This window comes from Phoca vitulina, unplaced genomic scaffold (assembly GCF_004348235.1).
Source record: "Phoca vitulina isolate PV1807 unplaced genomic scaffold, GSC_HSeal_1.0 scaffold45, whole genome shotgun sequence".
Taxonomy (NCBI): domain Eukaryota; kingdom Metazoa; phylum Chordata; class Mammalia; order Carnivora; family Phocidae; genus Phoca; species Phoca vitulina.
In genome coordinates, this window is record NW_022589748.1 from 1,000,021 (window position 1) to 1,058,899 (window position 58,879).

Consider the following 58,879-nt stretch of genomic DNA (forward strand, 5'->3'; position numbering starts at 1 on the left):
ACACGGACAAGATCTATGGGAGCTGGGCAAGGGCCTGGGTAGAGGCCAAGACCAGCTGCGGCTTGTCTGGGGCCAGCTCTCCATCACCACCCCTCCTCCCCGGGGGGAGCTGCCCACGAGGCCTTCCAGGGAAGCCACACCCAGCTCACCCAACCCTTCTGGTTGATGTTTTTCTTTATCACTCTTCCTACCGACTTCCCCCATCACCCCGTCGCACCCGCAAAAGATATTTCTTCTGCCCTGAAATGCAGCACCCCAGCTTCCAGACTTTTCCTGGCAGAACCACAGAGACCCCCTGAGGGCAGTGAAGGGGACTAGGGAGCCTGGACCCTGCAGAGCTGGGGCAGGGCTGTTCCCGTAGCCCACTCCCTAACACTTCCCTTCCTGCTCTCCCCGAGACTGTGTGGGAGGCTCCCAGCCCCAAGCTCAGGGGAGGCAGAACCGCCCCCCCCAGATCGCTTTTCTATGGGTTTCCTACTGCTGGGAACTGAGCTAGAATGCAGGGAGGCCCCTGCCTACCCCAGGGGCACCTGCTCTCCCAGACACTGTCTCTTCACCGGGGCGGCTCTGCCAGGCCCAGGCAGGGGGATCCAGGCCCCTCACGCCCTGCCTCACCCCCCAGTCCCCTTCTCTGCCCCCAAGCCTCTGTGGTTCTCCCACCAGGAAGAGTCTGGAAGCTGAGGAGATGCTGTGCTTCAAGGCAGAGATATCTTTTGGGGGTGGGACGGGGTGATGCAGGAAGTCGGTAGAAGAGTGATTAAAAAAAACATCAACCAGAAGGGATGGGGGAAGCGGGATGGGCTTCCCTGGAAGGCCCTGTGGGCAACGCCTCCCCGGGGGAGTGATGGAGAACTGACCACAGGAGGCCACAGCTGGTGCTGGCCTCTGCCCAGCCCCTTGCTCCCAAGTGATCCCTGGAGAAGAGAATGGAGACCCAGGAACATCAGGAGCGGCAGGAAGCCTGCAGAGACCTGAGGACACAAACGTCCATGCTCAGGAAGACACAGCGCCTGTGTCACCATCTAAGGGCTCAGGGAGGCAGCGGGAGAGGAAAGGAAGGAGGCTGGGATGTCTGAGCAACATCTAGAAGTGGGTCATCAGGGGAGGCAGAAGCTGGATCGGGAGCTGTCAGGGAGCATCTGAGTCCAGATGTTGGAGAAGCAGGACCACGCCTCACATATGGGTTTCTGCATGTGGCTGGAGCCAAGCATCCTCGATGGTGTTTGCAGGAGAGAGGGGGTTGTAAACACATTGGGGGGGAGGCATGCTGGTAGGGTGTTCCCAGGCAGGGAGCCGTGCCAGCTTGCACCTCATCAAAGAATCAAGACTGGAATTTCCCTGAAGCTCATTTCCTATCATTTAATCCTCAGTAGAGGACCACGATTGCCAAGTCTGCCCCCCAAGGGCAAGTGCGGGGTGGGGGGGCAAGGAGCAAAGCCCTCCAGGAGTGCCTCTGAGCTCCACCCAGAAGCCCCTCTCTTATCACGGAAGGTTATATGCCTTCCCTCTGGGGTCCTTCCTCCTTTCCTCCAAGAATGGGATTCAGGATGAGAGCCACATTTTACCCCAGCTCCGGCACTCACTAATGGGTGACCCCCGCATAGGTTTCTTTTTCTTTCTTTCTTTCTTTCTTTCTTTCTTTCTTTCTTTCTTTCTTTCTTTCTTTCTTTCAGATTCCATTCATTCATTTGAGAGAGAGAGAGAGAGAGAGGGAAAACACGAGCCGGGGGAGGGGCAGAAGGAGAGGGAGGAGCAGATTCCCCGTTAAGCAGGGAGCCCAACATGGGGCTCGAGCCCAACATGGGGCTCGATCCCAGGATCCCGAGATCATGACCTGAGCTCACCCTTAACCAATTGAGCTAGCCAGGCGCCGCCACCCCCACCCCCACCCCGGCATAGGTTTCTTAACCTCTCTGGACCCTGTTTCCTTATCTGTATAATGGATGCAGTGAGATATCGTGGGGCCCCCACAAGAAGAAATGAGATACAGAATGTAAACGCACCTAGCCAGTGCTTGGCGCATAGGAGATGTCCAGTCAAAGCTCATCGTTCCTTCCTCCCCTCACCCTTTGGGACCATTTGCCTTCTCCCCACACCTTCTGGGGACAAAGGCCCTGGGCTGAGCTGTTTTCCTCCCACCCCCCAGGCACCAATCAATCAGTCCACCGTACCGAAGGCATTTCCTGGGCCCTACCTCTAAGGGACCAATGCAAACAGCAAGTGCAAAAATGTCAAAGGAAGACATGGCCAGCTGGGGAAAGCGGTGGGTCACCAAATGAAGTGACTTTATTGTGGACGCCCATCACAGCCCCCCCGGTTCCCTACTAATGCGTGCACACCATGGACAAACCCAGCTTGGGGCCAGCAAACTGCAACTGGGTGCACAAAGACTGGTACTAGGAACCAAATGCTGGCTTATTAATTTACTGACAGAGCCATGGTCCCCAGGCACCTGGACACATCTCTCCTGGTGGCTTCAGAATCAAATGACCGAGTATGGGATCAGAACAAGGCCAAGGCATTGGATGATTTCAACAGCTGGATGATAGCCTGAGGCATCCATGCCACCTCAGGACAACCCAGCCCCATGGCCTGACCCGTGAGGTTTCTGGGACAGAGCACCAACTGTCCTGCACAGCCTAGAGACCCAGCCCCAAGCTGGGTCTCCCTGGAAGCCCCATTCATAATGAGGGAGAAGTCTTCCCTCTGTTGGCATTCCCCCCCACCCCACCCCGGCAGAAGACAATGCAGTTAGGTCCCTAAAATGCATTTGCAATCTTATCTGTCCTTCTGAGATTTCACCCAGGTCTCCTTAATTGGATTTGAGATATTTACAGACAGACAGTCTCCTAGGTAATTTCTACAGAGGGCTAATATCCTCTCCTAAACCGTGTTTCTTCCTAATTGAATTCTCAGAAGGCGATGTTAACTTCAAGGTACTTGGCTGTCAGGCCCAAGTCCCGCCCACGTGGGGCAGTATTAAGGCACAGAGGAGGAAAGCGTAGATCCAAATAGTTCTACCTCTAAATGGCGCAAAACCCAGTAGGGAAAACAAAATCAACACGTGCGGTACAGTCGAAGAACGATCCGGTGCTAAGCGGTGTGTCCGACTGTGTGGGTCTGATGGTAAGAGCGTTCAAGTTCACAGCAGAGACAGCTTCGGGTGGCCTGGAGGAGGCTGGAAAGCCTTTGGGGGAAAGGTAGGATCCAAGCTTCCTTGGGAGGCTCTGTGAAGGGCTGATTTACATAAGAACAGCAGGGGAGATGGGTGGGAAAATGTGAAATCAGATGGTGTAGATGGAGGGGACAGATAGGGCAGAAGAAGATCCTGTCCCCACCATGAATGCCTTCCCACTTTCCTTCTTTCACCCACTGTTCCTGCTGATCTTCCCCAAACAGGAACTGGGTTTGTGGAGAAGCCCAGCAGGCCTAGGGAGGCCCTGCAATTAACACAGACCTGGCGGGTGCCCATCCCCCCAAGTGCACCGCTACCCCGCACACCCACCCCCTCGCACACAAGCCCGCCCGGGCCAGCCGGCCAGCTGCAGCGCTAACACCCACTGGCAGGAAAGCCCTGTCACAGAGGGAGGGCAGGGGAGCCCCTGCCCCAGACCAGAGGTGACAGCCTTCCACCTGCTGCCCCAACTGAGGGCCTGATTCAGCCCGGAAACCAGCTCAGTGTGCCAGACACGACAGGACCTCCTCCCCTTACCTACAGCCCCTTGGGGTTCGCAGAAGTGACAACAGGGAGTTTCCGTGTTAGGGGCTTTCCATCCGGGATCTGCTGCTGCCTCCCTCCTCGGCCACTGCCGCAGAGTGCGTGGGGTGCCACTTCCTGAAAGGATAAACACTTGAAGACGTAGGTCCCCTGAGCCTGTCCTGAGCGCTTAGTCTACTTGATCCATCCAGAGCAGAATGGGTTCCTCAGCACGAGTCTAAAGCAGGAGCTCAGAATGAGAGGCCCCCCAAATTTCCTAGACCCCAAAGCTCTCCTGTTGGTCTCTCTGTAATTCCACTGGTGTCCCCTCTGAAGGAGCTAGATCTTGGAAATGTGACAGTTGCCCTTCTGCTTCCCCAGAGCGCCCGATCCTTTGACAGAGGTGGTCGGTGCAGGGCGGAGGGCTCAGGAGGCGGGAGAGGTCTCCAGCCGCAGGGCCCCAAGCTCCCGCCGACCCTGGCATGACCCACAGAGGCCGTCTGGGTCTGGGGCCAGCCCTCCAGGGTGGTGAGCTGGCAGGTTGGGCTGCACTCTGGGAAAGAGGGAGTATGCCTCAGGGAGCTAGTTGTCGGTTCAGGCTGTGAATAACGGGGGCCTCATCACCACCCCAGAGCTGCAGGGGCAGGAGTACCCGGCGCAGGGACTGACTAAGAGAGCAGGTCTGGGCGGGTGGGTGACGGGCAGGGAGCAGGGAGGCTCCACCAAGAACCTACACACAGGGCAAATCCTTCGGCCTGCTCTTTGGTGTTCTCCCTTCCCAGGCCCTTCTCCCCACATGACTCTGCTTTTCCAGGCTGACACGACCTCCCCGTCCTCTCCACTGGGCCCCTCTGCCTTATCGCAAAGATTGGGCCCCTGGACCCTTCGCTGCCTGCCCCAGGCCTCAGATCTCGCTTGGCTGGATGCCTGATTTCCTGTATCACTCAAGAGGCATTTGGCACACCCCTTCTCTGAAATCCTTGTCTTTATGACTGCCTTTCTCCAGAACAGGGCCCTAAATCCCTCCAGGGCCAGAGCCCTATCTCCAGCCCCAGCACATTTACCTGCCTCACGGGCAGAAAGGGCAATAAAAGCAGCTCTCCGTGAGAGCTTGCTGATGACAGTTAGGATAGTGACATCTTGCAGATCCAGTTCGCGGGCTGGCTCTCACAGGGGCCTTCCTGAGCATTTCATGTGTCCCTCTTCTAAGGCATTCGAGGCCCGTTCTGGCTTCTCTGGCCCTGAAGTTGAAGACAGTGCTTCCGTGCCTGGGACCAGCTTTTCATTTCCTCTCGGCCTTCTCCACCCATCTCAAAGTCGAGCCTGAAGTCCAGGGTCAACAGATAACCAGCCCACAAACATGAACGGCGCCCAGAAAGTGCTAACGGAGCAGATGGGTCAAAGGACAGTGTGGCACGTCCTCCTCCCCAGCCCCCTCCAGAGGCTACGGCTCCCTGTCACCAGGCGACCCAGGTTCAAGGCCTCGGGGAAGAGTCAGGCAGATTCTTTCTAGTGCGACGAGATCCCTTGCCTCCAAAAGCCACCTCGGAGCCACAAGGGTCTGAAATTGCACACCACTCGCTGGGGTGGTCTAAGGTTGTAATCTCGGTCCCAGGGAGGAGCCAGTGAAGACAAACCAGCATCCCAGGATTCTGATTCAAGATTCAAATCATCAGCGGTGCGCCTGGCTCTCAGGACTTTTCAAACGCTCCTGGGTAAGCCTGAGGTGAAGCTGGGGCGGACAGCCACTGGACCAAGACCAGAAAGTCACCATTCCCGAGCAAGTGTGGCCGGGGAGAGTGTGAAACCATCACGGCTTGAGTGGGAACCAGTTCCTTGCTCAGCAGCTGCTCTGGGGGAAGGAAGGAGCCAGGGGTGAGAAGGGGAGCTGTGGGTCATAGTAAGGGAGAAGCCTGGGCCCATCCTGGGTTGGGGGCTTAGGGAAACAGACGTGCAGGGGACCCCAGGGGGACAGCTGAAGCACTGAAAAACAGTATGGAGGCAGGTTAAGAGCTAGGGGTGCTGGAACCAGCTCCTCTCGTTAGCTGAGTGACCTCAAGCAAGAGATCCAGCACCCCTGTGTGTGGGTCTCCTGTGGATCGGGACAGTGCCACTCCTGGTCTCTGAGCCGGATGAGAATGAACGCAGCTACTGAGCGTACAACAGGGCCTGGCAGACAGCCACCCTTCTGCACAACTTAGCTAGCGGTACCGCTGCAGTATGGGGAAGGGACATTTCCCCCTAACCTCTAAAGAAGAGGCATACAGACCCCAGCGCCTTAGGAATGAATGGATGTGCAGGTCTGAAACTGCCTGAACCCATCAACAGGGGCGCCCACGTATCCAGACAGCCTGGCAGGGGTTTTCAGACGCTCAGCATCCTTCTTACCCCAGCCTCACCAGCGTGGGATGCTGCCATGCATCCCAGGGGCACTGCGGTGTTCTTGGGATGTCTCTTTCCATCTCTTTCAGCTGTCAGTTCTTCTGGGCTCTGAACAAAGAAGAAAGCTCGCCCTCTGGCAGGACACACAGTGGGGGACCATAAGCTGGCCTCCACACTGGCCTGGCTTCCTTCATCCCACATGGAGCTCCCACAGGCTCCGATCTCCACAAATCCTGCCCTAGAACCTAGAGTTGTCTTACTTGGTTTCCGGCAGCCCACTGGCCATTTGGGGCTGGGGCTATCCCAGCTTCGGCATGGCTGGTCTTCTTTGCCAAATACTCTTTCAGTTCTGCCTTTGGCCTCCCTCTGATCTTCCTGACCTTGACAGGAGATCCTGTTTTTCCCCTGTAAGAGCTCATCTGCCTTAGAAGGCCAGAAAGGGGGCAGGGGACCATTTCTCCCAGTTGTCCCAAAGCAGGACCCAGACCTCTAGCTTTCCATGCCAGCATCCCTACCTGGAAGACAGTTCATGATGGGGCTTCCCCAGGCTGGGGGTTGTTTACCTGCTTGGGGCAGGAAGGCCCTGTCCCTTTCCTTGCCCCCTTGCTCTCTGGAGGGTGACTCGGTCTCCCGTGTATTGTTTTCTTTCCGGTGGAATTTTGCTCTTGAGGACTCAGTGTTCTGTGTTACTACTCCACGGCTACCACCACCACCGGGCCTCACATCCTGGTTTCCTCCTGTCCAGACAGCCCTGGCCGCCGGCCAGGACCTCGACCATTCGTGGCGAGGACGGGGGTTGAGGACAGCGAAGGGGGAAGCAGGAAGCGGGAAGCTGACCATCCTCCTTGGTCAGGGCCTCGGGCCTCTTCTGTGGGGCCTGCAGTGTGTCCGCTGCGGGTGGGCAAGCCCTCCCCCACTGCGGTGGGCCGTGTGAGCCCAGGGAGCAAGCCTGGGGGGACACATGAGGAGGTTTCACACAGAAGGGAACACACCCTACGACCTGGGACTTCATAATCCCCAACTGGTTTCCCCTGAGATTTGGCGCAAGACACGCCCTGGCTCTAAGGGAGTCAAGGAGGCCTGCTAGACAGGCCAAGACTGAGGCCAGTCTCCAATGGGGGTCGCAGGGCAGGGGGCGGGGGTAGAGGCGATAGACAAGACTGTCCGGCCTGTGCCGACTCCCCTGCCCATGGCACTTCCCGTGGGGTTGCATAAGGTCAGGAGAAGGGGCAGGTGTGGATGGGGGTGGTACCTGCCTCCTCTTTGCTGCCCTAGACGCTGTCCCACACGGTGGCTCCAGGAAAGAGCCCAAGTGCGATTCCTGGGGTGTTAAATGCACCCCAGGTCAGCCTGCCCTGCCAGCCCCGGAGCCCTTGTCAGGTCTGAACTGCTTCACCTTGCCACCTCGGCTCCCTTCACCCCTGCAGCCCCGCTTCTCCCGCCAGCACCCCCACCCCCAAGGTAGAGCTGTGACGTGAATAAGTTACTCACTTTGCCTGCATCAGCCTTTACTCCCAGTCCTGCTATTTCCTGACACACTTGGGGCGGGGGGGGGGCGGGGGGCACAGCAAGGCCACCTAGGCAAGGGACTCAGGTATAATTCTGGGTCCTGGACGAGGAGAGACGGCAGGCACTACCAGCCTTAAGCACCTGCTTCAGAGCCAAGTTCTTAACACGGTGATCATGCTTTCCTCAGGCATCCACGGGAAGCCTGGTCCTCTCCTGCCAGTGCCAGACATGGGCCAGAACCCTTGGTGGCCTTCCTTGCCCCAGTGGGGGTCTTGTCCAACCCCACCTGCTGAGCTTCTGGGGTTCCTTACCTGAGGGCCCGATGAGCTGACCCCCCCCCCCCAGCACAGGAGTCCCAGTCTCCCCTTGGGAACCAAGGGGCTCAAGAGAGGACACACAGGAAGAAAAATGGAGAATACAAGTTTTTATTTTTATTTATTTATTTTTAAGTAGGTTCCATGCCCAGTGGAGCCCAACGCGGGGGTTGAACTCACGACCCTGAGATCAAGACCTGAGCTGAAGTCAAGAATCGGATGCTTAGCTGACTGAGCCACCCAGGCGCCCCAGAAATGCACATTTTAAAGTCAACTGAAACCTACGGACCACTTTCTCTGTATGGACAGATACACTCGATCACTTCACCCACGCCATCCTTTGAAATCCTAACGACACTATCACGAAAATGGCATCATCCTCCCCACCTTGCCAAAGAGAAAATGGAGGCTCAGAGGAACAAGGGAGGCTCCTGCTGGTCCTTGGGCCACGTCTGCCTCTTTCTACACAAGGCGTCTTGTTCCGAGCCGTGGTGTCTGTCTTAGTGAGATGGAAGCTCTAGGAAGGAAGTGTGATAACCAGAGCCAAGACTGTCTGGTCACACCAATAACCATCAGAGAATCCTGTGTCGAGAGAGAGCACCCTGCACCCATTCTCCCAGACCCAGCTGCAAATCCTGGGAAGGTGATGGGAAGGGTTGTGGGCCCTGGTATATCCAAGGACATCAGCAGCCCGAATGCCTTACTGCTCATCAAGGCAGCTGCTTACCGAGTAGCCCAGGGTGACTCAGATGGAAAGACATGCAGAGAGAGTCTGCTTCCATATGGCAAGGAAGTGAGGGCGAGGAATGGTCAGTGACTCGAGAGGCCCTTGACTCTCCGGTGGCAAATTCCATCTGTGTTGTATCACGTAGGCTGCTTCATCCCTGGGACCCCTGCCACCCACAGGTCCCCCACTGACCCGGGGTCACTGTCTCTCTGGGCATTTGCTCAGTAAAACAGTGGTGTCCAGGGCCAGGAACCAGACTAGAACAAAAACATCTATTTCAAGGAGCCAGAAGGCGGGTACAGAAAGAGCAGAGGCCTGCTCATCGTTGGGAGGGCAAGACAGAGACAAGAAGCCTCAGCCAGAAGAGAAAAAATTGCTCCCTGGAGAGGAAAGCGTGGAGAGAGGGTGGGCGTGTTTTTTTCCCTTCCCCCCATGTGGCTCTGGGCCCACCCCATCCCTACGGACCTCCCTGTTTCTCCGCCAAGGCCATGCTGTCTCTCTCCCTCATAACCCAGCACCAGTCCCTCTGCCTCTGGGGAGCCTCCCCCCCACCCCATTCGAGCCTGCGCCTGACAGCCTGGCCCACAACTTGGCATAGAGACAGTTTTATGTTTTAATCTAATGATCGCGTGCACATTAAATCTTCTGCTCCGGTAAATGTGTCTGTTCCTCCAGGGAGGGAGCAATGTCTATTTCTCTAAATCACGCCGACGAGCATTCATTGTCAATAAATATTTGGCCATCTTGGAGAAGCAAGATTCACACAACAGCCAGGGTAAAATAAAATAGGATGTGTCCAGAGAAAGTTACAAAGGGAGTTTCAGGAATTCAGAGAACGAGGAACCAGTTCTGGTAAGGATGAAAGAAGTGAATCAGAGCTGGACAATCCACATACATGAGTAAAGAGAAATGGAAGGTGGCCCTGGGGTGGCCCTGGAGTGCCCCACAGGCCTGCACTACCTTGTCCTGGCTGACCCCAGCAGACTCTGTGGTCACAGCTACCCCAGAAATTGCACACCCCACCCTTCCCTGCTCATCAGACTTCCCCTTATGGCCACACTGGGCCCCCCATTCGCTCCCTCTGCCTCTTTCCCCCAAGAGAGGAGGCTCATTCTTGCCTGGGGGGTGTAGGGGTTTTGGTGCTCATTGAACAGCGACATTATGAGAGAGCCCCCAAGGGGATACTGCACCTTGGGCCCCCCAGGACATAAAAATCAATGAGACATGGCGACAGCACAGTAAGCTCCCCAAGTACAGACATGACCGCGGGACAGGGGAAGTGTGTGCAAGGGGTGAAGGGTATGGGGACTCGACAAGGGATCGGGGATGTGGATGGCAGAGAATGGGTCAAGAGGGCTAGGACTAGAAGAGTCGGTCAAGCTCAGTTTGGTTTTTACCTTTTACTAAAACAAGCTCCCCTCCTTCCCAGTATGTTCGGGGGATCGGGACAAGTGTCGAATGTCAGGGAGGTCCACGTGTGACTCCACAGCCCAGACAGCAAGATCTTCCTAAGATCTAAAATCTGCAAAATCAGCCAGGAGTTGCCCATCAGGTCGGGGGCGGAAGTGGGAAGATCTGGTCCGGAGCGGACAAGGGGGGCTGGCATTTGATGCCAACACTCACCCCAGGCCAAGGGAAGCGAACAAGAACATCTAACATCAAGAAGCTTGCATTGTATCAAGATTAACAGCTCAAGCCGTCTGAGTTCCTGTTCTGGCTCTGTCCCAACCAAGCGTGGCTGGCTGCCACTTAGTGAGAGCCTAGAACACGCCACACGCTCACAGACAACATTCCATTGAATCCCGACAACCTCGAAAGATGGGGCTCATTCTCAACCTCTCTATAAACTGTCATCTACATGCCTATCTACAAAAAAGAAAACCGAGGCATCCGAAGGTTAAGTTTTGCCTAAGGACACACAACCAGCAAGGTTTCAGATCCGCGTGCCTGGGCGGGTCTGACCACTGCAGTGACCGCTCTTTTCCCCCACCGGACGGCGCCGTGTGGCCTCACACACCTCACGCCCCCTCTGTGGACCTCAGGGCCCTGGCCTGCGAATTTGGAGGACCAGACTAAATGGTTCTCAGTGCCCCCTGCTCTGAAACACTGGGATAGAACTGCAGAAAAGAAGCAGCCGCGGACAAGCAGGGCTGGGGCTAGGAGATGGGTTGGGGGCTTGCCCTTCTGCCTTCTTCAGGCTATAGGTTTATAGGAGTTTAAGGAAAGAAGGCCTGCAGTGGCCGGAGAAGGGAGAGGGGTTGTGGAGGAGGAGGGGACATAGGGCATGGCACCAGTGTGAAAAGGGACCCTGGACACGCCAAGGTGGCCCATCTCTGTCGGGGTCCCAGGGGCATGATCTTAAGCAAGCAGAGGCCAGGAGACAGGGCACTCACTCCAGCTCACTCTGGGGAGAGGGGCCGAGCCAGGCCAGCCCAAACACAGGCTATTTTTGGTGTTGTGTTGTTTGGAGAGCAACCAGGCCAGAAATAGTGCTGTGAGTTAGTAGGACCCTGTCTTGCTCCCACCCCCTGCTCTCCCAGTGAAATCACCAAGAATCGGGAGGCCGGCTCCAACATTCCAGGGAGCCTGTGTAACTGATAGGGGGCAGCGCTTTCCTCCCCACAGGAAGACTTGGAGCACAGCATTTGACTGTAAAAGGGCTTCTGCAAGAGGAGAAGCCAAGGAAGGGGGACTGAGTCAGAGAGAGCGGAAGAGAGAGAGAGGGAAAGTGGGAGAGATCTCCCGTGGCCGAGACTAGGGGCAGAGACCTGCTGACCAAGGATTGAACAGGGAAGTCAAGAAGAGGGAGTCCCAGGAAGAGAAAGGGAAAGTGAAAAGGCCAGTGGGTGGTGGTGTTGGGAGAGCAAAGGAAAAGCAAAGAGGAAGAGAGGGGAGCAGGCCAGAGGGCAGCTGGAAGCCAGGAGGTGAAGGGTTTCGGGGAAGACCCGCTGCTCTGAGGCCAGAAGCGAACCAGGGCTGCTGGGGTTTGTGGGCGTGGGATGGGGGACAGTCACGGAAAGTGTGACTCTGGTCTAGTCACGAACCACCTGCTGATGGACAGATAGCAATATCTTTCCCAATTGGTTGGAACTGAAACTTCCCCAGAAATCCACACTCTTATAACTCACCCTCTTATCTCTGACACTCTGGGAATCAGAGATGGAGCAATTTCAAAAGCAGGGACTTTTCTCTTTCTGTCTGTTTGACCCGTTACAAAAGAGCCACGGCTTGAGCAAGGTGATTGAATCAAGGCTGTTCGCTTGGGGTTCAGGAAAAGGAGGGAAAATGATGGCTTCTTGAGTCAGGATGGATTCTGAGAAGGGAAGTCCGTCCGGGGGCAGCGGGAGATCCGGCTGCACCGTGATGTGTGGAAGGTCTCCACAGGGCAGACAGGGTGGAAGCAAGCCCTGACCACACAGAGGAGTGACAGGGACCACGGTCAAGTCTGGGTTTAGATCACCTAGCGGCCCTAGCTCTTCAGAAAGTCAAAGGAAGAGTCAGAAACCCCAGCATGGGACCCAGTGACACTGGGCCTTGCCTCAGTTTCTAATTCACACCTACCAGATACCTATGAGTTCCCTCCAGTTTGGAAAAAACCCTTTATTAAGTCGGCCCTTTGTGTTTCCAACATAAATCGTGTCCCCACTCTCCCCAACAGGACATAGAGCTGCTCCCTTCCATACCTGGGAACAGAGTGTCTTTTCTGGAATGGTGTCAGGATCATCCATCAGGTCCAGGAGCAGGGATGGAACCAGTCACTGCACTGGCAGGAGCCAGCCTGTCCACAGAAAACAGCAGGGGCTTTTACGGCTAAGGCCTGGTGGGGCGAGGGACGACGGCTCCCAGTATGGCCAACGGAAGAAGGGAAGGAGGCTCAGCTCCAGCGGCTGCAGAGGATGGGCAGCGGGGTGCCTCCAGGGACCCGCTTTCAGCCGCTTCTCCACCCACTGCCCTGCTAGCTTGGGGCTTGGCTCTCCCAACCCCTCGTCCCCCTTGAGCCCCCAGGGGTAGAGGGCAGGGCACTGGGGGCGTTTCCAGGGGTAGGAGATGGATTGAGGGCTGCACTTCTGTCTCCACTTGAGAGAGGTCAGGGGTAACCACCTCCTCATGCTTAACCACTCTCTCAGGGACTCCAAACCAGACCAGCAGAGGAAAAGGACATAAACAAGAAGTTACATGGAAACGGTCCTGTACTGGAAAAGGGTGGGTGATCCTAACTTTCCAACTGAGGTTTGCTCTTCTTTCCCTACCGCCCCCTCCCCACTTGACTCCCAGGGACAACAGAGAAAACAAACGGAGGCGGAGACAGAGTACAAGTGGGAAAAGCCGGCCAGCTGTTGTTGCCCTTGGCATCTGCTTACTGAAAAATCCAAAACAAATATCCCGACGCTTCCACCCACTTAAATTTCCTGTGATTCTGCTATCGGCTGTCTCCGAGGATACTCCCAGTCGAACCCCATCACCTACACCAAGCAAGACAGTGTGTGGACCAGCAGGTCAAGGGCTTCATCTCCCCACCCAGCTACCCCCTCTGCCCACAACAGCCTGGGCACGTGGCCTGACCCCGTCGAGCCCCCAGGTGCCCGAGTCCGGTCCCACACACCAACTCCCACCTTTCTAGCATCGTTGGGTCACTCCTCCACCTCCAAGCCCAATGGCCTAGAGGCACACCCCACAAACCCGCCACAAATTGACTCTCTCACTGGTGCTCCGGCCCTGCGGGTGTCTGTGTCTCGAGGAAAGGATAAGGTGTACTTCTCCCCAGGCTCCTAATTCCTTGCCAAGACTTTACCCCGTTAATCCCTGGCCCCTTTCATCCTCCATCACCCCACCCAGCACACTCAAACCCCCTCCAGACACGGCTGTTGGCACCCAAGAGAGCCCTGGAGGCACTGCGAGAGTCTGAACACGTGGGAGAATCATCAGCTGTGTATCATCGACGGGCTGGCGGGCCCTCGGCAGGGAAGAGGGAAAAAACAGAAGGGAGTCCTCTGCGTGCTCATGTCCTAGACAGTCAAAACCCAGACAATCAAATGGCACACTCTGTGCCCTCTGGCCACTGGGATGAGGCCAAGAGGAGGGAGGCGACCTGTTTTCTCCAAAAGAAAAGGAAGAATGTAAACAGGGGAAGGTCATCGCAAACACCGGGTATTTGGGCTGGCCCTGCCCGGGGTCAACCTGGCAGATCATCCCAAAAGAGAGGGACACAGGCAGAAGGTAGCAAGTCCAGGGAGGCCCTTGGGCCAAGGCAAGCAGGGTTTGCCCCGTTGTTCCCGACCCCTCTCGCACACGAACACACACATGCCTCAGCCAGTTTGGCAGAGGGAGGTGCGGAGGGGGCCTGGCCGGACTTCCAGAGCCAGAAAGTGGGTGGGGCTGAGCCATGAGTTCATCTATTTCCTGCCCACGGCGGTATAAAGGGAGGCAGCAGGCTCCCGAGGAACACAGCTGCGTCTGGCTGCAGGGCCAAGAGCACCGTCGAGAAAGCCACACCCCCTCTGGGGCAGCAGAATCACCACCGTCAGCAGCAGCAACAGGACAGACGCCTATCACAAGGCACCTTTGAGAACTTCAGGTAAGAGAGAAATTAAAAAAAAAAACCAACGCTCCATCTCTTCCTCGGGTTAAGGCGAAGAACGCCCCTCCGCGAAATGCCCTCCGTCCACGATCCCCGCTTTTCTTCTTTTCTCCCCCTGCTGGAGACCTGCAGACCTGAGTTGACGGAGGGTGGCCCCACCAACAACCCCACCACCCAGAAACAACGGCCTGGATTCTCGGTCCTTCTGCATCAGGACACCCTGCCCACCTCTGGAAAGGGGCTTTTCATGCCCGCTAATTTGAATGAATGAAGGGTTGTGAAAGCATTAGAAGAGAATTAAAAGCATTATGCAAATCAAAGGCGTTAGTATAATCTGGCCTTTTGTTCCGCCCCCCCCCCCCCAAGGGAGAGACACTGTAGGGTGCTGCCAGGGGTTTGGGAGAGTCCCACAGGTGGAACTGCGCTTAAGACTCCCTGGGGCTGAGACGGAGGGGACAGGCTCAGAATCGGGGCCGTCAGGGTTCCTTAAGGACTCTCGCCCCCGTGTTCATGCATCACGCCACCCGCCCGTCTTCCAGAACTCTCCGCTCACCAGATCCTTTCTGCTTGCTCTAGGATGCGGATGTCTCCAGTCTTTGCCTGCCTAGCCCTGGGCCTGGCCCTCGTCTTTGGTGAAGCGTCGGCATCCCGCCCCCGCCAGACTGGGGCGGTGCAACTGGCTACAGACTTCGGAGTGAAGGTGTTTCAGCAGGTGGCACTGGCCTCCAAGGACCGCAACGTGGTTTTCTCCCCCTATGGGGTGGCCTCAGTCCTGGCCATGTTGCAGCTGACAACAGCAGGAGAGACCCGGCAGCAGATCCAAGAGGCCATGCAGTTCCAGATTAATGGTGAGAGATGGGGCAGAGCCGGGGTCGGGCGTTCACCCCGTCTTCTCGGGACAGGGGCGTCACCAACCGGAAACAGGGGGAGGGCCAGTTCCTGCGCCACATCTCCCCCGCACACCCTGCCTCACTGGGCCCTGGGTCCGTCACCGGGGGTACAGGCCAGGGGACGTGGCGTAAAGCAGATGTGCCTTACCACTTATTAACTGCATGACCTTCATGCCCCGTGGACCTGTTTCCTCATCTGCAAAATGGGGACAATAAAATTATCTCCCACACAGAGCTGCTGTAGGGATTCAATCGAATTATGCGGGTGAAATGCTTCTCATCGCTATTATTCTGATAAGAAAAAAATGTAGGGTTCAGAACTTAAAAGCAGAGAAAAATATTCTAACCCACAAAAGGGTCAGGACCTGAGATTTTTGAGGAAAAGAGGGAGACGCAGAAGAGATTAAGGTTTGGAAGGAAATCTCCCTCCATAGACCCCTGGGGGAGCAGAAGAGCCCCATCCAGATGGGCAGGATTGGGCCTCCCATGGGGGAAGTTGGCCCAACTCGGGGGCCCTTGACTCAACGTAAGCTGATGTGTCCTTTCTGTCCTGTCCGGGCACAGAGGAGGGCATGGCCCCTGCCCTCCACCAGCTGTACAAGGAACTCATGGGGCCGTGGAACAAGGATGAGATCAGCACTGCCGATGCCATCTTCGTGCAGCGGGATCTGAAGCTGGTCCGCGGCTTCATGCCCCACTTCTTTAGGCTGTTCCGGACCACAGTCAAGCAGGTGGACTTCTCCGAGGTGGAGAGAGCCAGGTTCATCGTCAACGACTGGGTGAAGAGACACACAAAAGGTGAGCCGGTAGGGAGAGGAGGCTGGGCCCGAGGGCCTGCAGAGGAAGGGGATCTGGAAACAAATCTCCAGCATCCCAACCTCTCCCCAGCAGTGTGCTCTTCTCTGTAGATGGGTCAGGCGCTTTAAGAATCAGAGCATCTTTGTTTTCATAAGTAGGCCATCTCACGAACCACCTCTAAGGGCAGCCCTAAAAAGTGCTGTGAGTTGTCATAAGAACGGTTACGACCACAAGAAGAATACACAGCTCTCTCAGCCTCCAGCTTAGGGAGCAAAGTAAGGGAGGACTCACTCTCTGCGTCTGATCCTGGGCAGGATCCCAGGGCCAGAGCGTGTGCTGAGCGGGAAACCCTCCCGAGACTCCTGGGAAGATGGAACAGGTTGAACACAGCTAGACTGTGTTCAGTTACGCCCCCAGTCTGCCTCCTGACCGGATCCCCTCAGAGACACACACATCCAATCTGAGGACCGAAGGGAACCCGCTAAGAGGATTAAAGCCTATCTAGCCCCCTCACGGCTCACCTGGCTTTCTCGTAGGCATGATTGGTGACTTACTGGGCAGAGGGGCCGTGGACCAGCTGACGCGCCTGATGCTGGTGAATGCCCTCTACTTCAACGGCCAGTGGAAGACACCCTTCCCCGAGTCGGGCACCCACCACCGCCTCTTCCACAAATCCGACGGCAGCACCGTCTCTGTGCCCATGATGGCTCAAACCAACAAGTTCAACTACAGTAAGTTCAAGACCTCCTTCCAAAAGTCCCACCACTACTATACCTCATCCCCCTGGGAGGTTCCCTTTCCGGGGGAGGAGAAAACCCCGAATGTAGCCCAGCTTTGCCAAAGACTCCCCAAGCAGAAGCTGTTGGGATAACGGGAGCAGCCGAAAGTAGCTTTAGCTCATGCGAGAGGAAGCTGACATCCAGGAAGTCCCTCGAGCCCGCCTATGACCACGTGACCCCGGTCTCTGGTCCCTGAGTGTTTCTAGTGTGATTACAAGGGGGGGGGGGGGGGGGGGAGCGGGGGCTCACAAATCCTGCTGGGGGCAGGCCTGTGTGGAAGTTGAGCTGAAGGAGAGAAGACTCGGAATGAGTTAGTGGCTGAGTGTGGGGGAGAGGGGGGTGAAGGCCAAGAAGGCCCAAAGGAGACAGAGTTACCAGAAGACACTGAATTGGCAGAAGAGAAGGGAAATGGGGATTAAAAAACTCTGACTGGGGGAGCCTCCAAAGCCCGGGTAGAAAGCTGGCTTCCAGACAGAGGAGATAGAACTCGTTGCAAACCCAGTGCTGGGTGAGAACCAACAAGAGGAGTCATCTTCAGTGTGCCAATCTGCTGTCTTCGCAGCCGAGTTTTCTACCCCCGACGGCCGTTACTACGACATCCTGGAATTGCCCTACCACGGGGACACTCTCAGCATGTTCATTGCTGCTCCTTATGAGAAAGAGGTGCCTCTCTCTGCCCTCACTGACATCCTGGATGCCCAGCTCATCAGCCAGTGGAAAGGGAATATGACCAGGCACCTCCGCCTCCTGGTTCTGCCCAAGTAAGTCACCCCTCGCTCTCACCACCCTTGCCAACGCCCAACCCCCTCTACCTGCCCCCTTCCCATCCCGCAGGGCTCCCTGAAAGGACCACCCCCTCATCGAGTTTCCCAAATGTGACATTTGTAGGGCAGGGACGTGTGTGGGAAGCTGATGGGAAACACTCCGGCCTGGGTTTGATTAAGATTCCTCTCATCCTCCCTCCTCCTGTTTCCACTGGAGGGCAGCGGGGAATTTTTCTAGACCATGCCCCCACACTTACCACCCTCAGAATACCCAGCCAAAGCCAGCCAAAGGAAGAGCCGGAGAAATGGTGGAGGTGGGGGGGATAGATCGGCCTGTGAAAGACCCTCTCCCACCCGCATCGGCTCAAGTCAACATCCAAACAATGGAGACAAAAGGAGCCGAGCAGCTTCTTTCTAGCTGGCTTCCAACCAAGCAGATTTTAAAAATCCTTCTGCAGAACCACAGAGGGTGGAGAAGGCTGAGGCTGGGTCATTCCAGAATTACAGGAAGCCTCCCACCACACTTACCCCAATTTCCAGATGCTTTAATGCCAGGCCTGGGGAAAGGGGAGAATTTAGCTGGTTTGCGGGCTCTTGCCCCTCCCTGGCCCCCAGCCCTAGAAAGTGAAACCCGAGCTAATGAGAGCCCTGATGGGAAGCAGGGGGAGCCCAAAGCCTCTCTGCTGGAGTCCTCTTCAGAATTAGCTCCCAGAAACACAATCTACAGATCAGGTTCCAGGGGGTGGGGAGATGGCAGAGAATGTTCATTTCTATTAGGCCTTACACACAGATTTGAAAAGACGAGCCTCCCTCCACTTCCACATCTGTCCCCATCCTGTCGGGCCAGCCAGCCAGCCCAGGGAGGGGATACGATGTCAGGGACTGGGAGAGGCCGCAAGGGGCGGCCTGAGCTTGAGCTGTTTCCTGCTCCTGTTCCCAGGTTCTCCCTGGAGAGCGAAGTCAACCTCCGGGGGCCCCTGGAGAACTTGGGGATGACTGACATGTTTAGGCCAAACCAGGCGGACTTCTCGAGTCTTTCAGGTAGGAGATTTTCCTTTCACTTTCTTCCGCTGGTGGACTGTGGGGCCCCTAAGAGACAAAGGAGTGTGTCCCTGAGAACCCCAGCTGATCTGCCCTCGGATCCACTTGTGTTTCAGATCGAGAGGGACTGTATGTGTCCCAGGCACTGCAAAAAGTGAAGATCGAGGTGAATGAGAGTGGCACGGTGGCGTCTTCCTCTACAGGTGAGTCAGGTTCAGGTGAGGCCTGGTGGGTCTCAGCCCAGGACTTCCAGGAGGGGCCCACATCTGGGATGGACCCCACGGCTCTGCTCTACCAGCCTCTTGCCTCTCCCCATGGAGCGGCACCCCCCCCCCGCCCCCGGTGCCAAGGGCATCACCCCAACCCAACCAGAGTTTCTCAGCCTAGAAGGTGAGCCCACTTGGCCTGGGAGCCCAGTCCCTCACCCGATGGCTCCAGAGGTCCCTTGAAGGTGAAAAGCCCCCCCCCCCCCCAGGAAGCCTGGCTTCTCACGGTGGCTAGTCAGCTTAAGGAACTGGCTCACCAAGACGCTCTAAAATGGCTCACCTAAATGGCTGTGAGGAGTGGATAGATCTCTAGGAAACTCCTGGAGGAAACCAGGCCTCTGAGAACTTCCCTAAACCGTTCAGGTTCACGGCCAGGAGAACAACCAAGCCTCCTAGTCACCCCGCAGGGCTGCCATCAGAAGGCTGGTGTCAGGGGATTCCTGATGACCAGTCCAGGCGCCAGTGCCCAGTCCCCCTGTTCTAGATCATTGTTCCTTCTCTCTTAGCCATCATCGTCTCAGCCCGAATGGCCCCCGAGGAGATCATCATGGACAGACCCTTCCTCTTTGTGGTGCGGCACAACCCCACAGGTGAGCCGGGGCCGTGATGCTCCGCTGCCCTCTCCCCCACCCCCGCCCCATTTTCTCACCTCAGGCACCAGTCTAGACAGGTGTAGACACTCCCTCCTACCCCAATAGGACTCCAGACAAAGAATCCATAGCTCTGCTCCACCTCTTCCATTCAGGGACGATGCTCTGTCACCAGCAGAGCACCGTGCCAGGACCCCAGCCCTAGCTTAGTCACAACAGCAGCTGGGACTCCAGACAGCTCACTCACGCTCTCACATCTCAGTTCATCCATAAACATGGGGCTGGGTGAGCTGTGCCCTTTCTTCCCGTTCTCATCTCCCACGCTTCTTCCGTCCTCAGGCACGGTCCTTTTCATGGGCCAAGTGATGGAACCCTGACCGTGAGAAAAGCAGCCCTCATCTGGGACAGAACTGGAGATGTATCCGAGAAAGAAGGAACTCCAAAGGGGAAATATATATATATATATTTTAATTAATTTTTATGGAGGAAAAAAAAGGCATTTGCCTTTTTTTTTTTTTAAGAAAAAAAAAGGTAAATCTTTCAAATCTGCCTCCCAGACCTCAGCCTCTCCCAGGAGTGGGGAAGAGGACCTTTCAGTAAAACTCTCTCATGGAGCCCCCAGGACAGACTCCGAAGCACAGCTGGGTCTCCACACCAGACTGTAAAACTCTGTACAACCCACCAGCTTCTGCCCAGCGCTCTGCCCCTCCGGGTCTTCGGACCTGGACCCCGCTGAGACCCTGGCAGGATGGCACCCCAAGGCTTATGGGAGCTTTTGTGTGCTTGGTAGAAACGATTTGTGTTCCAGTCACGTTGCTGTCACTCTCACACTGTCTTCCACTGCTAAGGAGGCTGGCGGCGAGCCAAAGGCCAGTGGGAGAGGCGCCCTTCCAGCTCGAGGTCTGTGCTGCCCCAGCTCAGAGGTCACGCGGATGGGCAGCGCCCCTGCCCACCCCGTGTGGAAACCCGCCCTGACCTGGCCGTCTCCCTCCCGAGAAACAGTGTGCATATGTTCTTTTGGAGTGTAGGTGACTTGTTTACTCATAGGAGCGGGTTTCTGCTTCCCACTAACTTTATTTTGCAGGAATGGAGGAAGAAAAGTGAGATGTGTGCCTGGCTCTTGGCTCTCAACTCCTGGTGGGGAGGATGGGACGCCAGGGGTGTGCTTCAGTATTTATTACATCCTCGTCCTTGTGTGCTTGTGAGAGAGAAAGAGGATGCTCAAGAAAAACGTATTATATGAACTTGCTTGTAATGTTCCCTGGTGGTCTGTGTCTTGCATCTCAGGAGTCTGGCCCCTTGACTAGCTGCCCCTCTGGGCGGCAAGCGTGGTGGGGCCCACACTGCCACCTTGTGGCTTCCCGAGCCCGATGGCTCCTCTCCCTTCCTGGCCCTTCCACTTGATGGCTAAGACCCCCGCCAAGATTATCCACCTTTAGGGACCAAAAGGATGTGGTGGGTCAGAGAGACTACAGCGAGGACAGAGTGGTTTCAAAATTTTCCAATATATTTAGGAACAGGAGAGCAAGGGGCTGCACGACCTAGCAGGACAGAACTTTCCCCAATTACAGGGTGATTCACAGCCGCATTGGTGACTCACTTCGATGTGTCATTTCCGGCTGCTGTGTGCGAGCAGTGGACACGTGAGAGAGGGGGAGAGAGATTGAGAGAGAGAGGAGAATGAGAGAGACCATGAGCTCGGACTTAACTACCCTAGCTAGATAATCTTTCTGAAAACCAGCAAGCTAGAGGCCATGGTATGAAGACCAATTTGTTAAAGAATTGCACATAGATGTCGAATGAATGAATGTAATCCAAATAGGACCCTAATAACCTCCCTCCCCCACCCCCGTGCTCTTCAGTGAAAAATCTTTGTTCTTTGTTTGTTTGTTTCTCGTAATGCACTGGACATGACAGCTACACACAGTACCCATAAGGATACCCAAATGTGGGGTCCAACATTCTTGAAGTTGTGTTGAATCATATGCTTTTTCACTTTTGATATATAAACAAGTAAAATATTTTTTAAAAATAATAAAATAAATTAATTAAAATATTCCAAAAGAGTCCCTGTCTTTACTTTCCACATTTCACACAGTACAAAATCAGAATTCCATCAGTCCATAGACTTCTCCACTAAAGGGGATCTTTACGCCCACAAGCCCAAGGCACGGAGACTTGCCCCGGGCAAGTCCCCGGGGCTGACCATGGGGCCTCTGCAAGAAGGCCCATGGGACATGTTGTGCAGGGTGAAATTCTCCCCCTGGGTGTCACCCTCAAAAAGGAAAGAGGGGTCCCTCAAACACCTTCCACCTGCCCTGACACCTGCTCATGCGCACTGTCCCTGTGGGCTCCCATCTCCGTTCATGCCATTGCCTTCCCTGTCAAATGCCCCCACCCCTGCGCCTACCCCACTCCCCACTTCTCAAAACCCAGACCAAGTCCGGCTCCTCAACCTGGTGTTCCCCATGGGTCTGGTCCACACCATCACTCTCTACTTGGCATTTAACAAGATTTCTTTTTCCGGGTGTGAAACAGTGCTCGTATTCATGTGTGCTCTTTAACTTTGAGTGTGTTACCCTCACCATCCCCATGTACAGATCGGGTTCCTTTGAAAACAAGGCTCTTTTGTGATATAGACTCTCTTAATATCCTCCTGAAAACGACATCCTGGAAAGTCTTTTATTCTCTTCCTCTAGTTTCATGAAGGCTCTTGCCAGGGGACATACCTCCCCCAATTAGTTTCTGTTCATATCTTCAAAAAAATCATCTTTTAAACTGAAAAAAATACCAAGAATTAGCTGTCGAAACTATATGCTGTCCAGCTCCAGAACCCTAAAGATAGGATTGATAGATCCAGCCCCCTGGAAACCTAAGTCTCTCTCTCTTTTTAATTTTTATTTCTTTTAAGGAATCTCTAAGCCCAACGTGGGGCTCGAATTCATGAACTCATGATCAAGAGTGAGTTCAGACTGAGCAAGTCCCTAGTTCTTGTCTTAATAGGAACTAATTACCATCTGGGGGCTCTTGCAAAATGCTGTCTGACAGTTAATAGGTAGTGAGTTCTCCATCACTGGAAGTGTTTAAGGACAGCCAGGATGACCTCTTGGTGGCGATGCTTCTGCAGTCAGGGTATATTTTTTTAAATGTATATTTTAATCTAAATTTAATTTTAAATGTCAGGTGACTTAAGTGATACCAAACACAAGCTCATAGTAAGACACTCAGAAAGGTAAAAATGGGAACTTAATTGGTCCCCAGTTTCTTCGGTGTTCTTTTAGAACTTCGCTAAGCATTTATAAGCATATTTAAAATATTCTTCACTTTCACACAAATAAGATCATTATACATATATAATTATATATATATACCTACATACACATACACACACACACACAGTGTTTGGCAACTTGCTTTATTTACCTAATGATATATCCTACACACCTGCCCTCATTCTCTTTACCAGTTGCATGTATAGATGTACTATAATTCCTTAACCACTGTTGATGGATTTGGGTGGTTCCATGGCCTTTTTTTATTGCCATTTTTTTTTTTAGATTTTATTTATTTATTTGACAGAGAGAGATACAGCGAGAGAGGGAACACAAGCAGGGGGAGTAGGAGAGGGAGAAGCAGGCTTCCTGCCAAGCAAGGAGCCCGATGCGGGGCTCAATCCCAGGACCCTGGGATCATGACCTGAGCCGAAGGCACACGTTTAACAACTTAGCCACCCAGGGGCCCCTTTTATTGCCATTTTTGTTACCAACAAGGCTGAGATGGACATCTTTGCACAGTCATCCCAGTACATGTGTGCTTGTGTGTCCATAGGGTAACTTCCTAGCAGCAGGACTAAGGATCTTTCAAGAAACTCTCAACCCTGCAGTCATGTGACTCTGGTAATACAAACATTTTCAAAAGGCACAAAACAGTCAAAAGTGATCATTCTGCCTGGTTAGAATCTTACTTCTTCTCAAGCTTAAATAAGCCTTCACAACTTTCCTAAATAAGCCCACTGCTGTGAATGAAGATAGATTTTAGGCCTTGAACTAAAGGAACCTTCACATTATAATTTTCTCTAAATTGTGTTAGACTTCCTTGGAGCAAGTTTAGATTATGATGTAAATCCAGAAAGGGCGTTCATTCAACCTACTTACTCCCCAGTCTTTCAACATTTGCTAAAGGCCTTCTCCCTGACCCTGTCATTCCTGTTTCCCTCTAGAGGGACAGTTAGAGACCTTCTTGGATGCCTCCAAAGTGGTACACTAAGATGTTCAAAGGGGATGCGGTTGTTTGGCACCTTCTCCTTATGTTTTCCTCTCTTTGGATTTGTCTTTTTTTTTTTTAGGCTTTCTCTTCTCCCCTAAGGGTCCATATAGTAAGAGGGACCCCAAAGCCCAATCAAACCTGAAAGGAAGGTCTCCTCTCTTCTTTGAAAGCCAATGGATTAACTGTACTGGAATTAAAATGTAAATTTTGGAAGGAAGGTGGAAGGGAAAGAAGGAAGGAAGGTAGAAGGGAGGGAAGGAAGGAAGGGAGGGAGGAAGGGAGGAAGGGAGGGAGGGAGGGAGGGAGGAAGGAAGGGAGGGAGATGGGGCGTAAGGAAAGAAGGCCAGTATGCATAGCCCACTGAAGCTACTCTGAGCTTTCGAAAGATGATCTCAACCTCAGTGAATGCTCCTTCTTTCCTTTCCAATTCTCTGGCAAGCTCTGTGGGACCAAGATGGAACTAGAAACTCGTCACAGAACTAGAGAAAAGAGGCCATTAGAGGCCACCTGGCCTGCTTCTAGCTGGCTCAGACCAGAGATGCCCAAACTAGACGTGGCCTGATCCAGTTCACAAGAGCACTGAGATTGGTAGCCAAAACTTCAGCTGGTACTAAAGTATTCCTCTTTCTGCAAGAATACTTCCTTCCTCTTGTACAGCTCTCCCTTTGGGCTCACAGTGGGGAGCTGGAGTCATGAAGGTAACAGTCCAAGAACTCAGGGATACAGGGACCCAGACAGATCTGTCCTCCTTACCCCTGCAAAGATGACCAATTCCATGAACTGGGCTAGCTGTTGAGGATTTACCCATCGGTAACAGGTTTGCTTAGAAACTGAAAGAGTCTCAAAAAGCAGAGCAAGTTAGCCTGGTTCGACAGTGTACACTTCAAAAACCCATCCGTCCTTGCTGAGAAGTCTCAGAAGAGAAGGGGTCATCAGAAGGCCTCACCCCCGCAGAGAGAGTCTGCTCCGGGAGGTGCCCTATTTAACTGTGCCCTCTGCTTTTCTCAGATATTTTGGGGACAGAGATGATGATGCGGCCTCACAGTACAAAGCCTGCCCAGCCCTGCCTGGCTTCGCCCTGGCCCGCCTCCTCCACCCTTCCAAATCTCTCTTCCTCCATCTCTTTAGAAATGAAAAGCCAACAAGATTTGCTTCCAGCCATCATTACAGCACATTTCTTATAAACCTCACACAGTGGAATTATTTATCTGCCCACGTGTGGGCAATGAGTATGACTCATTCTGTAAATCCCTCCATGGTAAAAATATTCCATCAGAATGAAACTTGTCAAGGAGACACCATCTGTTTTCCAAACCACTCTTTTTTTTTTTAGGTGGTTCCTCAAGTAAGTTTCGTTGCAATAGTAGCAAATACTTATGTCGAGATGAGGAAAGCAGGCAGAGAGGGGTTGAGAAACTTGTCACTATTATTATTATTATTATTATTATTATTATTATTATTACATAACAGCCCAGATGCCTCTGTGCTCTTTGTTACACTGTGCCACCCCGCTCTGTGGCATTTGTGAACACAGGTCTCCCTGCCCCCACGTGCCAGGCACCAGCATGCCCTTATACCTCCGTCTTCAGCCTGCACGCCCGCCTCCTACCACCACATAGCCTTTTCCTTTATTTCCTAGCCACCAGATGTCGCTTTGACTCCAGTGGAAAGCTCTTTTTGAAGGAAAGCAGCTGTAGCTTCTGCCAAAATCTGGCCAAGTTTGAGCCCCATACGATTTAACAAGTATTTATTTAAAAGCTTAACTGGATACTGGGTACTGTGAAGCCCTTTTAAAAAGCATAAGTGATCTTTCTTACTATCAAGTACCTAAGGAGAGTAGACACCAAAAAGCTGAAATGCTACGTGAGTCACTGCCCAAAGATGGTTGAAGGGAACACTGTCAAAATGATCGCCATGGTCTACACTAGAGTGCAAGGCTCATCAGGACTGGGACCTTGATGGAAACTTACAGGATGGGTAAGGTGGATTTGGGTCTGTGGGGCAGGCATGGTAGGGCATTTCAGAAAACAGTGTGGACAAAATGACAAAGGAACAATATTAGCAAGTCATGTTCAAGGCACATATCTGAGGAGAAGGTTGGTCTTTAGACTGCTGTCTCTCTCCTCTGATAACCCAGCCAGTCAACTCTCCCCCTCTTCGAAACACCCTCTCCTGATCTAGTCAGGCAAGTCTGGCCTATGTCCCTTGAATCAGCCATGCTTTCTTGTTATCCTTCATGTCCCAGGATTATAGCCTGCAAGCCTATGAAAAGGTGGTGACATTTACCACAATGGGAAACCAAAAGATGGGATGGTTTCAGGGGAGGGCGAAGGAAGGCACCTCAGTGAAGCTTGAGATGACAATGGAATTTTCTTTTTTGAAAAAAGGTTTTATTTATTTATTTGAGGGACAAAGCGAGAGAGTGATCGAGAGAGCACAAGCAGGGGGAGCTGCAGAGGGACAGGGAGAAGCAGGCTTCCTGCTAGGCAGGGAGCCTGACATGGGGCTCGACCCAGGACCCTGGGATCATGACCTGAGCCGAAGACAGACGTTCAACCAACTGAGCCACCCAGGCGCCCCAACAATGGAATTTTCAAATGGAGGATCCAGTGTACATTTATTCAACCAATATTGGGTATCTGCTGCTGTACATCAGGAATTGTGCTGGGCACAGTAGAAACAGCAAAAGAAGACAGTTTATCCTCTAGCAGAAATAACAGACATTGGACATGCTACCGCTATATACAAAATTAGAATGTAGCATATTTTGGATTAGAAGATTTAAACATCTAGATTTGATAACCATGGATACCAATCATAATTGATGCCAATCAGCAAGCACTATGATGGAGGATGCTGTGAAGAAACAAAAGATGAATAAGATACCATCCTTGAAGGAGCTTCCAATCCAGCGGAAGAGACAAGGCGGCTTACATGTGCAGCCAGGGGACAATATGGCATGCTAACCAAGTTTACCAGACTTCTTAGTTACCAGAAACAGAAACCAACTCTAGCTAAGGGAAGCAGCAAAGGAAACTGGGGAGCTCAGGGAATTGCCAGGAGAGCCAGAGAACCAGAGGAAGGTCTCATACTAGAGATAGTGCCCCCAAATCACAGCGGTGCCCCTGACCGAACCTTCACCGGGCACAGGACACCGCCATTGGTGCTGCTGCATTGGTGCCCTAAATTTCGACCCTGTGACCCTCTGCCAGAGTCTTACCTTCCCTCCATCACCTCATTCCTTCCTGGACCAAAGTCGGGGCAGATGCGCGGACTGGCCGAGTCCAGCCGACATGGCGATGCTGTGGTCCCAAAGAAGGCTGCAAAAGCGAATGTCAGGAAACTTCACATGCTTCACTGGGAGGTTGTTCCATCTCTCCCTAGACTCATAAGGTGGGATTCCCAAGCCCTAGGAAGTGGGGTTAGAGCCTGGGAGGTGAAAGACAATGGCAAACATCTACCACAGAAGGTATTCTAACTGTCCAGACTGTTAGGAACAGTACATGGTAAGGTCCCAACTGCTCAGTTAAAACAAAACAAAACAAAACAAAACAAAACAAAACAAAACAAAACAAAACAAAAAAAAAACAAAGATGGCTACAAATGACATCATTAGGGAACTATGGACTATTTAAAAGAATGTGCAAAAAACGGTTGCAGAGGCACCTGGGTGGCTCAGTTGGTTAAGCGTCCGACTCTTATTCCGGCTCCAGTCATGATCTCAGAGTCATGGATCGAGTCCCACATTGGGCTCTGCGCTCAGCACAGCATCTGCTTGTTCCTCTCCCTCTGCTCCTCCCCCTGCTTGCTCTCTCTCTCTCTCTCTCAAATAAATAAAATCTTTTTAAAAAAATGGGTGCAGAGGGCATCACAAGAGGGAGAAACACAGAGCATAAACTCATAGAGATGAAAGACTTCAGGCCACCCCTCCAACCACCAGAGGAACCACCACCTACAAGCAGAAGAGGAAAGGCTTGGGGAGGTTTCAGCATGGTTTGTAGGGTGACAATACAAACGCCATCTGCACCTATGAAGGTGAATCTCCCCTCTGACCCTCCAGACTTCTCTTTGACTCTTCCTCCTTTTCCTTTACTTGGATGAATTCTCGTTCCAGTTTTAGTATATGTGCTGCCGAAGCGAGCACACTTGGATGAATTCTCAACGTCAGTTGATGGGCCCATTACAGGCATCTCTCCAATTTGTCCCTCTCCATTTCATCTTTGTGCCTGGATTCCCAAAGATGATCCTCCAGCCTTCCATTTATCCTTTCAAATTGTCCCCCATATTACTATAAGGTTAACTTTCTTAAAACCATTCTCACCAAGTTATCCACCAGCTCAGGCAACCATAATGCCTCCCAACTGCCCATTGCATCAAATCTGAACTCCTCTGCAGACACAAGCCAAATTGGATCACTAACTCAGAGATTCGCTACATTCGTCGTTTGCTAACAGTGAAGAGATCCAGTCCACCGGCTACAAACTAGTTTGAACCACCTGAAGTCTAGGACTCGGCATTAGCAAAATCCCTATTTCTAACAATTCTCTCATGAATCTTCTCTTTTCTTCAGTGAGGCATACCACTTTGAGACAAGGAATTCTAGAAAGTATCAGCTTTCCAAGGAGTGTAGGAGTTCACATCTCTAGAGCTTCCAAATTTCCACCCGCTGTTGCTCAGCTCTCTGCTTTACCTCTCTGCCTCACGGCTCATTACTTCCTTATCTACAACCTTCCCCCCAGCCTCCCAGGAGCAAATTTCTTTTCATTCGTTTTGCGTTCTGCCCCTCCTACACATCTCCTTTCCTTCTTTTCACTCCGTAATGATTTACCCTTCCTAACTCCAACAGCTGGCTTTATTGATCTTATTCTTGACCTAAAAACCAAGCCAAACAAAACAAAAAAACCCAAGATAGTTAAACCAACGTCTACGTCAGTGGCAAGCTGAAGGTGTACACGGAGGAAAAAGGGGATTGACAAAGAGGAAAAAAAAAGTAGAAGAAAGAAGTTGAGAAAGGGAGAAAGTGAGAAGCGATATCGAGTGTTGACTGTGTTGACCATGTGCCAGATACTTTCTGTACATCCTCAAAACAACCCTGCAAGGCAGGTATGCCCATCCTCAGTTTTCCAATAGGGAAACTGAGGGCTAAATGACTCACCTGAAGCCACACATCTAGTAAGGGTCAGAGACGAGACCCTATCCCAGGTGGATTAGGCCCCCTGTCTTGCAACGACAGCATATTCCTTCCATATCCAAGAGTAAGAAAAAAAGATCATAAAATGGAGACGGGTAAGCCCTTACCAACAATAGCTCCAAGTGCTATTCAAAAAATAATAGCATAATTTTCAACATGACAAAACGGAAGGTTTTCTCGTATCCCAACGTGCCAGTTGCGTCACTTGACCGCGAGGAAACACACAGGCACAGGCGCGCATGCTCACATACGCACGCGGTGGACGGAAAAGCCCGTATTCTAATTCACAGCCTCATCTTTACACTTGTGTCCAGGTTACATCTGTCCCTTTTCAGTTTCGACCCGTGCTACCCTTTTAAGATGCTCTTTATTTCTTCCCTTTTCGCCTTCATTCATGCTCCTCCCCCTTTTCCTCACATCACTTTCATATCAGCTCCTCCTTTTCTCTTTTGTTTCACATCTCCCTCATTACCTACACATTTCCCTTACTTCTGGCGGGTGCCGCATCTAGCAGGTTCTCAGTACATATCTATTTTGGGCTCCATACTTATCTCATGTCAGCCCCCCCATCACGCTTTGTCTAGTCTTCCTCAAGTCCTCAAGTCAGGACTCCTTCCCTACATCCAGGTCCCACCCTGCGCCCTCTCCCTCGCCCCCGCCCCTCCATCAGTCCTCCCTGCTTCCGATAGTTGTCCCCTCCACCTCTCACCCCTTTTCCCGCCTTTTTCCCCCAAGGTTCCGAAGCGCGAGGACCTCATTGTCCTCCTCCCCCATCCTCCAACAGGCCCACCAGACGGCCTTGTTACCATGACGACAGAGCTACTCAAAGCTGAAGTCGAGGACCTGGTTGCCATGGCTTCCGCTTCTCCGCCTCCAGCCCCGCCCGCGCGCCCCGCAGCGCTGGCGCCTGCGCGGTACTCCACTCGAAGGGCCTTCGAGCCTGGGCGGGACGGGGCGGGGCTTCAAACGAGAGGGTGGGAAGGAGGAGATAGGGTAAGAAAGGGAGTGGAGCTGGCGCGTACGGTGGCCGAAGAGGGACGCGCCGAGCCGGAGGCTGCAGGATGGTAGGCTGTGCGGAGAGGGAGGGGAGGGGGAACCGAGGGGCGTGGGCTGCACCTGCGGGGGTCCTTGGGGGCCGCCCTCTGTGAGGGCCGCCCTCTCTTCCTCCGGTCCTCAGAGGCCCCACTTACCCGGGCCGGTGGGCCAGCCGGCCTCGCAAGGAAGAACAGCTGGAAATGGCTTTAGGGAGAAGGGGCGGGGAGGGGGCGCATATGTGGGGCGAGAGGGGGCTGACTAGGGGGCGGAGGGACCGTCCCGGGCGGGTGGGCCAGCCGGGGGGGGGGGGGCGCGCGGGTGGCGGTCCAGGGGGTCCCGATCACTGCCGCAGGGAAGTCACCCGAGGAAGAGGGGGCGCGGGGGCCTGCCGGCGAAGGGAGGCGGCGGGGTTGGCGGGTCACCAAGACCCTCTGTTCCGGTACAGCCCAGAGGAACGGCGGCCCGCGGGGAGAGCGGTGTGTGGGAGGGGAGAGTTTCCGGGTCCGAGGAGTGGACGTCCTGCCTCGGTTTATCGCCTTGCTCGCCTACAGGCTGGGGTGAGGTGGGAAAGCCAAGTGGGCTCGAGGTCTTGCTCTCCAGGACCCAGGCTTCGGATCCCCGGCTCCCGTGCTCTTGGCTCTCCGCCCCACATCCCATTCTCTTTCCGGAGCCCAGGCCTTCCGTCTTCCTGCTGGCTTCCCGCTCCCCCGCCCCCCAATCTCAGAGGCGCAGTGCTCCCTTGCGCCCCTCTGTTGCCCTCCCGCCACGCTAAGCAGCGTGTCCCCTTCCCCACCACCAAACCCCCTTGATTTCTGATTTAGCCTACTAAACAAGTACTGTTCCAAACACCCACGGATTCCAGCCCTTGGTAATGCCCAGAGAGAGAACTGCAGGGAGAAGGAGCTAACTCCAGGGTGTAGACTGGACTCCCCGGAACTGGAAAACTGGGGGTGCACGGGGTACTGAGGGCTCTGCACTCCTCCCCACTCTATTCAGCATTCACTTTGTTCCACAAAGCTCCAGGAACCACGCAGGATGGCGGTGTCCTAACCGAGGAACTGAAAGGGAAATTGGTCACCTGGTATCTGGAGGGGAGGGGGTGCAGAGCAGGAGGCACCCTAAAAGGAATCAAAAAGAGAGGACTGCTGGTGGCCCCAGAGGCCTGGATGGCTGAGGAGAGAAGAGGGTAGAATTTACCCCTGGGCATACGCCTGGCACTGGAGGGCAGTGCATTGGGGACATCGGCAAGGGTGTATGGCTAGGGTGGGGTGGAGATTTGAGGTAGCTTCTGGAGAGACAAAATACCCCATTTCACCATGGTGGTGGATAGAAGGACCACAGAAGAAAGCAGACATCTCTTTGACTTCAGCTATGAGCTGCTTGCCCCTGTACTAGGCATTTTACTGACCTTTGAAAGACAGAGGAAGGAAACAGGAGGTGAAGGAATAATAATAGTGACACTTAACGTGTTCTAGTGCTTACCATGTGACAGGCACAATCGCATATATCAACTCATTTAATCCCTCCAAACAGGTAGGTACTTTTATTACATCCATCTTACAGACCAGGAAACTGAGGCCCTGAGACATAACACAATCGCCCGAGGCAAATTTCTCAACTACCCAAGCCAGGATTTGAACCCAAATGACAGACTCCGAAGCTCTGACCTGCCCCAGAAGGAAAGGCACCTGCTGGTGGGAATACCCAGAGTTGACAGCAAGGGCTGATTTTTGAAGCTAGTGGGAGCTGTGAATAGAGAAGCATTAGAAGCATTTGTGGGATGCTCTGTGGCTGTGTTTCTGGAGTAAACAAACCCAGAGAACCAAATCTCTGACCCTCAGCTCTGCCCCCTGCCCCTAGATGCGATTCATGCTGCTGTTCAGCCGGCAGGGGAAGCTGCGGCTGCAGAAATGGTACCTGGCCACATCAGACAAGGAGCGAAAGAAAATGGTCCGGGAGCTTATGCAGGTTGTTCTGGCTCGCAAGCCCAAGATGTGCAGCTTCCTGGAGTGGAGGGATCTCAAAGTCGTCTATAAGAGGTGACTCGCCACCTACTTTCACGCTGTCTGGGTCCTGCTGGATGGGGGTCTGGCAGTGGGTTCAAATGGCTGAGCAATAAGGTCAGGGAGAACTGGGAGCTAAGGACATCTGGAGGGCAGTGATGAACTCCAGCTTCCTTTACTTTCCAAAATTACTTGGAAGAAATTCTGGTTCCCCACTTGTTTCGCTCATGCCTGACACCTACTTGAAGCACATACTTCTGTCGCCAAGGCCTTATCCTGTCCATCACACATGTCCCTTGCAGCCTCATTCAACAGTTATAGATCTGGCACCACTTCTCCCCAAACAAGCACACACACACACACACACACACACACCACCTCTCCCCAAACAAACACACACACACACACACACACACACCCCGGCCAGTTCCTTCTCTGAGCAGGTGGATTAGTTGGCTCCGGTTTTTGCTGAGTCAAACTGAACAGGTCAGAGGGCAAAAGGGAAAGAGCTTGCGTGTTTGCCTCTGTCTTGTGAGAACTGCCAAGAGGCCGAGCGAGTTGTTACTATTTGCATACCCCGGGGCTACCCTGCCTGTGTCCAGTAGGGACACAGGCCCTGCACTGGGAATGAGGAGAAATGGGAGGTTTGGGTGCACAACACCTGGGTCCTGAAGCAGGCCCAGCAGCCCCTCCAGCAACCCCACGTGTGCCCCTGCCCTCAGATACGCCAGCCTCTACTTCTGCTGCGCCATCGAGGGCCAAGACAATGAGCTCATCACGCTGGAGCTGATCCACCGGTATGTGGAACTCCTGGACAAGTACTTCGGCAGCGTAAGTCTCCCCGCCCACCCTGTCCGTACTCAGCAGTCCCCTCTTTCTACCAAACCCTGGGACCCTTCCCGTCGCTGCCAGGAAGATTTGGGAGAGGCGAAGTTGGAGCAGTGAGAACAGTAATTAATTCCCCTCTTTAAGCCTTAAGCCTATTAACCATATCCCTTAATCAGCCCCAGGGAGGGGGTACGCACCGGAATCGGCCACTCCATCAGTCCATCTAGAGCTCAGTTTGGACGTCCCACAGAAGGTTGGAGACTACATTCAGATTTTCTCAGTGGCTTCTGACCTTGACTTTGCATTGGAATTTTCTGGAGAGTTGATTTTTTTTTTTTTTTTTTTTTTTAATTAGTGATGCCTGGGTCCCATGCCCAGCAAGTCTGGATTAACTGATCAGGGGTATAGCCCAGGCATGGACAGTCAGCTCAGATCTTAGACGGGGAAAAGTAATAATTCCATCATTGATATTCCACTTAACAGTTTACAAAGTGCTTTCAGGCTTTTGTGCCTGCTCCTCATTTTATCCTGTGAGTAGGTGTTGTTATCTCAATTTTCAGAAGAGAAACCAGACTCAGAAATGAAATGTCCTCTCCATCTAGCTGCACGGTGGCAGAGCCGTGCTTGGCAATCAAGTCTTTCCACCCGTGATCCAGAATCTCCTCCTTCCCTGCCCGGTAGCGCCCAGGGAGGGAGGCTAGCCTGGCCACTGGTGGGAACAGTGCACAGATTTTGGGGGGAAGGCAGCAGGAACCACAGTCAAGGGTAGATTAGGGCAACTCATATTTCATGTTCACAGAGAAAGAGGCAAGAGAAGGAGAAGGAAAAGTCAAACAGTACTAAGCCTCGGGGTTCAGGGGCTCATAGGCCTGGGGCAGGAGCCTGAGGTGGGAGCAGTGGTCAGGAAGAAGACCATGGAGCCATGAGAAGAAAAGAGGTGGGCGGCTAGGGTGCAGGTCGGGCGGGAATGCCCCTTGACATTCAACTCTGCCTTCTCCCCGTTCTCCCAGGTGTGTGAGCTGGACATCATCTTCAACTTTGAGAAGGCCTACTTCATCTTGGATGAGTTTCTGATGGGCGGTGATGTCCAGGACACCTCCAAGAAGAGTGTGCTGAAGGCCATCGAGCAGGCCGACCTGCTGCAGGAGGTATGGGCCCGGGGCAGTGAGGAGGAGGAAGAGTACCATGGCAGAGGGGGCCCTTCCTTCCCTGGACACTTTGCCTGCCAGCCACAGCTGTCCCCTTCCGGCCACCAAGGGGGCCCCCCTCCCTGTGGCGTCTGGCCCTCACGGCGCCTGGTTGGCCAGCTTGCCCTTAAGCACTGACTGACTGCTCAGGGTGGGAGGTCGGGGTGGCAGACAGCCCGCCTGTGCCCATTCTCCCTCCTTCTCCCAAGACCCAAGGTGTCCCGTCGCAGCCAGATCTCCTTGGTCCCATACTTCTCTTGGCATTTAGGGTTGTTCAGGGAATTGGAGAGGGGCACACGATAGATAATTCTTTTTTCCCTGATGTGTCCCCCCACCCTTTTTTTTTTTTTAACACACACAGACACACACACTCAAAAGTCTCTGCTCCTCAGAAGCAAAGGGCTGTGGGGATTTGGGGGTTGGGGTAGAGGGTGCCTGGCTGTTGGTTCTCCTGCTATCTGACGCCCCCGCCCTCACCCCATTACTGCCTGCCCCCTCTCTGCTGTGCCACTGCTGAGACTTGGTGCAGGAAGATGAGTCACCAGAATCTGCAATGACAAGCAAGCTGGCCTGAGCTGGCTCTGAGGAGGGGGAAAGATGGGGGCTCATCGCTGCAGTAGGAGTAAGGGCAGAATTGAACTTGCCACCTCACTGGTCCAACTTCCCCTTCACACACACACACACACACACACACACTCACACACTCATGCCCTGGCACACACACCCACCCCTGTTACTAGTGCTCTGCTCAGACCCTAATGACTCATTTCTCTGCAGTCTGGTTCACCTTTCCTCAGGGACCTGATGCCAACTTATTACTCCCTGCCCCCACTTTGAATCAAAGGACCCAACCATCTGGCACCCCCAGCCTCCAGCAAGCGTTTCCCACCCCCCAGTCCCAGCTTCACTCCCTTCCCCCTCAGAGACTGAGCCCCCTGCTCCCCAAGCTCTGGTTTTGGGTTCTCTGGGTGGTGGCGGACTCAACCTGGACCCCCTCCTTGCCACCGTTGGCTCTGGGGGGTGGTCCCTGGAGACTGGGGACTGGAGACTTTTCCAGCTTTGAGCTCACATTGGCTTTTCTCTCCTCCCTCCCCATGTCTCTCTGTGTTCCGCCCACTCGTGATTGTCCTTGTCTTGCCCCCCCCCCCCCCCCCCCATTCCCTGTCTGTCTCTCCTGGTGTCTCTGGCTCAGGAGGATGAGTCGCCTCGCAGTGTGCTGGAGGAGATGGGTCTGGCATAGCCCCCCCCCCGGCCTGGGCATCGTGGAGATATGGGGAGCTGGTGGAGAGGCAGGGCATGAGTACCCCTTTTCTTGGTGGAACCCAGCTGCCCCTCCTCTGCTGCCTCACCTTCTCCTGGAGTGAGCTGTGGGCTCAGGACCCTCAAACATTCCTTCCCTCACCTCTATCTCCTGTTTCCCCTTTCCCCAACGAAGGTTTTAGGAGCTAGGAGGTAGGAAAATGTGACCAAAATGGGGGTGCTATTTGGCTTTCATTCCCTGCCTTTGAAGAACTAATGTTACCCCAGACTTGCTCCCCTTCCTTATAACTGTAAATATATAAATACGTCAGGTTAAAGGGAAAAGGTTTTCAGGGCTCTTCTCTTCTCCCTTGCCCCATAACCTACCTCCACCCTGCCCCAGTAGCCAGCCAGGGCAGCTTCTCTGCCTGGGGTAGGGGTGGGGGGATTTCTGAATATTGAGAGGGAAGGCCTTTCCCCTCATCTACCCTCCTCCTCCTCGGCTGCAGTGGGGACTCTGTCCAGTGCCAGGGGAGGAACAACATAGTTAATTTTTTTCTAACCTTGCCACTTCGAGGGAAGTGAGGGATGGGGGAAGGGCAGGCTTTATGGGAGACTGTCCCTCCTTCACTCCATGTTCTGGGTGAGGCAGGAGCTAAGGGGTGGGGTGTGGGAAGTGTCTGACTTTATTTCCTTTCCTCTGAAATAAAAGGAAAAGCATTTCTGGACTTTGCCTGCTTAGGCTCTGTGAAGGAAGGAAAGGCTCCTGGGATCAGTCAGGAGGGGACTAGGATTGCCAGAGTTAAAGGGAAAAAACAAACAAACAAACAATAGAGGACATCCGGTGCCATTTGAATGATAATGAATATTTTTAGGATAAGCGTGTCCTATGCAAATACATTGGTTGTTTATCCATAGTGAAAATTTAACTGAGTGTCCTGTACTTTATCTGGCACCCCTATTCCAGATGGATTTGTGAGCTCAAAGCCTCTCTGAACATGGTGCCTCCAGCTCCCCGAGCTGCCTTCGGCCAGGGAGGAGCAACTCCTGGGGACATGGTTTCACTCCTGGGAGGTTTCTTTGTGGAAGATTCGTTCAGCTGGTTTAGTTTTATTTGGAGAGAGGAATCAGGGGTTCAGGGGTATAGCCAACCCTGTATGCTTACCACAGGGTTGAGGAGTGGCTAAAAGCAGGGTGTTTCTGTAGCTGGAGGCCCCTCCTCCCTGTTTGTTGTGAAGTACACAGGACCAGGGAATTTAGGGGGCAGGTAAGGGAGGCGGGTGGGTGAGGTTGGAACAGGGACTGTGAGGAGCCACCTAAGTGGCTGGAGGATCATGGATAGAAGAGCCTTCTAAGTGGACTGGAGCTGCCCCACCCTGGGGACCAATGACTTTAACCACCACCACCACCACCCCCACCACCACCCCCACCCCTAGGCTGCAAGTGGAATTTAGGCTTTCTTCATAGATACGGGCCATATTCTACTCTGAAATACGGCTGAAAGTGGTTCCACCACCCTGGCTTTTGAACAGGAGGAGATGGGTGTTGTGGCTGGCGCTTCCCTCACCGCCCCTTGGGAAGGACCACGCAGGCCCAAGGGGACGGGTGAATAACGGAGAACAAAGTCCTAATAAAATAGTCACTTTTATTTCTTAGCAAAACTATTTCCTCCGTGAGGGGTATTTACAACAGAGAAGGGAAAGAATAGGTAAATTCACAGCGATCTGGAGAGGGTGGAGAGGCTCCTGGGAGGCCCAAAGGGCAGGAGACAGACACTTCTTCACACAATTAACTGGAACAGCTTTTTCCGGTTTTGGACGGGGACGTCCCGGGAGGGACTAGGTGGGGACAGAGGCCCGTGGGGGGAGGGGATTCGCACAAACCGCCCGCCCGCCTGGGGTGGCCCCGGGGGGCCTCCTTGAGTGAGTTTGGGGAGTTCGGGCTTCGAATCCGGGAAGCGGTCTGACAGGTCCCGGCGCAGCCCGGGGGCGGGGCGACCCGAGGGCGGGGGCGGGGCCTGGAGGCGTCCAGGGGCGGGGCTGGGGTGCATGCAAACACCGAGAAGGGAGAGGAGCAACACGGAGGGGGGTGGCCGAGCGCGCACCGGCGGCGCACGGGGGCGGGACCAGAGCAGGTCACGGGCGCCGGAGCAGCACGTGCTCGATGTAATTCTCCAGCTCCTCCTGCTCCTGCATCCGGCGCTCCTCCGCCTCTGCCTCCTCCTGCGCGCGCAGCGCCTGGGCCTCCCGGCCAGGATAGTGGTGCGAAGGTGGCAGGGCGTGGTGGTAGTGGCGGCGGCGCGAGGCAGCGGGCGGCTGCAGTGTCCGCGGCCGGATGTAGTTGGGAAAAGGGTGGTAGGGCCCGGGGGGAAACAACTCGTCCTCCTCGCGATCCCAGGGCGGGAGCACCTCGTTCCAGTCGGGCAGCTCATCTCGGGCGGGGGCGGGGGCAGGGGGCGGGGGCTGCGGGGAACGGACGTGGGTGGGGGCGGGGGCGGCCCGGGGGTGCGGCACCGGCTCCGGAGGGGCGTTCTTCTTCCGCTTCCGCTTCTCCTCCACCTCCTCGATGATGCTGACCACGTCGTCCGCTGGCAGGTGGAGTTTGGTGGACAGCTCAATGAGGCTGTCGATCGTCTGAGGGTCCATCTCTTCGTCGTCGTCTTCCTCCTCCCCGCCCTCCTCTGCCCCCTCAGCCTCCTTCCGACGGTGGCCGGGCATCTCTTCCTGGGAGCGCTTGTCCTCGGCTCCGGCTTCCCCGTCCTCCTCCTCTGCGAACAGCAGCGCGTTCTGCCGCGCCCTCTCCGCCTCCTCCGCCTCTGCCTCCGCCTCCGCCGCCTCCTCATCCTCTTCCCCCACCCTCTCCGCCCCGCCGCGTCTCTCCTGCTCCGCCTCCGCATCCTCCCTCTCGCTCTCTCGCTCCTCCTCCTTCTCCTGCAGCCCCCGACCCCCAAGGCCGCGCTGCCGGGCCCCGCCCTGCAGCAAATACTGGAGCAGCAGGTCGGAGGCGAGGTCTGCCAGCCGCTCTTCCTGCGCCGCGGCCTGCCGTGTGGCCTCTGCCTGGCGCCGCCCGGCCTCTACCTGCGCCAGCCCTTGCTGTAGAAGGCGCTCCCCCGCCTCAGAGCCGCCCAGGAGTGAGCTCTCCGGACGGCGCGCCTTGGGGAAAGGGGCACCCAGGCTTTGGTACGCTTTGGATAGGGGTGCCAATGCCTCACCTAGATGTGTTTTGGGGGAGGACACTCCTTCCCCGAACTGGTGGGCTTCAGGAAGGGGCCCACTCTCGGGCATACGCGCCTGGAATTGCGGGGGAGCAGGGGGTGGCAGAGGCGCGCGCTCCGGGACGCGCGCCTGGAACTCTCCCCAGGAAGCGCGCCACACGCGCTCCGGCCCGGGGCTCTCCAGGTTGACTCGGGTCAGCGTGTGCGTGCGAGTTTCCGTCTCTGCTGCCGCTGTCTCTTGCTGGCGCTTGGCGTTGCTCGGACTGAAATCTCGCAGTTCCTGGAGCAGTGAAGCTAGCGCCTCGAGCTCTTCGGAGGGGTCGCCAGCCTCGGGACCATTCTCCTGAGTCTGAGGGCGAGGCGGGGCCGCAGGTGCCTGGGTCTCTGGCGCCGGGAGGCTGTGGGTCTGGCTGCGCACGGTCTCGGTCAGCAGAGCTTCTGCTGCTTCCTCCTTTGGCCCCTGCTGGGAGCCGCCGGGCGCCGGAGGCGAGCCCGGGCGGTCAAGAGCCTGCAGCAGCACCGCGGCCAGCGCCCGGGGATCCACGCCCTGGAAAAGCTCTCCCTCCTCCTGAGGCTCGGAATTTCGAGCGGCTCGGACCTCTGGGGCGCTAACATCCTTCGGCCCGGGCACTGCGTCCCCAGCTACCGGCTCTTTATGTTCAGAGCTGAGGGGAGGTGGCTGCGCCTCAGGGTGCCCCGGGGGCGCTGCTCCCAACCCCTTGATCAGTAGAAGGAAGCAGAAGAGGGTGGAAGCCGGCAACGTGAGCGATTTCATGACCAAAGGACTGCCGGAGACTGTGAAAAATAGAAGGGACCAAAGAAAGAGGGTTTCTGTAAGAATTTTCCGCTCTCTGATTCTATATCCCCTTCCCCCACCTTTAATCAGGAAATCCAGGGCTTCCCTCATCCCCCTAATAACCTTACCCAGAAGAGGGACGTTTAGGAGCAAAGGAGAAAGATGTTGTGCCGATCTCTGGAGTCGTGTAAATGGGAAAACGCCCGCAACCCTCGCTCCCCCCAGTGCCTCCTCGCCCCCTTGCCTAAGCCATCTCACTGCCAGCGCCCACGTACTAAGCAGCTAAGATAAGGGGAAAAAAATCTCTGCTCCCTCCCCACAGGACTCCCCGGATGGTGCGTGGGCGACTTTAGCGGCAAGAGAAAAGCGGCGACTCCCCCATTTACCAGGGACCCTTACCGGGGGCTCCCCGCTGTGTTTTTAATAGCCCCATCCGGGAGGAGAGAGAACCCTCCCTCACGCCCACGGCTGCCGAGGGTTTGAGGGATGGACAGCGGAGTATTTACCAGCTGGTGTCACGATGCGGGAGGTGGAGAGGAGGGTCTGGGCGGGGTGGGGACAGGGGAAGATCGGGACGCGTCCGCCTCGGCTCCGAGCAGTGGCTGGGATAGGAGCGACGGTCGAGTTCTGGCGTCCAGTGGGTTGGGCTCAGCTGGGTCCGCGCGGCTCTGGGCGACTCGCTCGCTCCGGCTTCAGCACGCTGGACAGCGCCCGCGCCGCTGCCGCCTTATAAAGGGGAGAGCGCGGGGTCACGTGGGTTCGCCCCGCCCCATTGACGTCAATGTTCATTCATGGGGAAGCGGGCGGGCGCCTCGAGGTGGGGGGCAGCCCAGTGATTGGAGAAGGTGTTCTTCTCCCGGCCCGCGCCTGCGCGCCGGGAGCCTCGGCTGGAGGGGCGTGCGCTAGCCGAGCACCGGGGAAATGAATGAATGAATGAATGAATGAAATCGCCGGGGCGGGCGGGGCAGGGGGCTATGAATGAATGAAGGAGGGACGAGGAGAAAAGGATGAATGAATGAATGGGAGAATGAATGGAAGGGTGGATGCAGAGACGCTGCAAGGCGGGAGGGTGGGTTACAGAGCAACTTGCAGCTGCGGGAGCCCGCGTCGCTGAGCCGAATAGGATGGGGGCACTCCCAGAGTCTGACTGGGCATCAGTAGGAGATCCATACTGGGGAGGGGGAGGATAAGGATTCCAAAGCCGAGGAAGGGGCTGGACTCCCCATCTCCCGACCGCACGCACGGTCCACGGGGAACACACCCAAGGACGGCGTGAACCCGAGAGAGGAGGGACGGATCTGCGCGCCTGCGGGCGCTGTTCGTGGATCTGCGGTGCGGGGTGCCAGCCCTGGGCCGGGGCAGATGGGTGGATCTTGCGGTTTTGGTAATCCCGTTGGAAAGGGTCCGAGTCGGAAGAAAGGGGAAAGACTGAGGATGTGTGTGCCTCTATGTCGTGTCTGTTCACAGTCGGTGCGTGTTTGGAGAAAAAGGTGTGTCTGTCCTTCTGTCCAGCTCACTCTGTAGCGTATGTTGGCGGCCCGGCTTGCCCCTTGTCAGCCCACCTCTCCCCCCCACCCTCCTCCTGCTTCTTTCCCTCCCTCTGCTTCCCCCCAAAGGACGTTTGGAGGGCGAGAGCAGACCAGGTGGGGAGGGGGTTGCGCAGGTTGGGGGGTGACTCAACTCCAGCTCTCTCCACTGCTTAAAGGGAAGGTTTGAACGCGTTGCAGAGGGGTGGGGGGTGGGTGTGCAACGTCAGACATAGCCCCTCTCTACCACCAGACCCCTCGTCCGTATCTCCTGCCAGAGGCGTTGGGGTTGGGGGCTTGGACAGTTAGAGGTTGGGGGGGGGCGATGACGCACAGATTGCGCAAAGAGAATCCATCAGCGAGCCGGGTCCAGTGAAGGGAGACCAGCCCGTGGGCGGGGGTGGGGGGAGGACGGAAATGGGGAGGGGGCAGGGGAGAAGGGAGGAAGGCAAGGGGAGCAGTCACTGCAGGAATGAAGGGGAGGAGGGAGGCTGGAGGGGGCTGCGGTGCAGGCAAAGAGCTGTGCGGGGGCGTGGGCAGGGAAAGGGGGGAGTGACAATGACACATGCCAGACACACAAGAACTGCGGACACAAGGGGTGCCTGTGGGCACACGCAGGGCACCCGCACCCTAAGACTCTGGAAACCGAGATCAGGGCTATCTGTCAGGGGCTCAGAGACTCTTTCAGAGACAGTCCTCAACCCCCTCCTCATCTCTTCCTAACACTGACCCTCCTTCTCTCTCTCTCTCTCTCTCTCTCTCTCTGTCACACACACACACACACACACACACACACACTCACGTGCTTTCTTCTATAGCCAGCAGTGGCTTCTCGGTTCCATCAGTGGCTCGACTTTCCCAGAAGAAAGCCCATCAGCTCTGCAGGGAAAGAGGTGGGGAGGAGTAGAGAGAGGAAAGAGAGAAGAGATGGGAGCAGGAGAGGGAGGGAGGAAAGAAGGAATCTGGAACAGGTAGAAGGAACAGGCTAAAGGAGAAAAAAAAAAAAAAAAAACCCCACCAACACAGCACTGAGAACCAAGGTGACTGTGGAAATACCAAAGAAAGCAGAGAGAGGAGGGGGCAGCAGACCCCAAGGCTGTGCGTCGCCCCCCACCCCTTACACACAGTACTATCTAGGACCACTGCCTAACCTGGGGGCTCCCCCTCATTCCTCTTTCTCCTCCTCTTCTTCTCCCCTTTATCTTCCCAGCCTGGTTACTGTGAGCAGTGGAATGGGGAGGGGGTCACGTTACCTTCCCGAGGAGGATGAATCAGAGAGATGGCTCAGACATCTGGAGGGGGGAGGGGAAGCCATCCAAGAGAGAAGGAAGAGGGGAGGGAAGGAGCCAAGGGGGGCAGACTGAGAGGCTGATGGGGCTAACGACTAAGTGTGAGATGAGGGGAGACAGGCACCTAGAGAAACGGTTTGTGTTCCTGTAGGCTTGTATATGTGCACACACACCTATGTGTGCATGTACATGTGTGTGCATGTGTGTTTGTGCGTGTGCAGAGTTTAATGAAACATATGGGAGGGGGGAGAAAGGGAATTGGAAGACCAATTGTGTATTTAATCAGATAGAGTGGATGGGCATGATAGTGTTCCACTTTAAATATGAAATCTTCTCTTGCAATCTGTGTGGCCATGTTTTTTTGCCTGTTTCCAGATGTCATTGTATAAGTATTGAGTGCGTGTGGGTTCCGATCCTTCTGAGTGTCTGTATACCTGTGTAGTTGGGGGACTTTGAGTGCATCCAGTCTGGGCACCTGCTGGTGTCTGAAAAGTGAGCCTGGCCTGGTGTGTCAACAGTGTGTGTGTGTGTACACATGCGTCTTTGTGCATTTCTCTGAATCCTTCCCTGCTTTTTGATTTATGTTACAAGTTATGTAGATGTCTCTGTGTCTTTGATCTTGCCCGCCCCTCCCCCACATTCACCATCTCTAGATTTCTGTACAGGAAACCCACTCATCTGCTGCCCCCAAGTTCGGGTCCTTGCCCCCTTGTTTTCAGAGTGTTCCTCTGTTCTTCCATTCTTCCCCAACTCTTCACCCTTTCCTTCCTCCACTCAGCCCAGAAGCCCAGGGGAGCTTCTCAGACCCTGACATCCCAAGAATCTCAGTCAGCATGGGGTAAGGGAGGGAGGGGGGCAGCAAGGTAGCGGGGTGGGCACCAAGCCAGGGCATCCACAGCAATAGGCTTGGTGATAACACAATCCGGATCATGTCTACATGGACTCTGAATCTCTGGGTCTGTTTCTGCCTGTCTTCATCTCAGTTCCCTACCTGGGTCTGCTCATTCACACACACCCCACCTCTCAGAGATGTGCTATGCCCTTCATACCCTGCTGCCTCTAGGGGCTTCTGGAAAACAGCTGGACTGGGGACAGTTGCCTGGAATCAGTAGAGGAAGGAGATGGCAGGAAAGATAGAGAATGGAGAGACAGAGCTAGCAAAGGCAGTGCTGAGATGCGGACCTGGAGGGGATGCCTGGTGTTTGCTGAGTTATTTGTATAAATCCTTCTCTTTGTCTTTGTTTCTGAATCTCTCATACTCTCCAAGAGGGCAGCAGGAGAAGATGGGGTCCAATGGAGTAGTGATCCAAACTGAAGATTTGGAAAGCCAGGGGAGGGGGGTGGACAGAGTACTGTGTCTTTTCCCTGAGAAGGTTTGGAAGAGAAAAAGAGGGCAGGGGCTTGGGGACCCCGCAGCTCACCGTCCCCCCAACTCTCCCTTCCCCCCAACCGGTGACTCACCTCTGCAGCCTTTCATTGCGTCAGCGATGGGGGGACAGGCAGGGAGGGGGGCACTTTATGAGAGGGGCAGGGGTCTCCACTCTGAACTGAAAGAAGGTGCTGAAGGTCCCCCTGAAAATGGCCCCATTAAAAAGCATCATTGCCCTATCCCCTTACCAGCCCTGTTCAGTAGAGTGGGGAGTCCTGGGGAGGGGACTGAGAGGGGGCTGGGGGCCACTGGTGGGTCTGGGAATGATGAGTAATAGGAAGGGGTGCCCACCCTGATTTTCAGTTCCAGGGTCCCATTCTCTCATACCCCCACCCACTCCTGAGTGGGGGATGGGAGACCCAGCAAGCCGGGGGAGGGCAAAGCCGCAGAGATGAGTCACCAAGAGAATGAGAGAGAAAGAGACAGAGATGAGGGGAGACACAAAGAGAGACAGCTTCTGGAGAGACTGAGAAGGGAAAACACACACGCCATTAAGGTGATATCCACAAACTAACCAGAGAAAGCGACTTGTGTATTTTCATAATTCTGACCCAGCCTCCTCCAACATCCACCTGTCACACACAAACATACTGTTGTTATTCAGAGTTACACTGATATTCTGAGACACACCCACTTACACAAACACAGTATCACACCTAGCCTGGCAGTGTCACTCAGACACATGCTGAAGATGGGACCAGGGTAATGGAGATTTGCGTTGAGAGCCCTCGTTCCTTTTACATGGAATGGTGGGAGGGATCCTGAAGGAATGTGACTTCAAAAATCCAAGATGCGGTTTCAGGGACTCACAGGCTACGCCTTGCACACACGACGATACACAGTTGCCTACCTCCCCATCCACACACACATAGTAACATATCAAGCATCCTCCTCATCAAAAAGCCACTTGGAGTACCTGATTCTGGGGTACACCAGGCACGTTGTCCCGAATACATCCCACCCGGACACCCTGTGACTCGTACACACATGTACAGAAACGCAGACACACAAAGACGCCCATGGACACACTCACACGGACGGAAACCACCTTGCGCTGCCTCGCCTGCGTCCGCGCGTCCTGGCGCCCCCGCGTGTTACTTTTCGGAATCGCAGTCTCCGGCGCTCTGGAGCTCGGCTCCCGGGGGGCGGCGCCCAAGCTCCCTCCACCTCCTCCCCCTTCCGCGCGGTGCCCACCCAGGAATCCGGAAAGCGAGCGCTCTGGCCAAGAGAGCCGAGAGCCGGGAGTTAGGCGCCTGAATTGTGGGGCTGAGGGAGGCCGGTCCTGGATGCCAAAGGGAACTTGGGAGAGAAGCCCATAGAATTGGGATAGCAGCGGACTCCCAGGTCCAGGGGAAAGGGAGACCCGGGCTTGCCAGGGCGCCGCGCAGCTGCCCTCCTCGCTCCTGAGCAACCGCTTCTTTCTGCCGCTTGGCTGGGGTGGGGGTGGGGGCAGCCGCGGCCAGCAGCCCTCTCCAGCTCCAGGAAGTCATTAGCCCCATTGCCACAGGGCTTAGAGATCCTCTCTAATACAGGCTGCTGGGGAAGGGAGAGGGGGCGGATAATGCGTCTCATCCCTCCCCCACTGAGAAGTGAAACAGACACAGAGGGTGGGCTAAGGGTCCGTTTTATTGCAATACAGCCGCGGTTGAAGTGACAGGGAGGGTGGCAGCGTGGCCAGGCGCCCCAGGCAGCCAAGCAAGGCAGTGCCGCACAGCCGCAGAACCGGAACTGGGGGAGGTGATGAAGCAGCGGCTGTCCTCTTTGCCCACCTTCTTCCACCTCCAGGCGCCCTCCTCTGCCCACGTCTTTGACTCCATCCCCAGCGACCCCTGTGCTTGCTGTCAACAAATCCCCACCGACTGTCCATCGACCAACGACAAGTTCAAGCACTCACGGTCACACGGAGTGCGGTTCTGAGGCATGCTCGGGGCGTGGGACACCTGAATTCTAGTCCCTGCCAGGCTCCCAGCTACTTTGAGTGACTTGGAAGGCACTTTGGTCTTTGCGAGCCTCTGTTTCCTCCCTCTGTGGTAGATGTGAGGATCCACAGCTGAGCAATTGCAGCTGTTACTACTTGCATTCAAATAGAAAACTGTCAAAGTCCAAAAAGCATAAAGAAACCCGAGGAAGGGAGGGCTGTCCAGAAATATCTGGAGGTGGGGGTTCCAGGGGCGCCAGAAGGCAGCCTGGTTAGAACCGGAAGACAGCCCCATACTGGGCTGAGGGATCTGCCCTCCCCACACCAAACTCTCCAGCCCAAACCCCCTGGTCCACGGCCCAGTTCAGGCCACTGGCTGGGGGCATGGGAAGGGGGGCCTCTGAAATAGCAACATGGTGCAAAGTCGGAGGAAACCCGTCAGAGGGGGCAGGCTTGGAAAGATGCGACACCGGAGGGTCAACAGGGCATTATAATTCTAGGACATTGACAGGCTCTCTCTCCGTATTGCACACAGGGTGGGTGATGAAAAGGTCACGGGGAAGAGGAATGGAGGAGCAGACAAATGGACCATGAGAGCAGCTAAGTGTCTGGGAGGCCCAGGGAGGAGGAGGATGGGGGCACAGAGAGAAGGAGGGAGAGGACACTGACGCAGAAGCGCAGAAGGCTGGGAGGGAGGCTGAGAGGGCAGTGCCGGGCAAGCCCTGAGAGTTTGAGAAAGGGCGGGAGGAAGAAAAGTAATGCGTGTTGGGCAGCTGGGCATAGCACATCCTTCTGTCCGCTTCCACCCGCGAGGGGGCAGAAGGGAGAAGCCAGGAAGGGCAGAGTTCACAGTCAGGCCAGGGCGACGGACAAGGAAAGGCTCTGAAGCCTGGGAAGGAACCCATTCTTTGGCCAGTAAAGGGGGAAAGGGCGGACAATAGCAGCGCAAGGGCCTCCCCCAAACCCGGCGGTTCGGATCAAGGCGTGGGCAACAGCTTTTGGGCGCGCTAGAGGCAGGATGGCCGACCGAGAAGTAAGGGTAAAAAGGTTAGGGAGGGCGCTCCGAGGAAGGCTGGGCTTCAGAGCCCGCCGCGGGGCGCAGGGGGAGGGGGCGGAGCTTGCAAACAGTGGCGGGCAGGGCTTTCTGGAGATCAGCGCCGGAGGGCAGATCTAAAGTGCTTCTTCTCTCCCCTCCGACAGGAGAGGCCCTAGCTGTCGGCCTCCAGCAGGTACTGCTCTGGATAACCCTTGACCAGCTCGAGCCCCAAGCCGGCCTGGCAGAAGTCAGCCAGCTGTGACCATAACTGGGGCTCTAGGAAAAGCTGGCACAGGACGATGAGGCCGGCGAGGCGCGGGGCCTAGCGCTGCAGGTGCCACAGAAGCTGGCTCTGCACCTGCACGCCATCGCTGCCGAAGGCGTTGATGTTGAGGTAGCGCCACGTGCAGTCACCGCCCTGCGGGATGGGGAAGGGGCGCGTGCACAGCGTGAGCACGCGCGGGCACGCGCGGCTGTCCACGCGCCACTCCAGGCCCTTGGCCGCCAGCAGGCGCGGGTTGCTCTCCCTCGGCCGGTAGGGCTGCCGGTCCTGGATGACGGTCCTGCCCGGAAGCTCGTCGCGCTGCACGGAGGGCGACAGCAGGAGGCGTGCCACGTCGCCACCAGCCTCCGACGATACGGCCTCGGTGGGCAGCCGCGAGAAGCTCCCAGAGACCCGCAGCGCCGCGGGGTTCAAGGGTGAGCGCGGGGTGGGCGCGGAGGCCTGGAGAGCCCAGCGCCTCTTGGCGTCTTCACTCCCACATTCACACTCACGGGATCCCAGTAGGGCCCCTCGGGAGGACCAAGCGTGCCGGGCCAGGTGGAGTGGGGTATGTGAAAGCCTGCCCCCGGCCCCCCGAAGGTAGCATGGAGGAACCAGGGGGCGCGGCCTCGGAGTATGTGCCTGGATCCCCAAGGAGGGGCGGGTTCAGTGTGGGGCCTTGGGTCTCCGAGGGGAGGGCAAGGGTGGGAAACCGATCAGTCGGTAGGATAGGGGAAGAGGAGGGAAAGGACAAAGCCTCGGATTAGGATCTTTGGGTCCCTGAAGGGAGGCAGAATCAATAGAGGAGAGGAAGGGTCACGGAACTCCGGACGCCTGGGCTCCGCAGCCACCTGGAGTAAGGACTGAGGGTTTGACGGTTGGGAGTCAGGAGCTTTTTTTGACTGCCCCTGGGCAAAAGGGTCTGGGTCGGGACTGGGAGTCCGGGGCTGGGCTCACGCGCGCCCCCCCTCGGCAGAGCCTGCAGAGAAAGCAAGCCGGTGACTGGGCGAGGGCGGAGGACACCTGGCTAGCTGACCTCCCGAGTCCTTCTCACCTGCTTGGTGATTAGGCGGTATTTCTTCAGCTCCCGGGGGCCCAGCTGGTCGTCCCGGGTGACCTGTGCCACCTTGACCCCCGGGTGCTGTCGCGCCACGCCCTTGCCGCGCTCCCAGGACGCCCCGCGCAGCCCCCGCACCAGCGCGGTCTCCCGGGCGTCGATCACGTGCACCGACTCCAGCGCGATCTGCGGACTGACGCGGTTAGGGAGCCCTCCGCCCCTGCCGGGGCTCTCGGCTCCCAGGACTCGCCTCTTCCCACACGCTGAGCACTCCGTCGTCACCACCCCGGGCGCCAGGCCAGACCCGGGCCTGCCCGGGGAGATCTCCTCAGCACTCGGGTCTCGAATTCCAGAGCCGGCAGAACGCCCATTCGTCCGGGTCTCGTCCACCTCTTTTTTTTTTTTTTTTCCGTCCACTTCCTGAGATGCTCCAGTTCGGCTTGCACCGGGTCCCTGAGGATGATCGCCACACCCCCTTTCCCTGGCTCCACCCCAGGAGCTTGCTACGCCCCCTAGCCCCTGCCACGCCCCCGCTTCTTCTTAGCTACGCCCAGACCCCCTCTCGGAGCCTGACCCGCTCACCGCTTCCGGGTGCTCTTTGTGCGAGAGTTCAGTCCACTCGGGGGTCTTGACCGCACTCTTGCTCTCACCTCCAGTCTACCCTCTCTTGCCTGCTCTTTTCTGTTTATGCTTCTGCCCCCAGAAACTCAAACGAATCTTCAAAGACCGAAGCTGTCCCCAGTCCCTCCCTCCGGTTCCTCCGCTATTCCAAGTACTACACGTCCTCCGTTCTACGCTCATTGGCTGGGCCCCTGGATCCGCACGCCCTACTCTTTGGTTCCAAAGCAGACCCGCTCTTCAGCATCCGGACGAGAGCCTCGCCTCCTCTCCTTCCTAAGATCCGTCACCCAAATGTAGCTTCACCCCCTTTTCAGCAGGGCCCCGGGTCTCACCACTCCGTTATGCTTGGCCAGCACCAAGGTGCCGTCGGGATCCCGGAGCCGGCTGTGGTAGCGGCTGAGAAGGTAGTCGAGGCCACCGTAGACGCCCCCAGAGATGGCCAGCACCTCCTCAAACTCCCGTTCTGTGCCACCACGAAGTCCAACGGCTCGGCCTTATCCTCAGGCCCCCATCCGGACCTGGGGTTGGCCCCCAAGGACTTGGCCTTGGTCTCAGGCCCCGATTCAGCCCCCAGGGTCTTGGTCTCAGCCTCAGGCCCGGATCCAGATCTGGACTTGGCCGCGGCCTCCTGTGGCTGGGTGTCTCAGTGTGGCTCTGCATCTGGCTCAGCCTCCTCTTCAGGCTTAGGGACCTCTGAGCTGGCGGCACAACTGGCTTCCAACTTCATTACCCTGCAGAAAAAAGACAACCCAGTATTGTGGTCAGAGCCCCTGTTTCCACATGTGGCCCGCTACACACCCAGTCCCCACAGCCCTTTCCTCCACAAATACCCCTTCTCTTCTGCTCTCCGCACAGACCCTGGGAATACAGGGCCTCCTGCTCTGACCAGCTCCCAGAGCTCCCAACCCTTCCAGGAACCCCATGAGCTCCTCAGACACTGTCCCGAGATCTCCTTCACCCCCAGTTGCTCCCAGGGACTCAGACAAGGGGCAGAAGGCCCTTGGAGGGGTAAAAAATGGAAAGGGTCCCCCCACCTCTCCAAGACCTCTGTAAGAACATGAGAAACCACCATCTCCACTCCCCCTACAAAAGGGGTCCCTGGGAAAAACAGAGGGTTCAATTCCCCCCTTCCTACCACTGCCAGTCACAATCCCAGGGCAAAGGGGGGGGGGGTGTAGACTCCAGATCTTCCCCCTATTGCCACTCCAGTACCCTCCACTCCCGCCTCTGACACATATATTCAAACATAAACCAGAGTGGACATTAGAAAATTTCAAGTCGTTCCTCCCAGGCTTATCAAACCCGCCTTTCCCTTCCTCCTTCCTCCTTCTCCATAGGGAGACCTGGCTCCACTCTAGGGCCAGATGATCATTTGGGAAAGGGCTCTGTTGGAGCTCCTGCAAACAGAATGTCACCTAGATCCCCTATGCCCCTCTTCCATTTACCTTGCCTCCAGAGAGTCTCTTCTGATTTTCTCTCTCCCTCTGTTCTTCTTTCTAAATTCTTCCTATAATTCTTACCCTACCTCCTACTCAAGATTTTCTGTGTCCTTCCTATTCTCATTTTTGGGTTAACTCCTCTGGATCTGTCACCGTTTGGCCTCCAGCTCTTCTGTTTTCCCTGCCAGAGCCAGGGCCAAGAGAAAGCCCCCTCCCCAAGTCCTAATGACTCTTCATTTCCAGACCTCTCTTCTCCAGACAAACCAGATCAACCAGTTAAATCCGCTTCCTCTCTTTCAGCCAGTTATAATAGTCCCTTCATATAACCTACCTTAAGCCTCATTAACCAACATCCCAGGAGACACATATACCAGCTACTTTGTGGGGGATCATGTTGGTTTGGTTGTTTTGTTGTTGTTAACAAGAACATGACCTAGGTTTGGGAGAGGGGACAAACAATGACACCAAGGAGTTTAGGGATGGTCTTAGCTTCCATGTCACAGACATAGCTTACATAAACGCAGCATGCTTGCTATAGAGTTAAAACTTCAAAACAAGAGCCCCATTTCCCTCTTTCTTTTCAGCCTGATGCTGTTGTCTAAGGCCCTCCCAGGTAATCCTTACCTGGATGAAGTAAGACAGCATCAGGCCAATATCATCAGAGAAGAGGGGAAGCCAGACTCAGAGGATCTTAGAGCCCCTGCTAGAGCCACCAGAGACCAGGTTCAACCCACTTCTTTCACAATGAGGAAACGGACACCCAAGGAGGTTAAGATCTGGCCTAAGGTGACTCAGCTTGGATCGAGCCAGGCTAAAGTTTAAGTTTTCCTGGCTCCCCGGCCAGTGGGGGAGACCTCTTTTTGGTGTATTTGGATCTCCAAGCCCAGGCTGAAGAGCAAGGATAGGAATTACTGGGTCCTTCCTTGGCAGGAGTCAAAGGTCCCAAGTACTAAAGGCTAAGAACCAGAAATGGGATGCTAGGAGGAAACCCCAGTGCCCTTCCCCCACTGTCAGCACTTCCATGCCAACAACAAGCCTGGGGCCAGCTCAAGCATCAGATTCCTTGTGGCAGGCTCTGGGGATGATGCGTCTCAGAAAATGAACAAGTTAGCTTGTGGCTTCCATCTACATTTCCAGGCAAACTCACCAGCTGTTCACGGGTCCCTGAAAAATACTAGCTGGTAGTTCTCTGCTGAGCTCAGCAACTCCCCATTGCCCCAAAAAGGGACAGAATGTGAGAAACTTGTAGACAAGGACACATCCAACTAATTCAAGACATTAGGCTTCCATTACCCTCCTTCGCTTTCAAGATGGGGGAGACTCTTTCCAAAGGGTGCATCTACCTACATCTTGGATAAGGTTGTTTGTAAGGGGGTCACAGGAAAGAAGGAAGAGCTTGCAAATTCATCTCTCTCATTTTCTTTCTGGGCACTCCTCTACACCTATTCCCTCAGAATAGCGCCCTCCAACCTGGCTCCTTGAACTATCATTCCCATAAGGTGTCCAGACAGAGGCAGCCCTGTGTTTCCAGGGCACTGTGGGAGATGTAGCTCAGGCATCTCCTGGACCCAGCTCCAGGGAGAGGGGCAGCGTTTCCCTTGCCCTCCATATCCCCACATCCTTGGATCCATTCTTTCAATCTTATAAATATGAATGATCACTCCGGGAGGGGATGATTACAGTCCTCGCTGGGCATGCTGGGAGGCCCCCACCCCACCTCCACCGCACCCCACACACCTGAAATTTTGATGCCCTTGAGGTCGACAGCTTCTGGGAGCTGGAAGAGGGAGGAGAGGGAGCAGAGGGAGCAGAGAGCGGAGAGGCGGAGACAAAGACAAAGCTACACAAAGCGCCCAAAGAAGAGAGCAAAAAGGACAGGAAGGGAGGCAGGAAGGAGACAAAGGCGGACAGGGAGGTGTGGGGCAGGAGAGGATGGGAGAGGGGAGTGGGAGGAGGCACGGATACCAGACACAGACATGACACCTCGTGACTCGGGGTCCAGCGGATGCCAAAAAAGTCCTAGCACTGCACGCCCTCCCCAGGGAGACCTAAATAGAAAGCAGCGACACACCTCCTTCTCCCCACGGTGGGCGAAGGGGGAAGGGGTCAAGGGGAGGAGAAAGCCAGAAAAAGAGTCTGGAAGAGAATAGAGACCTCGGGAACAGAGGCAGGGGAGTCAAGATGAAATGGGGCAGATGCAGGGGATGAGGAAGATAGACCAACGAGCGGTGGGGGATGCCCCCGGGCCACAGCCATGGATTAGGGGGCTGTCCTGGAGGGTCTTCCCCAATCTTTCCTCTGCCCCTTTCCAGGAGTGAGGAGTGGGGGCGGCAGGCGGGAGAGCTTCCGAAGGAAGCTGCCTACTTGGCAGGGGTCCCCGTGGGCGCCAGGCTCTGGGGACAGGTGGGAGCGCAATGGCGACGGGGTGGGGGGAGGGATGACGGACGGGAAAGTGCCTTTGAACATCTAGGCAAAGTCCCGGTTCCAGTTATCTAGGTCACCGGACCCGGAGGGGTAGGGCTGTAGGAGGCGCAGCGGCTGTCTTGCCCTGGGGGGCGGTGGCCTTCTGCTGCCCCCATTCCGTGGAGGAGGAGCACGCCAGCCCCCAGCCCCCAAGGCCCGCGGCGCCCTACCTCGCCGGATCCGGAGCCCGGGCCGGGATGCCGAGACACGGAGCCGGGCCGCCGAGACACGGAGCCGGGCCGGCCACGCGGACAGCGAACGTGCCGGGAGAGGGGTCACTTCGGAGCCCCGAGGGTCGAGTTCGGGTGACGCGCGGGGACCGGAGCAGTCCCAACTCGGAGTTGGAGTGCGGGTGTGGGGTCTGTGTCGCGGCTCAGTCCCGCACGCGGGCGCGCGCTCCGGGAGGTTCGGGGTTCGGGGGCTGCCTCCCGCAGCGACGCTCTGCTGGGCACGGGCTGCGGCTCCGAGGGGCGGAGACCCTAGTGGCGCGGAGGAAACCCGGCCCGGATCTGGAGTGGACTCGGGGCGGCCTGGGGGCGGGGGGGGGGCGGAGAGCAGGTACGGGGCGGGGGGCGTGCGGGCCCGGGGTCGGGCGCAGCTGGGTGACCTCAAGTCCCGCCGACGAGACTCCGCCCCTTGTCCCGGCTGGGCAGCGGGACTAAAGGTGGGAGGTGCCTTGGGTTTTGACGGAGGGGGTGACTGCTGGCTGAGTTATCGCCCCACGCCCCCGGCACCTCTACGCTCTGTCCTGGTCCCTCCTCTCCTTCCCCCGCTTTCGCAGACCTCCCTCCTCCAGGGGCCACCCCCTCAAACTAATCCCGTTCCCCTGACCTTCCGCTGCCAGATAAGTCAGAGCTACTGGAAAGGGCACGCAGAGCCCTGGGGACCAGGTCGGAAAAACTGATGGAGGAAATTGGAAACCCTTGCAGATGGGGGTGCAAGGAGACACCCGGAGACAGAAGCAGAGAGGCTAAAGGGAGCAGAGCCAGGCCAAGACCGGTCAGAAGGGCCACCACTCCCCCGGGGCACAAAGTAGCCTCGTTCCGCGGGTGCACGGGTGGGCTCAGCTCACACTCAGCCGCTGGCCGTCAGGCAACAAGGCCCCCCGCAGGGCAGCACGCAGAAAGACTCCAGGTACACCCACGAACCCACCCCCTCAGCCCATGAACACAGACCTCTGCACTCACGCACGTCCTGAGGATCTGCATACATGGTTCTGCACCCATTGCTAAACCGGGTGGGTGGAGGAAGGGTGGGAGGGGCAGCCAAGTGTGGACTTGGAGCACTGCCCCCACCCCAAGGAGCTGGTGGTCCAGGCTCTTAACTCCTGAGCACGTACCCTCCCCCTGGAGATAGAAACCACCTGCAGTTCTACCCTGTAAGGAACCAGGTAAGTGAAGGATGTGAAAGTCCTATAGTAACTATAAAGTGCTGCAGGGAATATTAAGGTCTGCTGGGCATGGGGGCCCCTCTCCCTTGCCCTCCCTCTAGGGTCTGCCCAGCTCTCCTGCTCCCCCTTCCCACCAAAGTTGATTTCCCACCTAACTTTTCCCACTTTCTTTTTTTTTTTTTTTTAAAGATTTTATTTATTTATTTGAGAGAGAGAATGAGATAGAGAGAGAGCATGAGAGGGGGGAGGGTCAGAGGGAGAAGCAGACTCCCTGCTGAGCAGGGAGCCCGATGCGGGACTCGATCCTGAGACTCCAGGATCATGACCTGAGCCGAAGGCAGTCGCTTAACCAACTGAGCCACCCAGGCGCCCCTTTTCCCACTTTCTAAAAATACTTTCCAAGGTGATAACTCCATTACCTGCTAAACTGATCCAATGGGCTGTACTAATGTGATCAGGTGGAGGTTCGTGTCCCGTTCCTGGGCTTCCATACACATGGCCATACCAAGGGTTAAACGGATGAGAGTCATCCCTGGAATTCTAGACCCAGGTAGGCCAATAAGTAACTGACAAGTCACTTAACCTTCTTCTTTTTCTTGTCTTTTTTAAAAGTTTTTATTTATGTAATCTCCACACCCAATGTGGGGCTTGAACTCACAACCCCCGAGATCAAGAGTCGCATGCTCCACCGACTGAGCCAGCCAGGGACCCCTCTTCCTTTTTTTTTTTTTTCTTAATAGGACTTCCCCCTATTTCTGATTTTTAAAACTGCTAACACACTGCACATCTCACAAAGCTGCAGTTAAGGTGGAATATGCTCAATTGTGGGATAGCTCCTCAAAAAGTTATAGGTGTTGGAGGACAAAGTCAGGAGTGGCAGGAGGGAGATGCAACCATGCTCTAATCCCTCCCTTTTCGCTAGAAGCCTCGCCTTCTGCCACCAGAAATTCTGGGATTGGTCCAACGTTCACCACTTCTGTTCCCTCAGCCAATGAGAATAGAAAGTTTCCCGAAGTTGCTAACACTTCATGTCCCAGTCATGCAGAATGAAGAAGTCGCCACTCATTGGTCCAATCAAAAACCATGTGGTTCCAAAATCACCAGGCTCAGACTGCTTCTGTCCCGACTCCCCTGGGAGATCAGGGGGTGGTGGTGGTAAGAGGTTGGAAGATGACTAATCTTCTGGCTACCCCTCCCAGCAAGAGAGAACAAGAGGCTCTTTCAGCATCCTTAAGTGCTTTGAGGATGCAGGGAGGGGGGCCATCACCTTGTGCTACTGGGCTTTAAAATCCACCAAGGTTAAGACCGGTGGGGATGGAAGAGTGGAGTGATCTGCTTGCTGGTAGAGACGTGAGAGTCCTAGCTTCACATGTCTGGGTTTCAGGTCCCCCACCCCCACCCCCTTCTGGTGGTGAGCCACAGAACCACCCAGAATGTTTGCACAGCACTTCGGTTTAATTTTCACAACACTGTAGGATGGGTGAGGCTGTTTAGTCACTTTACAAATGAAGAAAGTGGGTTCTGAGAAGTCCCACGATGTGGGCTAGATCCCATAGCTGGCAAGGGACACTATGAGGGCCTCTGGCTGCAAATGCAGACCCCACCGCCCACTCACCCCTCAGAGGTCAGATGTACTTTGTGAAAATGCTTTGCAAACGGCAAAGCACGAAATAAACGTCAGTGCTGTTAATGCTGGAGATTTCCCTTAGTTGCTCTGAATTTGGTAAACACTGTCTCGGACTCTGGGATCCATACTGGCTTTGACCCTCATGCCGGGCTTGTGTATTTGGGTCTTTTATATTTGAAAGTGCCTATTGTCTGTCTTCTCTCTGGATGGGTGTGCCTTACTGTCAGTTGGGTAGTATCATTGCTCCCTGTCCTTTCATTTGGGCCCATCCTCAGCTGCAGGGCCCTCCCTATCCCCATCATCGTCTTTCACCCCTCCCCTTCAACAGACCACCTTGGGTCTTCTTCCCTGGCCTCTGAACACCTCCGCATCCTGGGATTCTGATGACCAGGACTTCCTCCTCCAGATTTTTGGGTTTTGGGTTAAGGCAGACGCTTAACCAACTGAGCCACCCAGGCGCCCTGATGTTAAAGCTATCTTTATACCTCTGGTACTTCATTCAGGTCTTGGCACATGGTAAGTGCTTAATAAGTATATTATGAAAGAAGGAATGACTTCAACTTAGTTCTAGAGTGGGGGAAGGTGAAACCACCTTTGATCATTTATCAAAGGTCACCCACTGGGTAAAGGTAAAACCAGACTCCTGGTATCTTAACCCCAAGCCAATGCACAACCAAGCCTCACGCTGCATTTCTAAAGGTTCAGTATGAAGGCTTGTGCCTAGAAGTCCCTGAAATTCCACATCTTCTCTCCCCACCCATCACCAGGTTCCTCTCTCCGGTCCACATGAACCAACATTGGTTGTAATGTCTGTCATTTATTTGCAAACATTAACGTCGCTTCGATGGGTCCATTTCTGCTCTCGAAGAGCTCAATTGAGCTAGCCATCAAAAAAACCCCACCACTCTTATTCTAGAGACTATCTAACACACCCAAAAAATAGAACAGTATAATGAAGCCTCACTAGCCTATCATCAGCTTCAACAATGATCAGCTCATAGCTGATATCGTTGGACAGCGCAAGCACGCCGATATTTTGAAACAAGTTTCAGACATCATATCATTTCTGGTATTTCAGTAAATCTTCATCACGGTGATAGGGATGGAATTGTGTCCACCCCCCAATTCAAATGTTGAAGCTCTGACCCCCAGTGTGACTGTATTTGGAGACAGGGGCCTTTAAAAAAAATTTTTTTTTAAGATTTTAATTAATTAATTAATTAATTAATTTGACACAGAGAGAAACAGCGAGAGAGGGAACACAAGCAGGGGGAGTGGGAGAGGGAGAAGCAGGCTCCCCGCTGAGCAGGGAGCCAGATGTGGGGCTCAATCACAGGACCCTGGGATCATGACCTGAGCCGAAGGCAGACGCTTAACGACTGAGCCACCCAGGCGCCCAGAGATAGGGGCCTTTACACAGGTGAGTAAGGCTAAGTGAGATCATAAAGGTGGGGCCCAAATCCAATAGGATTATAAGAGGAAGAGACACCAGAGATCCTTTTCTACCCTCGAATTTGCAGAAAAAGGCCTTGTGAGGAGGCAGAAAGAAGGTGGCTGTCTACAGGCCAGGAAGAGAGCTCTCACCAGAAACTGAATCTACCAGCACCTTGATCATGGACTTGTAGCCTCCAGACCCATGAGAAATAAATGTCTGGGGGCGCCTGGGTGGCTCAGTCTCTTAAGAAACTGACTCCTGATTTCAGCTCAGGTCATGATCTCAGGGTCGTGAGATCGAGCCCCACGTCCGGCTCCATGGACATTTAAATGCTTTAAAATTTTTCCTTTTATTTGTTGGTCTTCAAAATAAAAGTTGATGCCTCAACAACTTTCAATGGTGATCAATTATTATTTTTAGAACCACTATGAACTCATGGGTTTTAAGCATGTTTAATATGATACAGTTACTGTCCCTTCCAGATGCTCAAGTTATCCAACTTTTTGGATAAACTGGTGCATCACAGTGACACAGAAGGGTTGTGATGGAGCTCTTAGGGATGCAGAGGTGGGATGCCCTGAACCAGCCTGGCAGGCTGATAGGTTAAGGGAGGTGTCCTAGAAATGCCACCTTAACTGGGTATTAAAAACTCCCCTCCAGGAGCGCCAGTCTGGATCAGTCCTTAGAGCTTGAGACTCTTAATGTCAGGATTATGAGTTCGAGCCCCACATTGGGTATAGAGATTACTTAAAAATAAAATCTTAAAAAAAAAAAATCCCCTCCAGAAGGATAAAGAAAGGCAAGGTCTCGCCAAGGAGGAGGGGACAGCCTGAGCAAAGCCCAGAGCAACAGCCTGCTTCACAAGAAGAAGTAGTTCTGGGTTGTACCCATCTTGTGGGCAGGGACCGGTCAGCCAGGGAAGCTGGAGTGACACTTTTGCCTTGTGAGTAGAGACAGCCCTCTGGTGGCCACATGGAGGATGACAGGGAAGGAAAGGGCCAAAGGAGCCATCAAGTTACTCATAAGGTTTCCTCAGTTCATATATTTATAAGTTAGACTCTTCCAGATCAGGAGGAGAAATCACAGTGTTGGGGTTTATCATTCGGCTACATTGGAAAAGGAGTGACACTGGGAAGTTCATTAACGGTTTTGTACTGTGGGCCCCAGACCTCTTGAAAATACAATAGACCCTTCAGGAAGGTCTAGTGATCCATGTTCTTGTATCTATGCACCTGCCACGCACACTTCCTCAAGAAAAGATCCCGTAGTGAATGCTCACCACCACCCAACATAATTTGCACAAAAGACCATCTCTGGGGGGTTGTGCAGACCCCAGGCATAAGCAGAGAGGACTTCCGTGTGAATTTTTTTTTTAAAGATTTTATTTATTTATTTGAGAGAGAGAGAGAGAGCACATGAGAGGGGGGAGGGTCAGAGGGAGAAGCAGACTCCCTGCCGCGCAGGGAGCCCGATGCGGGACTTGATCCCGGGACTCCAGGATCATGACCTGAGCCGAAGGCAGTCGCTTAACCAACTGAGCCACCCAGGCGCCCCCGTGTGAATTTTTAAAAGGCACCTGTTGAGGGCTGAATTGTTCCCTCCTCCCCACCTCAAAAAGATATATTGAAGTCCTAACCCTTAGTACCCGCAAAAGAGACCTTATTTGAAGATGGGTTATTTGCAGACATAATCAAATTAAGATGAGGTCATACTGAATAAGGGTGGGCCCTAATCGAATCTAGAACTGGCGTTCTATAAGGAGAGGGAGATTTGGACGAGACACAGAGGGAGAAGGCCATGTGACAGCAGAGACAGAGACTGGGTGACGTAGGTGTGGGCCAAGGATTGATGGCACCACCCAGGGCTGGAAGAAGGGAGGGAGAGTTTCTCTTCCACAGGTTTCAGAGGGAACAGACCCTGCCGACACTTGATTCTGGTCTCCAGAACTGTGAGACAATCAATTTTTGTTGTTTTAAATCACCAAATGTGGGGCGCCTGCGTGGCTCAGTCGGTTAAGCGTCTGCCTTTGGTTCAGGTCATGATCTCAGGGTCCTGGGATCGAGCCCCGCATCAGGCTCCTTGCTCTGCAGGGTGCCTACTTCTCCCTCTCCTTCTGCCTGCCCCCCCCCCCCCCCCCCGCTTCTGGCTCTGTGAAGGGAACTCCCATGCACCCCTGCCCCCCCAGCTGGGCTTCCTGGTGCTGGGCACAATCTACAAACGACGCAGCTGGTTCCCTCTGCACAGGTCTCTTGGACACGCTTCATTTGTTCATGCCTGGTGCATGGCCACCACC

The 58,879-nt window shown here is 55.0% G+C and overlaps 4 protein-coding genes across 5 annotated transcripts; 2 read left to right on the top strand and 2 right to left on the bottom strand.

The window, feature by feature from the left end:
- The first annotated feature begins 14,085 nt into the window (after nucleotides 1–14,085).
- On the top strand, nucleotides 14,086–21,343 carry SERPINE1 (serpin family E member 1). The gene is made up of 9 exons (XM_032430786.1): nucleotides 14,086–14,204; nucleotides 14,784–15,055; nucleotides 15,662–15,895; nucleotides 16,432–16,626; nucleotides 17,237–17,435; nucleotides 18,379–18,479; nucleotides 18,596–18,682; nucleotides 19,252–19,335; nucleotides 19,675–21,343. The coding sequence occupies exons 2-9, from the start codon at nucleotides 14,785–14,787 to the stop codon at nucleotides 19,710–19,712; spliced, it is 1,209 nt and encodes a 402-aa protein (XP_032286677.1). The 5' UTR covers nucleotides 14,086–14,204; nucleotide 14,784; the 3' UTR covers nucleotides 19,713–21,343.
- An 8,408-nt stretch (nucleotides 21,344–29,751) lies between these two features.
- On the top strand, nucleotides 29,752–35,812 carry AP1S1 (adaptor related protein complex 1 subunit sigma 1). Its single transcript, XM_032430921.1, has 5 exons — nucleotides 29,752–29,856; nucleotides 31,688–31,866; nucleotides 32,553–32,661; nucleotides 33,669–33,806; nucleotides 35,038–35,812. Exons 1-5 carry the CDS (start codon nucleotides 29,854–29,856, stop codon nucleotides 35,083–35,085), a joined length of 477 nt encoding a protein of 158 aa, XP_032286812.1. The 5' UTR covers nucleotides 29,752–29,853; the 3' UTR covers nucleotides 35,086–35,812.
- Nucleotides 35,813–35,906: 94 nt separating this feature from the next.
- On the bottom strand, nucleotides 35,907–39,814 carry VGF (VGF nerve growth factor inducible). 2 transcript variants are annotated; one of them, XM_032430919.1, is made up of 2 exons: nucleotides 39,601–39,814; nucleotides 35,907–39,093 (listed from the first exon to the last, which is right to left on the bottom strand). In XM_032430919.1, exon 2 carries the CDS (start codon nucleotides 39,071–39,073, stop codon nucleotides 37,220–37,222), a length of 1,854 nt encoding a protein of 617 aa, XP_032286810.1. In that variant the 5' UTR covers nucleotides 39,074–39,093; nucleotides 39,601–39,814; the 3' UTR covers nucleotides 35,907–37,219. The 2 variants fall into 2 exon arrangements, with proteins under 2 accessions (XP_032286810.1, XP_032286811.1); XM_032430920.1 differs by lacking the exon at nucleotides 39,601–39,814 and adding an exon at nucleotides 39,223–39,465.
- Nucleotides 39,815–46,464: 6,650 nt separating this feature from the next.
- NAT16 (N-acetyltransferase 16 (putative)) lies at nucleotides 46,465–52,530 on the bottom strand. The gene is given in 6 exon segments (XM_032430676.1): nucleotides 46,465–47,034; nucleotides 47,609–47,797; nucleotides 48,565–48,701; nucleotides 48,704–48,731; nucleotides 48,822–48,963; nucleotides 52,305–52,530. Coding segments are annotated over 5 exon segments (1,062 nt in total). The 5' UTR covers nucleotides 48,960–48,963; nucleotides 52,305–52,530.
- Between the last annotated feature and the right edge of the window lie 6,349 nt (nucleotides 52,531–58,879).

What these genes read in the sequence shown, in the direction of transcription:
- AP1S1 (XM_032430921.1), top strand. An exon ending in CTCAAAGTCGTCTATAAGAG is followed by an intron (nt 31,867 to 32,552) that starts GTGACTCGCCAC and finishes CCCTGCCCTCAG; the next exon opens with ATACGCCAGCCTCTACTTCT. An exon ending in AGGCCGACCTGCTGCAGGAG is followed by an intron (nt 33,807 to 35,037) that starts GTATGGGCCCGG and finishes TCTCTGGCTCAG; the next exon opens with GAGGATGAGTCGCCTCGCAG.
- SERPINE1 (XM_032430786.1), top strand. Translation starts at nt 14,785, where the DNA reads ATGCGGATGTCTCCAGTCTTTGCCTGCCTAGCCCTGGGCCTGGCCCTC. An exon ending in AACCAACAAGTTCAACTACA is followed by an intron (nt 16,627 to 17,236) that starts GTAAGTTCAAGA and finishes CTGTCTTCGCAG; the next exon opens with CCGAGTTTTCTACCCCCGAC. An exon ending in GGTGGCGTCTTCCTCTACAG is followed by an intron (nt 18,683 to 19,251) that starts GTGAGTCAGGTT and finishes CTTCTCTCTTAG; the next exon opens with CCATCATCGTCTCAGCCCGA.
- VGF (XM_032430919.1), bottom strand. Translation starts at nt 39,073, where the DNA reads ATGAAATCGCTCACGTTGCCGGCTTCCACCCTCTTCTGCTTCCTTCTA.